The 72,089-nt window shown below is 30.9% G+C and overlaps 5 protein-coding genes across 5 annotated transcripts; 1 reads left to right on the top strand and 4 right to left on the bottom strand.

Annotated features, from left to right (window-relative positions):
• The first annotated feature begins 19,660 nt into the window (after nucleotides 1–19,660).
• On the top strand, nucleotides 19,661–21,325 carry LOC101253788 (acidic endochitinase). The gene is made up of 2 exons (XM_004240042.5): nucleotides 19,661–20,060; nucleotides 20,711–21,325. The coding sequence occupies exons 1-2, from the start codon at nucleotides 19,711–19,713 to the stop codon at nucleotides 21,237–21,239; spliced, it is 879 nt and encodes a 292-aa protein (XP_004240090.1). The 5' UTR covers nucleotides 19,661–19,710; the 3' UTR covers nucleotides 21,240–21,325.
• A 149-nt stretch (nucleotides 21,326–21,474) lies between these two features.
• ME2 (cytosolic NADP-malic enzyme) lies at nucleotides 21,475–25,738 on the bottom strand. The gene is made up of 19 exons (NM_001247022.2): nucleotides 25,540–25,738; nucleotides 25,111–25,231; nucleotides 24,934–25,008; nucleotides 24,679–24,830; nucleotides 24,488–24,593; nucleotides 24,336–24,401; nucleotides 24,146–24,241; nucleotides 23,975–24,046; nucleotides 23,808–23,891; nucleotides 23,634–23,732; nucleotides 23,189–23,236; nucleotides 23,040–23,093; nucleotides 22,801–22,899; nucleotides 22,616–22,705; nucleotides 22,457–22,534; nucleotides 22,286–22,360; nucleotides 22,110–22,200; nucleotides 21,897–22,025; nucleotides 21,475–21,806 (listed from the first exon to the last, which is right to left on the bottom strand). Exons 1-19 carry the CDS (start codon nucleotides 25,653–25,655, stop codon nucleotides 21,718–21,720), a joined length of 1,740 nt encoding a protein of 579 aa, NP_001233951.2. The 5' UTR covers nucleotides 25,656–25,738; the 3' UTR covers nucleotides 21,475–21,717.
• Nucleotides 25,739–35,097: 9,359 nt separating this feature from the next.
• Nucleotides 35,098–39,576, bottom strand: LOC101254096 (uncharacterized). The gene is made up of 2 exons (XM_004240043.5): nucleotides 38,977–39,576; nucleotides 35,098–35,964 (listed from the first exon to the last, which is right to left on the bottom strand). Exons 1-2 carry the CDS (start codon nucleotides 39,279–39,281, stop codon nucleotides 35,490–35,492), a joined length of 780 nt encoding a protein of 259 aa, XP_004240091.2. The 5' UTR covers nucleotides 39,282–39,576; the 3' UTR covers nucleotides 35,098–35,489.
• A 2,790-nt stretch (nucleotides 39,577–42,366) lies between these two features.
• Nucleotides 42,367–44,304, bottom strand: LOC101254596 (delta(8)-fatty-acid desaturase-like). The gene is made up of 2 exons (XM_004240045.5): nucleotides 43,740–44,304; nucleotides 42,367–43,663 (listed from the first exon to the last, which is right to left on the bottom strand). Exons 1-2 carry the CDS (start codon nucleotides 43,930–43,932, stop codon nucleotides 42,537–42,539), a joined length of 1,320 nt encoding a protein of 439 aa, XP_004240093.1. The 5' UTR covers nucleotides 43,933–44,304; the 3' UTR covers nucleotides 42,367–42,536.
• Nucleotides 44,305–49,733: 5,429 nt separating this feature from the next.
• Nucleotides 49,734–50,948, bottom strand: LOC138348971 (uncharacterized mitochondrial protein AtMg00810-like). The gene is made up of 2 exons (XM_069298590.1): nucleotides 50,878–50,948; nucleotides 49,734–50,787 (listed from the first exon to the last, which is right to left on the bottom strand). The coding sequence occupies exons 1-2, from the start codon at nucleotides 50,946–50,948 to the stop codon at nucleotides 49,734–49,736; spliced, it is 1,125 nt and encodes a 374-aa protein (XP_069154691.1).
• Between the last annotated feature and the right edge of the window lie 21,141 nt (nucleotides 50,949–72,089).

The following is a 72,089-nucleotide window of genomic DNA, read 5'->3' as shown; positions in this document are numbered from 1 at the left end:
AATTTCATTTGTTAGATAGAGGAAACCATCAATTTCTATATATTGGGGTATACAAGAATTATTGAATTTTTTTTAAAAAAAATTGGTGGAGGTCCACGTACAGATTGGTTGACAAGTGATGCCTTACTATTAGTAACAATTGTTGACAAAGTTTAACTTCCCATTATTTTCCACGATTTCCAAATAACTAATATAGGTGATAATGCTAGATAATAGAAGTTATATTCATGGATATAAGACATAGGTATATGAAGTTTCTGGAAGTTTGGTTCTTTGTGAATAGTTCAGAAGTGGCTCACTCTTTTATTATTATCATATTATAAATTAAGTTTGTTTTATTGAGATAGGTAATTAAATGTTAGGTGTATCACATTATATGAAATTGTTAAAATTATGATATTTTGGTAAATTTAGACTTAACCTTAGGCTTAAAATTTAGAAATATGAGACTTGACATATTAGTTGGAACAAAAATTAGGAGCTTGCTAATATAATTGATGAGTTTTTGGTCTGGGATAGACGTGTATTAATATTATTTGCTTACGAATATTGTCTAATTGTTAGATTGGAACGATTTTGAAGCATTACAAAAAGGAAAAGGTGGAATTTTGAATATTCGTGACATATGTTCAGCCTTCGAGCTATGTGAAAACTTTCAGACTTGTTGAAGGACAATTTCCCAATTAAATATTAAAATGGAATAGACAATGGGTAATGGAAAAGATGAGGGTGTCATACCAATGGTGTGACGGGCATTGGTGCGAGTACCGATATTATAAAGGGAAAGTTTATTATTATAGTCGGCGGATGGTAATCTGAGAATGCCAAAGCATATGGACATTAGCTGATGTATTATTGAATTGAATCCATTGTGTAATTGTGTTTCTTATTTAAACCCGTATATTTAAAATAGTTGGGGTGGTTATGTATTATGTTGATGTTTGATTGATTGACATGCACCATCATCCCCTTTATTGAAACAATATTGTGCACATGCATTGCCATGAGATTGAGTATAAGTTGGGCACGTGGAGATCGGTTGTGCTAGGGATGGTGAGATGTTAAGATTATAATTTTGGCACGTGGAGATTGTCCGTGCGGAAATTTTTTGATATTATGATAGTGCATTGAGATCGTCCGCACAGACACGTGAAGATCGTTCGTGTCGATATATGGACCTCGTGAGTCCCCCATGGGTCATGAACTATCGACATATTTTTTATGAGTATCATGTATATACGGTTGAGAGAGTGTTGGGTATTCTAAGGCATATCATTTCATGGTGTCATATTGCGTTGCATCTCATGACATCCTGCACTCTTGACGATTATGTATTTTATTTGGTGGTTGGAAGTTACTTGATGGTTGATTACCTCTATTTGATGAAACTTGACTGATAAGTGTAATATAGACTTATACAATTAAAGAATTAATTTTTATTATATAAACTCCCGTCACTACTTCTTTGTTATCGTTCCATGAGATATATTGGGTACATGTGGTTTCATACTCATACTACACTTGTTGTATTATTTTATGGTGTAAATTATATTTCAATTTGAGGCACATTCTTGGAGCTTTGAATATGAGTTTGGATTGTCTTGGAGTTGTGGTGCAATGCTTGGGATATTCTGTGGTCCACACCTTTAATCTATCTGTATTGATTACGTTATTTTGATATTCTGATAGGATATTTCTTATGTCAGTTTGGACTTGTATCCTATTGTAGAACCGTTGGTACTTATGACAATAAATCTTGGGGTGATATTTCTATTTTCCACATTTATTTTGAATACTTAGTATGCTAGATATTAGTTTGAGACTTAAATTTTCACGCTTAAGTTGAATTAGTGAAATTTATTGGGTTGACTTACCTATCGGTTGGAAACATAGGTTCCATAACGACGTGATTTTGGATCGTGACATTAATACCTTCACCAGAAACAATGTGGCCTAATAACACCCTATACTTAAGCCAAAACTCGCACTTGGAGAACTTGCATACAACTCTTTATCTCTCAAAGTTTGAAGAACAACCCTTAGGTGAATAGCATGATCTTATTCATTCCTTGAATAAGTCAATATGTCATCAATGAAGACAATGACAAACAGATCTAAATAAGGTTTGAAGACTATGTTCATAAGATCCATGAGTGTTGCAGGTGCGTTAGTCAAACCAAAGGACATAACCAGAAATTCATGATGTCCATAACTTGTTCTAAAAGTTGTCTTGGGAATATCACATTCCCTAACCTTCAACTGATAATAGCCTAATTTGAGATCAATCTTGGAAAATCTAGAAGCACCCTGAAGTTGATCGAAGAGATCATCTATCCTTGGGAGAGAATATTTATTCTTGATGGTCACCTTATTTTATTGACGGAAATCTATACACATCTTAAGGGACCCATACTTCTTCTAACGAACAAGACCGGAGCGCTCTAAGGTGAGACACTCGGTCGAATAAAGCCTTTATCTAACCGATCTTTCAATTGCTTCTTTAACTCTTTTAACTCTGTTGGTGCCATTCCGTATGGAGGAACATAGATAGGATGATTATCTAGGATGACATCTATGCCAAAGTCTATCTCTTTTTCAGGAGGGACTTCGGGTAGATCATCAGGAAAGACTTCTGGAAACTCACTGCCTATAGGAACTGACTGAAGGGAAGGTACCTCAAAACTTGAGTCATTAACTCGGACTAAGTGATAGATACATCCCTTAGAAACTAGCTTCCTCGCCTTAAGGTACGAAATGAAGTGACCCTTAGGAATTATTGAACTACTAGCACACTCTATGACTGGCTCATTTGGAATCTGGAACTTGAGAACTTGATATCTGCACTCTATTGATGCATAACAGGCATGGAGTCAGTCCATACCTAGAATGACATCAAAATCCACCATGTCAAACTCTATTAAATCAGTCATGGTACTCTTGTGATTGATAGAAACAAGACAATCACGATAGACTCTTTCCGCTAGAATAGACTCCCCAACAGGTATAAAAACACAGAAACGTTCACAAAGCTTTTCAGGGAGAATTTCAAACTGATTTTCAACATAAGGACTTACAAAGGATAAACTTGATACTGGGTCTAATAATCCATAAACATGAAAAGTAAAGACTTTGATCATAGTTGTGACAACATTTGGAGAGTTCTCTTGCTCTTGGCAGCTAGTGATTGCATAAAGGTGATTTTGCCCTCCGTCGGTACCAGAAGTAGCTCCTCTGGGTGCAGCCCAGTGTGGTGGAGCAACAAAAGAATATTGGGCGCTCATATTCACATTGATGCTCAACACTACTCCCAAAAATGTACTTTAGCTCATACTTTTAATAAAACTTCCTTCTTTTTGGGTTGAGATAATTTACTGAACCCATTAGCTTTGAAAAGATCCTTTTGGAATCAATGTTCTCCTTTTAGTTCAAAACTCTTTTGGAACTTATAGTTCCCCTCTTTACTCAAATGTGAAACTTTTGTAAAACTATAGGGAATAATTAATTCCCTTATATTTTTTTTTTAGAGTTGAACTTAACTCTTGCTCTTTACTTAACTCTTAGGGAATATTTAGTTCCCTTGTGGCTTTTGAGATACAAACTCAAGACTTAACTTGAATTGACTTGAAACTTTAGCTCTTAGTGAATACTTAGTTCACTTATGGCTTTTAAGATACGAACTCAACACTATACTTGACTTAACTTGAAACTTTAACTCTTAGGGAATACTTAGTTCCCTTATATCTTTTTGAGAAATGAACTCAAACTCTTTACTTGACTTGAACTTTATGTCTTTGAAGCAAAGTGAAAACATTTGTGAAAGACTTTAGAAGACTTTACCTTGCCTTGCTTCTTAACTTCTAGACTTGGCTCTTAAGCTTTTTTACTGTGACCTAACTTTCCTTGAATTGAATTATGGGTTCAAGGATCATGATCTCATGTTTATGGATGATTTCATGATGTTTACATGTACCTTAGAATGTTGGAAACAACTAGGAATGAGGGGTACATTACTAAGGAACTAGTACGAAAATATAGGGAAAGAACTGAGTCTCCAGGGAGTCCTGGCGCTCTGAGAGGCGAGGCGCACCACAGCCGGACGGGCTGACTCTATCCTGAGGGGATTTGGAGGCGCGGTGCCCCAGCATCTCCCCAACTTGTTTTCCAACTTTCTTCTTCACTTTTCATCTGTAAACCTTCCCAAACTTGCATGGATCCCACCCCAAACACTTAAGATCCCTAATTAACTTACTACCCAATGATTTAGACCCGAAAACAATCCTAAAACATGGATTACAACGAACAACGATCAACAATAATCCAATGAACAAGAACGTCAAACTTTCTTTTAAGATTCCAAACTCTAATATGAGTTAATTCATGAACTTGACTGATTTGAATGAAATTGGTGTGTGGGTGAAGTAACCCAACACAAAAGAGCCCGCATTCCTTGTTAGGGATCACCCCTGACGAAAATCCACGAAGCTAAACTTGGTTTTCTTGTGTCTTCTTCTTTCTTCTCCTCTTTTCTTCTTGCTTTCAAAACCCTAAACTATTTTTCTAAGTGCATAAACTGAACTGGATCAGTTTAGACCCCAACATATTACTCCAAAACGAAATAATTAATTGACTTAAGGAAAAGGCCAAAACACCCTTACTAAATCGGGTTTTGGAACTTTCCTTGCTCAATAGCCCATCTTCTGAAGGTCATATCTCACTTATACGACCTCATAAATTCGCAAACTTGGCGTCGTTGGAAAGATAGTCCAACGATCTTTATATCCATATAAAGAACTTGCCAAAACTTCTCCTGAACAAGAAGTTATGGTTGTTTTAAAATGGCCAAAACCCACTTTTGGAATGTGGAATTTTCTAGATTTTCCCATTTTTTTTCCAAATTTGTTTCTCCTTGTTTTTCTTAGCTTAATTTTAGTTTGTCTAGAATACAAGATGTTACATGAAAAGCTTACCTTTAACCCAAGAATGGTGAAAACAAGTAGAAATCGCCTTGCAGACGTTCCTTAGCTCTAAAAGTAAAAAAAAGTATCAAATAAGTTCATTTAGAGGTTTATTAACGACATTATGTGGCATCTGGACCGCCACACCACGCTATAGCGATGTTTCCATAGCGACATAAGTACACGCCAAAGCGGTATCTTTGAACCAGTGAACTCTCATCTTTTATTCTCGATTACAATCCCTGTCGCACCCGCCATAACATCCCCTTTCCCGTTGTAGCAACCCCACCAGACCAGGAAAACCAACGCCAAAGCGGCATTTGCGAACCAATGAGCATATTAAAGAAAATACCTTGTATACTAAGTTCAATTCCCCATTCCACAACACACCTCTAACCCATGACATTCAGAAAATACCTTGTATACTAAGTTTGATTCTAGGAGTTTTACTCACCCAAATTAAATTTCATAAAATCGTATGGATTCTTTAACGATTTATCAAACTACTCATGTAATAAAAGTCATAAATGTTTCATCCGATTGCTACCAGATTTCTCTACACTTTGGTGATTCCAATTTCCTCTGAAGACATGGTAGGGGAAAATCCAAACGCTACTAAAAAGTTTTTTCGGCCCTAATTTTCCTCCGTTGGCATTTGAATAACGACGGAAATTGTCTTTGCATTTACACTTTCAAAAAAAGAATAAATTACAATTGTACAATAAAAAAATTAGTTAATTATATCTTGATTTTGGATATGTATTAGTAATCCGAAACAACTAATATGGAATGGAGAAATTATTTATAATATCTAGTTGAAGTTTAAAATGCTTATTTTAGTAGGATCCATCTATGAACCTAATTACAATGATATAGTTATAATTAGAATCCCAAAATAGTTAGATTGTTTTATTTCACTAATTAATGGAACTCACGTCATCAGTGATATTGATGCACTTTGATAATTAAATTCGTAAGTCTAGCATATATTAAATATACATGTCCAACAGAGGCCGCGTTAGGTGGGGTTCATAGGTTGAGACAAATCCAATAGCTTTTTTGTGTACCCTACACTTGTACTAGAAAATTAATTAAATATAATAATTTGTGAGCTTCTAACAAAATTGATTGACGATTGTTAACTAAATTTAGAACCCTCAAACTTTTAATCCTGACTCTGATGACCAAACAACAAATTCTATACTTATTTAATATAATTTTTTTAGCTCATAGAAAATATTACCCCTACCGATACAACCCGCACGTGTCGGTCAAAATCATTAAAAACAACTACAAATCATCATATGAACATTTAATCAGAATGATATGGTTTATTATTTCGATGTAGTTTTACCAAACTCGAAAAATTCCAATTGATGGACAACAAATGATTAGAAATAACATAAGTGTACCAGTCATAAGAGGCAGAACATCAATAATAGATAGACAACAAAGGGAAAGAAGAAACATAATTGAAAGTTCAAATTGGGCTATTTTTTATTCTAGGATATCATTGATCAATCGAGTAGATGTTCCTAAATCAATAAATGTAGATGAAAACATAGTTGAAGAACCAACTGATTTGGACTTGAACTTGAGGCTTTAATAAGATAAAAAATTATGTGGATCTTTTTTGTAAGGTGGTCGATGGGTGTCTAAAAGTGGATTAAGTTTTAGATGTTTCTTAAAATTTATTTTATGTATGTTGTTTGATAGATGGGTGTTTAAGAGTGCAATTTTGTTGTTTCATTTTAATGAGAAGGGCTAAAAATACCATTATACTATTCGAAAAGGTTTAAAAGTACCCTTCATCCTCCGATTGGGTAAAAAATACCCCTCAGTCAACCTTTTTGGTCCAATATTACCCTTTAAACTAACAAGCTTCTATTTTTTAATTATTTTTTTAATAATTATTACATGACATCTTTCTATTGGTTTAATTTAAGGAAATTTTTTCAAAATGTCAATATTTTAACATTTAAGAGGGCTCATTAGCAACACTTTCAATATTTAGTAAACATTTCAAAATTTTAATTTGTTATGTATCTTATTTATGTTTTATTATTTGTTTTTATTTAAATAATAAAATTATTTAATGACAAAAGGGAGAAAATCAAGGGAGAGAATATTTCAAAAAAAGGTAAAGATCACTTAATTTTCTCATCAGTTACATTTTCAAATAAAATCAAACTCTATTTTTTTTCTCCATATTCTTAATCTTTTTTTTATTAGTTTATATTCATTCCAATAGGTATGCCAAATGAATTTATAGTTATTTAAGAAACATAATTGTATTCATATATTTTTTCATGTGTATTTATTTGTTTCTTCGAAAATTTTGTATTTCGTATTCAATTCATATTTCTATTTATTCTAGTTTTTATTTAGAATATTGTATAATGATATATAAAATATAAAAAAGTAGTATAATGAAAAAGTGAGATAATAGTTTTTAGAGAAGGAACATATCACTTAAAATTCTCATCATTAACAATTTCAAAAAAAAGAAACTCCTTTTTCATTCTATTAGATCAACTTTCCTTTGTTATGTTCTCATTTTAATTGTATACCAATATTTTTTATATTTTATGTGCTCATTTTACTATTCAAATTAAAATTGATTTTTTTTCTTTCAAACTACAAATTGTATTTCGGTATTCAAAATTGTATTACTTGATTACCATATATATATATATATATATATATATATATATATATACAAGTATCTCAATATGTATGAATATGATTTATGAAAGGGTACAAGATTTTGGGGGGAAATAGCATACTTGGAGGAAATAAAAAAATTTGTTGAGGAACGATATAATATTCTAAAAAAATAAATACAAATTGACTATGAAAGAAATAAGAATACAAGATTCTGAAAACACTTAGCATACATAGTAAAATAATATAATCAATATACAATATTCTATAAAAAATACAAATTAACTATTGAAAAACAGGATACATATATATTTAAGAAATACAAATTCATATGAGATAGCATACATAGTGAAAATGATATAATCAGAATACAATATTCCAAGAAAAAAATATAAATTGACTGTTAAAGAATAGGATACATCTATGCTTAAGAAATACAAATTCATATAATCAGTATACAATATTCTATAAAAAAAATACAAATTAACTATTGAAAAACAGGATACATATATATTTAAGAAATACAAATTCATATGAAATAGCATACATAGTAAAATGATATAATCAGAATACAATATTCTAAGAAAAAAATATAAATTGACTGTTAAAGAATAGGATACATCTATGCTTAAGAAATACAAATTCATATAAGATATGTATTTGAATGACTACAAAATAAAAAAGAAATACAACATGAATAAAAGAAAAATAATTGACAAACAAAAATTAATATAAATATTATTCTGATATGAATACAATTCTGCAACCTTCTTCTTTGACTCTCTCTTTCTTCTTCGTCTACTATGTTCCTTTTTTTTTCAATTATTTTCACCAAATTTCAATCTGAATCTGTGTTTATTTGTGAATTATTAACCCTATAAGCGAAATTCGAAATTATTAAATATGAATATATAAAAAAAATCAAACAATATATTATGTATGAATGCTTATGTGGCTTACTATAAATTACAATTTACTAAATCTCAAATAAGAAAATGAAATCATAAAAATAGTGTTTCAAATATTTAAATTCCAAATGCATAAATATTTGATAAGTATGTCAACAAACTCATATAAAAATCAAAAAAATAACGAAAAAATTTGTAATACATACAATCCAAAATTCAACATAATTTTTATTTCGAAAATAAAATCTTATGAAATCTTGCAAAATAAAAGATGATTACGAAAATACCTTTATGTATTGAGAGATTTCTTGAATTAATCGATAGATCTGAACAAATTGATATTAACTTGAATAATTAGTTCTTCTTCAACAATGAGAGACAATAATGGTGAAAATGGTAAAAGAGAAATAAAAATTAAAAATTTTAAAGATGAAAATAAATTTAATGGTATTAAAATCTAGAAAAAGTCTAAATGAATAGTAAATATATTTAATGTTGAAGTGTTTTGAGAAATAAAAGAAAAAACGAATAATAGTATTTACAAATTATTTTTACAATATTGACATTTTGACTAAATATCTAAATGTGTTGATATTTTTACAAATTAAGTTAGGAATTGTGACTACTTTACTAATTTTTCCTTAATTTAAATTCCAACCCACCAAACTTTCCCCTAGCCACTTACCCATATTGACATTTTTTTTATCTAAGTCATACTCAAAGATGCATCAAAAATTAAAATAAAAATTGAATTCTTCTCCCCTGAACCTAATTTCTATGCGGCAACTTTTCCTTTATCTCTTAAGTCTTATTTCTTCATCGTAAGCTTATCTTTTCTTGATTCTATGGTTTATAAATTGGTTTTATCAATGTGGTTGCTTAAAGATTTAGTCTTTTTTGTTTCATGAACGTATAATTTCATTGTTGGTGTTTGTTAATCTAATGAAATTCATGTTAAATGTTTGTTATCAATAAATTTATTTACATGGGTCATCGTTAATTTCTGCTCTAAATAAGCTTAAATCTGAGCATCTTCTTTATCGCTTAAAGCCGAAAACTTGACTGAATCCTTCATCGCGAGCTTCTGTTTAACTGATTATATAGTTTATGGATTTAGATTGTTAATGGGGTTGTTCAAAATTTAATCTTTCTTGTTTCAGGAACATACATTTCGTTGTTGGTGTATGTTAATAGGAAACTTATCTAAATATACTATAATAAAAAAATATTTACTATTTATAGCAACAATATTTTTTTTTTCTTGATCGCTTTTAATTCATTTATACTATAAGTTTAATACATATTACAAAAACCAATTTATTATTCACATATAATACAAATTTTAATAATGAATAATACATTTATCATACATTTTAATATAATTATAATATAATGTGACAATTTTTTACCAAACAAACATGATGTATATCAAAAAACCATTATAATTCATATATAATTCAATTTTAATGCATATTAGAAATTTATTACAATACTAATATAAATGTTAATAAAAAAAAGTATCGTTAAAATCAATAATGATTTTTTAAAATGTATTAATTTATGTAATTTTTCTTTTGTTAATCTGATGAAGTTCATGTTAAATGGTATAGAAGATGATATCTTTTTTATTGGGTTTGGGTCAAGTATATGGACCGGGTCGGTGGGTAGGAGAAAATTTAAGTATAAATTTAAGGAATCCCATAGTGTAATTCAATAATTACACTCTGTCCCGACAAATTTAGAATTTACTAAAAATCCCTTAAAATTGTTGTCTCGTAATACTTTAGAATCTAGTGATACATAGTAAATGATACATGGTAACTTAAAAACTGTTAAGAATAAAATGGGGAAAAAATGGAACAATTAAACTTGTTAACTAAATCAGCTTAATTTACGGTAACATATCATTAATCAGCATTAATTCAACACGTAATTGGATAATAATTTCAAATTTTAAAAATCAAAGAGTATATTATCTATTTTGAATACATTTTTTATGAGCATCCTGTTAAATTTCGAATTGCAGTAATTTTATTGATGTTATATGTATCATATGTATCATCTATATGTATCATCAAGCAAAGTTGATGGCGCAGTTATTAAACTTATTGAATAATACAGTATAACAATTTTCAAAACCTCATGATACACAGAAAATATTATGATACACAACAAATTCATGTATCAATGCATCGTCTAAAACACTATACACACTGATTCAAAATGTATCAGCAAGCACAAATGGTGCAGTTATTGAAATTAATCACTGATACATGATAAAAAAATTCAAAAACCCTCGATACATAGGAGATCATTATAATCCACTTAGTACTTATGTATTAAACCTATTGTCTGATACATGATAATAACTTTCATAATGTTTTTATACATATTGGATTCCTTAAAATTTTTACTAATTTCAACAACAATTTTAAAATAAGTATAAAAAATACAAACCCGAAACAATGTCGGCCTGACAACAATGTTTGATGCTTCTGACAACCTTTGATTTTGATGTTTCACCAGAATCATTGTTCGAATCCTTCTGAAGATTCATAGGATCATGCAAAGACTTTTTTCTATTTTCTTTCCAATTTTCATCGTCGGAATCATATATCCTTCTATTAATTAACGAATCCATTACTATGATGCAATAGAACAATTAACCAAAACAAAAAAAAGGAAGAAAAGAAGAACTGATGATGGAGTAATAAGTAAAAGAAGAAACCAATAACAGATGTTGGGTTAAGAAGAAGAAAGACGATGATGGAGTAATAAGAAAAAGAAGAAACCAATAACAGATGCTGGGTTAAGAAGAAGAAAGACGATGATGGAGTAAGAAGAACTGAAGACGTGATGGAACCAATACCCATTTAAGGATTTAGTTAAAAATCGAATCTTGGGGTAGCTTATTGGTTGAGTTTTCCTTTTTAGCTGATAAAGATTTATGATTTAAGTGTTACAGGAAGTTGTTAACATACACTTAAATTTGAGATCTGCTCAACCAATAAGCAATTGTCCAGTTTTTTGAAATTTCAAAATTTTTGAATTTTGAAATTCAAAATTTCAAAATTGGGTGTTTTAATTAAAATCAATTAAAATAAATAATTCAAAATCAAAAAACTGATTTAGAAAATTGAGTGTCTTAGTGGAGAAAAAATAGGCATTATATTGGGAAATTGTGTATTATAGTAGAGAGAATGTTATGTATCTATACGCTTCTACTAAAATTTAAAAAAAAAAGAATTATGTAATATTTAAAAAAAAAAAGGGAAAATTAGAGAATACAAAACTTATAGTTGTGTATTTAAGTTATTTTTCCAAAATTTAATGGATTGGAATTTCACTTTATCCAATAGAAAGACATCATGTAATAATTAATAAATATAATAACTAAAAAATAAAAGATTATTAGATTAAAGGGTAATATTGGATCAAAAGATTGATTGAGGGGTATTTTTAACCCAGTAGGTGAAGGAGGGTTATTTTTAAACCTTTTCAAATAGTATAGGGGTATTTTTTGCCCTTTTCTGTTTATTTTATTTTATTCTATTTTTAGTCAGATAAATGAGTGTCTAAAATTATATTATGATTAGAGTCTATTATTCTATTTATTAAATATTTGTCTTAATTTTCATCATCCAATCCATTTATTTGTGTGCAAATATTACTCTAGTTCATTGTCAAATATATTAAAAAATAATACTATAATTATTTTGAATATGATTAATTTATGATATTATTACTGGAAAAAAGGTCAAAACTTGGTACATCAACACTATCCAACTTGTAACTTTCACATCATAATTTTTCTTAAAAATAAATTCATCGTGTAAAACTATAATCAATCTTTGTTTTCCTAGTTCACTCTATTTTCTTACACCGATTAGCTGTCAATTTTTTTTTACACATTCCTTAAGAAATCATAATGTAACGACCTTCTTAGTTGTTTTAGAAATTCCAACTATTATTCTTATATTAACCTTTGTAGTAGATTTTATAAATAATTTATATGACTTGTAACAATGAGTGACATGATTTTAGATTTAATAAAAGATTATTTTATTGCTAATAATAATGAAAAAGAAAAAAAAAGAAAAAAAGAAAGAAAAGGAAATTAATTAATTAAATAAATGTCACGACCCAAATCCGGGCCGCGACTGGCACCTACACTTACCCTCCTATGTGAGCGAACCAACCAATCTAAACCTTAACATTTCAATGTAATATCAACATAAAGTAATGCGGAAGACTTAAACTCATTAATAAAATCAATAACTATTATTATCCCCAAAATCTGGAAGTCATCACCACAAGAACATCTACGATCAAATGACTAAACTAAGAGTATTCTAAAAGCTAAAAATACATAAGAAGCTAGTCCATGCCGGAAGTTCAAGGCATCAAGACTTGAAGAAGAAGATCCAGTCCAAGCTAGAAGCATTAGCTCACCCTGAATTTCAGGTGTAGTAAGACTGGCTTGAATTACTGTTGAGTCGAAGGCGATGGCACATTTGCTGCACTCCACAAATAAACAAGAAGAAAACATAAAAGTAGGGGTCAGTACAAAACACGGGTACTGAGTAGATATCATCGGCCAACTCAAAATAGAAAACAGTATATATTAGATAATATCATAAAATCAACTAATATCCTTAGCATGCAGCATTTACAATTACCATAGCCCTTGGTTACAACACCAAGCTCATCAATGAGGACTCACGCCTCCTCATCATACTCATTTGGGAATTAGGTTCATTAGATTGAATATATTAACATCTTTCAAGATTCTTTATCTTTATTCCCCTCGTGTCGATACGTGACACTCCGATCCTCATATACTATCCTGGTACCGGAACGTGGCACCCGATCCATATTCTATCCTGGTACCGGAACGTGGCACCCGATCCATATTCTATCCTGGTGTCGGAACGTGACACTCCGATCCTCTATACTATCCTGGTACCGGAACGTGGCACCCGATCCATATTCTATCCTGATGTCGGAACGTGACACCCGATCCATATTCTATCCTGGTACCGGAACGTGGCACCCAATCCATATTCTATCCTGGTGTCGGAACGTGACACTCCGATCCTCATATACTATCCTGGTACCGGAACGTGGCACCCGATCTCCTAATCTCACTACTTTCATTCATCAAGCCTTCTTTTATACCAAGGCATCATCATTAACAAAGTAGATTAGGGTTTCTTTTCAAGATTTGGGATTCAATAGCTTCATCATGCTTATTTATTCATAATTACGTAATCACATCATTCATGCAAGCATACAATTAAGCATATAGAAGGTTCACAATACTAATAACACATATCATTCGCTATTAAGAGTTTACTACGAATAGCATGAAAACCATAACCTACCTCCACTGAAGAGTTGAATCAAGCAAGAATTTTCCCAAAGCTTTGTTTCTCCCTTCTCGTTCGATTCTCTCTCTCTCTCTTGTTCTTTCTATTTTCTTTATTCAAACCCTCTTTCTTTTACCCTAATTAGTATATAATTAATAGTAAAAGATGGCAATGATACCCCACTAATTAACTTAGGGTTACCTCTTTTAACCCCCAAGAATTTGAGTTATTAATATAAACCCACAAAATCTATAATTAAGGAAGGAATAGTCCAAAAACGTCCCTTAAAACGTGTAAGAAAATCCGATTCTGCCTGGGATTTGCGCAACCTGTGACGGGCCGTCGTGCCTGCGACGATCCGTCCTGCAGGTCGTCGCAAAGTTCAGAGAATGGATTTTCACTGAAGTCTCCGTGACGGTCCGTCACGCCTATGACGGTCCGTCCTGCCATTCCGTCACGAAGTTCAGAGAGTCGATTTTCAGTACCCAATTTCAGATTTTCTAAGTGTTTTGAAACGAGACCCTGCGACGGTCCGTCGTGCCCTTGACGGTCCGTCGTGGGGTCCGTCGCTTCTGCCAGTTTTTCTAGAATTGAAGTCTGTTGCTCAAAACGACTAAACAGGTCGTTACAATAGATACCAATTTACCCATCGTTCGTCCCCGAACGATCAAAAGAAGGAAAACAAGGGCGAAAAGGAGTACCTGAATCTGTAAATAGATGTGGGTATTTTTCTCGCATATCCGCCTCCTTCTCCCAAGTGGCTTCTTCAACGGGTTGATTCTTCCATTGCACCTTGATGGATGCAATCTCTCTTGACCTCAACTTGCGAACTTCTCTATCTAAAATAGCAATAGGTTCCTCCTCATAAGACAAGTTCTCATCAAGCAAAACTGAATCCCAACGGATAATGTAGTTCCCATCCCCATGGTATCTTTTCAACATCGACACATGGAATACCGGGTGTACTCCGGATAGCCCTGGAGGCAAGTCTAACTCATAAGCCACCTCCCCCACTCGCTTAAGTACTTCAAATGGTCCAATGTACCTTGGACTTAGTTTACCCCTTTTACCAAACCGCATCACCCCTTTCATGGGTGAAACTTTCAACAAGACTTGTTCACCCTCCATGAACTCTAAGTCTCTAACCTTTCGATCTGCATATTCTTTTTGTCTACTTTGCGCCGCTAGAAGCTTTTCTTGAATAGACTTCACTTTTTCCATCGAATCCCTCAAGAGATCAGTACCCCAAGGTCTAACCTCGAACGCATCAAACCAACCGATGGGAGACCTACATCTCCTACCATAAAATGCTTCAAATGGAGCCATATCAATGCTTGAGTGATAGCTATTATTGTATGAAAACTCTGCTAAGGGTAAGAAGCTATCCCAATGGCCACCAAATTCTATCACACACGCACGAAGCATATCCTCCAACACTTGAATCGTTCGCTCAGACTGACCATCGGTCTGGGGATGTAACGCAGTACTAAGGTCCAACCTAGTACCCAATTCTGCATGCAATGTTTTCCAAAACTTAGAAGTAAACTGCGTACCTCTATCTGATATGATGGATAGTGGAACCCCATGCAATCGCACCACTTCCGAGATGTAAAGTTTGGCTAACTTTTCTGCATTGTAAGTCACCTTGACCGGAATGAAATGAGCAGATTTAGTTAACCTATCAACAATCACCCAAATGGAGTCATACTTACCCATTGTCTTCGGAAGACCAACCACAAAATCCATTGCAATTCTTTCCCACTTCCATTCCGGAATGGGCATTCTCTGAAGTGTTCCTCCGGGCCTTTGGTGTTCACACTTTACTTGTTGACAGTTTGGACACTTGGCAATAAAGTCAACAATATCACGCTTCATTCTACTCCATCAAAAGTGTTGCTTTAGGTCACGATACATCATGGTTGCACCCGGATGTATAGAATACCTTGAACTATGAGCCTCTGTCAGAATAGTGTTGATCAAATCATTGATGCGGGGTACACATACCCTTCCCTTGATTCTCAGAACACCTTCCTCATCGATTTGTGCTTCCTTAGCCTCTCCTCGCAATACTTTGTCTTGAATTCTGCGCAGTTTCTCATCATCGAACTGCCTTCCCTTAATCTTGTCAAGAAAGGAAGATCTTGCCTCCACAGAAGCCAACAATCCTCCCTTCTCATTTACTTCTAATCTCATAGTAGTATTTTACAATTACAATAATTATATTTCACATTAAGAATAGTACTATTAATCTTGGTGATATCAAAACATTTAACGAATCCATTATATTCTAGTTAAATTTTTTTTATAATATTTCCTTAAGAGTATTAATTCCAGGAATAAAGTGAGAAAGAATTAACTTATTTTATTTTAATTTAATGAACAAACAAGTAATTTAATATATATATATATATATATATATATATATATATATATATATATATATATATATATATATATATATATTAATTTAATGAACAAACAAGTAATTTAATATATATATATATATATATATATATATATATATATATATATATATATATATATATTATTTTTAATTTAAAGAATAAACAAGTAATTCTCCTCATTTAATTTCTTATTATATTTTCATTGTTCAAAAGTTAAGATAAATATTTGAAGAAAATTAAATTTATCCTTTTTTAATGATATTTTATATTTTTTTAGGAGATAAATTACACTATTTTTTTAAAATAACTTGAAATAAACAAAAGATTAATATTAAAAAATATAATTTATGTTTTTAAATATTTTTCTTAGTAGGAATGGTATGTCTTTATAGTGTGTACGCATGCCTTTTAGTTTATTGGATGATTACATAAAGTTGACCTAAATCAACTACTTTTTTTAATCGCAATTGATATGATTTGTATTTAGTTAGTTTAAAAAAAATATTTTATTATTGAATAAAATGATATATACTCACATAAATATTTGTAATTTATTATAAATTACAAATTTAAAAATATTTTAAATTTTTATTTTTATATTAAATTAAATTATATCATATAAATCGATTGAGAAAATAATTAATAAGCAATGTTTATGAGTCATAATAGAGAAAGATTTGAAACAGTAAAAATCGTATCAAGTGAAAAACATTTGTCTATATAAGTTTGTCAAAGTAATTTCAATTATTTATCAAACTCTCATTCTTAGCTTAATTGAAATGGAGAAACATCTAGAAATTTCAAGAAATCACAATATAAGAAGCTACACTAGACACCAAAATATAAATTAAAAAAATACTCCGTGGTACAATTGCACATCAAAAAGTTACATTAGAGTCTTAAAAATGCTATAAAAAGTAACATAAACATTCAAATGTGAGTTCCTGCTGAATATTTTGTATTCTTACGATTTCGAGAAAGTTTAATGATAAAGAGTACAGTAAATTTCTTACAAAGTTTTCACTTTTGACAAATATAAAGGTATTACACAAATTTAGCTCGATTTATAAAGCATAACTATTTAAATATATTTTTCGTAATAGAAGTGTGTCGAATAAAGATCTCCTGCTAATGCGATAAAATTTATGTTTTCACTTCCTCCAATAAACGAGTAAGTTTATTCTTTCATTAAACTATTTTAGCCTATGCTATTAAAAAGATATTCATATGATATTTATATTTTAATATGATTATCTTTGTACACGAATACTTAATTATTATTTTTATTATTGTCTAAAATTTAAGATAACTATTTTAATTTTTATCTATATTTATCCCTTTTTAATGATACTTTGCATTTTTAAGAAAATAAATTACACTACTTTTAAAAATAATTTAGAGTAGATTAAAAAAATAATAAAATAAAATTTATATTCTTAAATATTTTCTTAATAAATGTGTTTTATCTCGTAACTTCACTTAATATGACATGGAAAATTCTAATCAGGTCTATATACTGTGGAACACATGACTTTTAGTTCATTGGATAATTAACATAAAGTTGACCTCAAGTCAACAACTTTCTTTAACTCTCATTTGATATGATTTATTTTTAGTTAGTTTAAAAAATTGATACTTTAGTTTTGAATAAAATAATTTATAATTTTAAATATTTATAAGTTATTTTAAATGTTATAAAATTAATAAAAATCATATCAAATTGAATTATATCATATAAATTAAAAAATTGGAAAAAATTATTAACGGGCAATGTTCATAAGTCATAACCAAGAAAGACTTTCAACAGTAGAAAGTGCATCAGGTAAATTTCTATGAAATTGCTAGTTACAATAAACATAAAAAATGATTCCTTATTTTTTATAATATGTTCAAAATAGCACTTAAGTATCAAGTGAACTATTTTTGTCCCATAAGTTTGTCAAAGTAAGTATTTTTGGTTTCTTGTCAATTACTTATCAAACTCTAATTCTTAAGTTTAATCGAAATGGAGAAACATCTAGAAATTTCAAGAAATTACGACATAAAAAGCCACGCCAGAAAGAAAATATAAACAAACAAAAAGCTCTGTAATATAATTGCACATTTAAAAGTTATACTAGTCTCTTAAAAATGATATAAAAAATAAATATCTAAATTTGAGTTCCCGCTATATATTTTGTATTCTTACAATTTCGATAAATATTAATCATAAAAATATGATAAATATCAGACAAAGTTTTCACTTTTGACAAATTTAAAAGCCGAAACTACTTTTTTAAAAAATATTTTAAACATATTAAAAAAGACAAAGAGATTATAATTTATATTTTCCATAGACCTCACCAATTTTTATATTATAATCTTAAAATTAACATAAATGATATTTTTAATTAATTTCTCAAACACCGATGACCGACTATTGACTATGTCAAATTACTCCAAAATTCACTCGATATTGGAATTTTTTATTAGGTCTGATTATAGTGTGGACACGTGACTTTTAGTTCATTGGATGATAAATATAAAGTTGACCTCAAGTCAACTACCTTTTTTTTTTATCTCAATTGATATTATTTTGCAAAAATAAAACTTTATTTTTTAATACAATAATTTATACTTACATAAGTATTTATAATATTTTCTGATTTACTTTAGACAATAAATTTTAAGAAAATATTTTTTTAATTTTTAATTTTTATTTCAAATTAAATTATATCATATAATCTGATAAACGAAAAAGATAATTAACAAGCAATGTTCATAAGTCTTAACCAAGAAAGACTTTCAATAGTAAAAAGTGAATCATGTAAATTCTCATGAAATCGCTAGTTACAATAAATATTAAAAAATGATCCCTTGTTTTTCATAATATGTTCAAAATAGCTCTTTAAGTATCAAATAAACAATTTTTGTCCGCACCAATCAAGAATCCCAAGGAATTCCAAAAAGTTAAGTATTTTTGGTTTTTCATCTATAATCCTTATGTTTAATCGAAATAGAGAAAAATTTAGAAATTTCAAGAAATCACAACATAAGAAGTCATACCAGACACAAAATATAAACAAACAAAAAACTCTGTAACACAATTGTACATCAAAAAGTTACACTAGATTCTTAAAAATGATATAAAAAATAATATAAACATCCAAATTTGAGATTCCGCTATATATTTTGTGTTCTTACAAAAATAATCGTAAAAGTATAATAAATATTAGACAAAGTTCTCACTTTTGATAAATATAAGGGTCGAAACTACTCTGTGGATACTTTGAAAAAAAATTAAAAAGATACTCGAAAAGATAAGGGATCATTATTGTCATTTTTCCACACCCCCACCAACTATAAATAATAGGTATACAACTCAACTTTTATATACTACTAGCACAAAAAAAAAAGACTTCTATAAGTTATGAGTATCAAATATGGTTTACTTTACTTAGTATTAGTGCTACTTCTTCTATCACTAAAACTAGAAGGAGGAGGAATTGTAATTTATTGGGGCCAAAATGGGAATGAAGGTACTTTGGCTAGTACTTGTGCATCAAATAATTATGCCATTGTGAATATTGCATTTCTTGTAGTTTTTGGGAATGGACAAACACCAGTGTTGAACTTAGCTGGTCATTGTAATCCTAGTGTTGGTGGATGCACTAGATTAAGTAATGACATTAGAACATGTCAAAGTAGAGGTATCAAAGTTATGCTTTCACTTGGTGGTGGTGTTGGAAGTTATTCACTTTCTTCTGCTGATGATGCTAGGTAAGATTTTGTGTTGATTGATTTTTATTTTGTTTTTGTTTTAACATATGGTAGGTATTAGGAATAACTAGCTCAACTAATCGAGGGGTTGAGTCGGAATTTTAATATTTATGGGTAAATGTTCTAGTCCTTTTAAGATACTAAATTCTAAATTAACTGAATTCCCAAAAATCAATAAGAGAGTTCGAATTACCACTATTCCATATTTGACATGTAGGAATTGACATACAAGGAAAACTTGTCCAAATATGAAGTGACTTTGTGTGTGTGTGTGTTTATGGCACCTTTTCTTTTTTATTTGTTCAACGGAAATTCGTTCTTTCGTGAACTCTATATCCAATCAAACACTATCATATAAAATGAAAAGAGTAACTACTGATAAATGTTTAGTGATTATTTCTATATTTTGGCAAAATTAGTGTGAAAAAATAATAATAATAGTTTCATATGAAAAAATTAGGAAGTTTCCCACTATTTCAGTGAGAATCAGTTTTCTACCACCTGTTTTTCTAGATAGCTCAAAGGGGGAGAAATAAGTAGAAAAATCATGTTCTATAGCACAAACTTCTGAGTGTTTCGCGGGTTAAGAAAAAACCTTTGTTTCTAGTAGTGTTTTGAGACGAAATTTGATTGTCAAATATACCCTGCAGGAATGTAGCAAACTATTTATGGAACAATTATCTTGGAGGTCAATCAACTTCACGTCCACTAGGTGATGCAATTTTAGATGGAATTGATTTTGATATAGAAAGAGGTACAACCCAACATTGGGATGAACTAGCAAGAGCACTCTCAGGATTTAGCCAACAAAGGAAAGTATACTTAACTGCAGCTCCACAATGTCCATTCCCTGATTCATGGTTAAATGGTGCACTCTCTACTGGCCTATTCGACTACGTTTGGGTTCAATTCTACAACAATCCCCCATGTCAATACTCTGCTGGTAGCGCGGTAAATCTTAAGAGTTATTGGAACAAATGGACCGCGATTCAAGCTGGAAAGATTTTTCTAGGATTGCCCGCCGCTCCAGGAGCTGCTGGAAGTGGTTTTATACCATCTGATGTTCTTGTTTCTCAGGTTTTACCAGCAATTAATGGTTCACCTAAGTATGGTGGTGTTATGCTTTGGTCTAAGTTTTATGATAATGGTTATAGCTCTGCTATTAAGCCTAGAGTCTAAGACATATATGTTGTATTAATTAATGTTATGATCACATAACTCATGAAGTATTCTAAGCAATGAGGATTTCAAGGTTCTTGTTATAATTTGTATGTTCAATACAAATGATCTCTCTACCCCGCAAAGGTAGAAATAAGGTTTGTGTGCATCCTACTTTCTCAGACCCCACTTGTGAGATTATACTGATACGTTACAAAATATTAAGTAGATTCAGATAGAAAGAACCAACATAAAATTCCGTATAACATTAACAACTCAATTTATTCACCTTCACGACTCCTCAAATTATTACAGCTCTTATGGCTATGAAATGAAACACACTGAATAACAAGTTTACTAAACAACGTAACAAACTCGAATTCTGAACAAAAAATAAAGCTTAATACAGAACACAAGCTTACAAGAAAGACAGATCGAAATGAACTATTATAACTCTCTGGTGCATACAAGATTAACCCCCGTGATATGATCAATTCAATCATCTGTAGCTTCGGTAGTTAGGAGTATACATGCAACTTTCAGCATACTTCACCAAATCTGCAGGTCGAGGAAGACGTGTTGCCACACCTGAAGTACAAATAACCAAATTGTTTAATGTATAAGTTAAACAAGACGAGAAAAAAGGCGACACAAGAAAAGGAAAGGAAGTGAACTCACCAAGTTCATACGCTTTGGCTGCAACACTAGCAGCTATGTGAGCTGAGATCTTTCGGATATCAGCAAAAGGAGGGTATATCATTCCCTTGGCGTAATGTTCCTCGGTTACTTGAGCAGCCAGAGCTTCCGCTGTTTCATAGAAAATCAACTAGAGTTAGAGGAAAGTCAAAAAAGGGGACCCCCAACAGAAATTCATCCATTTGTTGTACTTACAAGCTGCTAAAAGCATGTCATCGTGCACACGGATTGTGCCAGACATGACCAAGCCAAAACCAAAACCAGGGAATATGTAACAGTTATTTGCCTGTATATCGCAAGGAGAGAACAAAATCAGGAGCTGTTCTATTCTGAATCGACTATAACACGGAAAGCATATACATTCAAATTACCTGGCCAGGAATGTTGAGTTTTCCATCGTATTCAAAAGAAGGGAATGGACTTCCACTGGCAAAAACAGCGCGACCCTTTTTGAAATAAGGAGAAGTAATAGTCAGTGTCATGAATGTTAGCTAAAATGACCATAAATATAACTAGAACTGTTTCTCATTGACACTGCGTACCTCACTCCAAGTATAAGCTTCTTCAGCAGTACATTCAGCTTGTGAGGTTGGGTTTGAGAGAGCCATAATAAGAGGTCTCTGTAGAATATTTTCAGCATGTTAGCTCAAGAAATCAAAATTTTACCGTCATAAGAAGAAATGAAGCAGGAAATGGATCACCTTATTCATGCAGGCCATGGCCTCAACTACTTCCTTCGTAAATGTTCTTCCAGTTCCAGATGTCCCAATTAAGACAGTTGGCTTAACGGCCTAGATCAAAATTTGAATTAAGGAGAGTAAAGAGTTTATAAATCATAGAAACAGAGTTTTTGAGATGGAAATTGATGGTGAGGATCTCATCGCACCTTAACAGCGTCTAGGAGATTGTTGACAGGTTCGTGTTCATGAGCCCAAGGCTTCTTGAAGGCTTGAAGTGTTTCCTTGCGACCACTAACAATAAGACCCTGTACATGATCACTCACTTAGATGGACTATGTTCATTAAATAACCAAGTGCTTACATCTATCACATATAAAATATAAGATGAAAACCGAAGAGAGACTAGCTTTTCTGAGAAAGATCATAGATCGATTATATTTTCTACCTTTGAGTCCACAAGCCAGATCTTTTTTCGTGTTTCCTCCACGGGTATATTTGTCTGCAGGCAACGATATGGAATTTAAGTATGTGCTACTAATCGGAATTAGAACAAATCTTTGTTCTACAGTTTGTACGAATAAACCAATCTGGTACCTTGTTTGAAATTTCAAGTGCTATGAGTTCTGCAATACCAGTCCCAGCCTGCAATATAAGACGATCAACATGTGTCATTTGGCTTTGAGATCCTTTTCAATAGTTCATGATGTACGCATTGCAACTTCGAAAGTTTAACGAGAAGAAACAGAAAACAATCACGATTCCACAGGTGACTTAATTTCTTTTGGGTAAAGCTAATAAAATGACAAGGAGTTGAAAGAGATTTGAAAATTCTAATGTAAACCATAACCAACATTAGTCCACAAGGATTCTGAAGCATCGAAAAAAGGGTGTAGCAGAAAGTTGAGGTTTCCCTTTTAAGTCGAATGGAACTTGTTACCCATTCAAAACATCTTTATAAACGATGTAGTTTGTAAAATCTTGTGCAGCACAAAAACCCCGAGTTGGAGGTGGAAATTTATCAAAAATATAGAAACCAAACCTCTCCGGCACCGAGGAACAAGAATGTATGATCACATAATGCACCTCCAAGTAGCTTAAGGGATGCAATAAGCCCTGCAAGTACGACTGAAGCTGTCCCCTGCAATAGCGGAATCATCGATCAGAAATGAACAAATCAATCTCATGAGAACATCCAGAGAGACGTATAACATACCTGTATATCATCGTTGAAGACCAAATGCGAGGTACGATATTTAGCCAACAGCTCAAAAGCATTGTGGTTTGCAAAATCTTCAAACTGAGAATGAAGTTACAAACATCAGGTTCAGGTGTCATATGGTAAAAACATGATGGAACATTCATAAGTTTCAAATTATTTACCTGTACGAGAATTTTTTCGCCATAGTTTTGCTTCACAGCAGACATGAATTCATGAAGAAAGTCATAATATTCCTGAAAGAAGAGAAAAAATGTAGCAAAAGCAGCTTCAGTAAGAATTCAAACTTTTGTCTACAAAGACTAATGATAAAATGGAATGGTACTAAAGTGCACCTGTCCAGTTGCTCTCCTTTGTCTGAGACCAATGTAGAACTCGTCGTTCAATAACTTCTCATTGTTTGTCCCTACGTCAATGGTTATAGGCAAGCACTGCATATACAAGCAAATCAATGATCAAAAATGTTTTCATACATAAGAATATGGCGCAGAATCAAGGTTATGATTAATTCACAAATTTTGTTACCGCGGAAGGTCTAACTCCTCCAAGTGCAGTATACAGGGCCAATTTCCCCACGGGTATTCCCATTCCCTGTGACGTTAAAACGAATGACATATAAGTAATTCATAGTGAGAAAACAGGACCGATACGTATATATCAATTGAGGGCATCATTACCTGGCAGCCAAGGTCACCAAGTCCCAAAATTCTTTCTCCATCAGTTACGACGATGACCTGGATTGATTTTTCAGGCCAGTTCTTCAATACCTCAAGGATTCTTCCTCTGAAAATAAATTATTTCATACTTTAGTTGAATGTACTTTCATGTGAAAGCAGTAAAAACACATTTAATCGAAAATATTTCATACTTTTCATTCAAACTGATGTATAAACCCTGTGGACGCTTAAAAAGGCTTCCATATTTTTGACACGCCTCACCGACAGTTGGAGTGTAGACAATAGGAAGTAACTCTTCCACATTATCAATAAGAAGCTTGTAAAACAACCTTTCATTCCGTTCCTGCAAATAACAATCGCACAAAGTAAGCGAAAAGGACATGTAACTCTACTCCTTTATTGGTTTCAGATGAAAAATCAGAACCAATACATGTTCTTGAAACTACCTCTAATTCCATCATGGCGACATATTTGTGCAGAGGGACGTCATATTGGCGTATAGACTGCATAAGTTTTTTCTCCTATTTGATACAAAACACAACATTAATAATGATAAATGTAAATATCAATCACACACAAACACATCACAAAACTTAGAGAGTTGAATTAGTAAGTAATTGTACCTGAAGTTCCTGTGAGGAAATGACAGGAGGCAAAAGGCCTCTCAAGTAATGAGCATCTCTTTCTCTCTCAGTGAAAGCAAGCCCTTTGTTGTAACGCGGATCCCTCAACAAGTTGTATCCACTGTTATAACAACTCAATTGTTAATATCTCATATGATATTTCAACCTAATTTCTCCCAAAAATTGAAACTAAAAGATACTTAGATTTTATATGATCAAATTTCATGATCAAAACAGATCCTTTTGTTTTTCTAATAACCGTAGTGTTTGGACCAGCTTGTGTGCACCTCCGCACCAGTAAAACATATCAAGTAACTCTATTCGATCATGTTTCTCACCAAATTCATTGATCACTAGACCAATATAACAAAATTTGATCCAAAATCTAGCTAAGCTTCAAATTCTGAATGGGTCTCAAAAGTAAGTTACCTAGAAACGGCAATAGTCCAGGGAGTGATGCACTGATCCTCAGTGGCGCAATCCTCACCGTAAACATCCTCGACGCCACCGGTGGGAGTTGACAGATCCTTCAATGCGCTCTCCATTTTTGTTAAATTCACACACTTTTGTTTTTCTCCTTTGAAAAATAATATCTACTTTCAATAATTCAGAGACTTTTGTTTTTCTCTAAGTGTTTCAGTTTCTGCAACTATATATACACACACACAACTATTGGTGTGTGAAAGGGAACAGTTGACAGAGTATTATCCTTCTAGAATAGTAAAAAATATTGTTACTTTTATGTATAGTTGAATTGAATTTTCCTCTCTCAACGACTCCTGCTTTTGTATTTACACATTACACAAGTCTAAAGTTTTGACCAACGACTATTTCCTCAGCCAGGAGTAACATTATCAAATTACCTTTTTAATATAATAAGTTAATGATAGCATACGATAAATTATTAATTCATTGACTTTATAAACTGATCAAGTATAATTAAATATATTTTTAAATTTTCATATAACATATTTAAAAATTATAAAAGTAAAAATATTATGTCTTTCACATATTTTTAGTATACGATCGGATGATTTGAAGTTTATTTTTTTAAAAAAAATTTATATCAAATCAAAATTAGATGAATAAATTTAACAGAAAAAATGATTAGTTGTATCGTGGTTTGAATATAGGTTGTGCCTAGGCCCCTCGGAGTTGATCATTTATTAATATCTCTACAAATACTTACGTTAGATTCTAATTTAAGTTTGTTAGGTATAATTAAAATAAATATACAACTGTTACATTTAATTTTATGTTTTGGAAGAACCAATCTAGATGGTATGTTTAGAAAAAAATTTAGGATCATTGATTTCGAGATAAATTGTGATAGATTAGTTATGTTTAACTTTATTATTAATTTAAAATTAACGTATATTATATAATATTTTAATAAAAAATATCATCCATTTTATTCAGCAGAATTTGAAAAATAGAAAAACGTGGCAAATGTGGTCTCCTTTCTCTATTTATTCAGCCTTTATGAGTTATGAGAATGGAGGAGGAGATCGATGTAGGCGTTACATAAGAATGACGATGTAAACAAAATAGTAATTAATTAAAGTATATGAAAAAACGTTTTTAAGTGCATTAAGGTTCATAAATGAAATCAATATCAATAAATTTAAAAGTATTACCGTCTAATAAAAAAAGTGATCATATCTTAAAAAAAATAAAAAAAAGTTATTTTTCTTATATATATTTTTTTATTTTCTCAAAAAATTATATATTTATATATATATATATATATATATATATATATATAGAAAATCATAAATATATTTCTAGTGGTGGAGCTAAAAGTTCCTTGAATAGTATCTAAAAAAGCTTGAATGCCTCAACAAGTGAGATTCAAACTAGCGACCACCTTAAGTCTGAACTTTTCAAGCATGTCAGAAATCATTAAGCTACAACACTTTATTATTTCAAAAGGAGTCAACTTAATTTATCTATTCAATTTCAATTTTATACGAATAATATATATAAAAAAAATATATCAGGTAAAAAAATTATTAAAAATATTTTCTTTTATCTCTAAATATTAAATGTGAAATTTGACAAAATCTTGTCTGGCGGCTTAATCGCTGCGCAAACATGACGCGAAAAGAAGTCCTTTTCTCATTATAGTGCTTGAACGTGGCTTGCATTTCCTAAATAATTAAATGTACGAATATTCCTTTATTATATTAATCATTTTAAAATAAATAAATATCTTTTGAGTGAAACATAAAGTAGTGGATAAGAGGGGTTGTTATAATAATGATTTAATTATAATATTTATTGATGTGATGTTAAAGAGTTTGAATTAAAAAAAAAATGTTCTACGACGGGAAAAAATAAGTCGGTCCCTACATTTCACTAAATGGATGTGTTTTGTATGAAAAATGGCATTAATAATAACGGAAGAAAATATGTAATTTAAACGAAGGAAAATAAAAAAGAGTTTGTAGAGGTCTTTTGATTCGAAAATAAATTATATTGCGATTATTTATATTAGAATTAATTATACTGATGGTGTTATTTTCTATTGACATGTGTGATAAAATTTCTAAAAAAGAATTGTTTATAAATAAAAATAAAATTGTTATCACATATAGCAATAAATTTATTTATTTAATTTTATATAAATTTAAATATTTATTTAATCTAAAAATATATATAAATACCAGTAAGAGATCAACTTTAAAAAAAAAATGCATTTATGTATTGCATCATTTTGATCTTCAAATGATTAACTTTATGACAACGATTCCTCGAGTGGTGGGCAAATGCCGAGCTAGATAGAGTTCATAAATTTGGATGAATTCAATAATTTTTTTATACATTGTATTTATATTATAAAATTAATTAAATATTTATATATATTTATTTATAAATCTTAAATAAAATTAATTAATAATTATTAATAAAATTTAAAACCATCAAAATTTTAATTTTTGAGATATTAGAAGTAGGTGTATAATTAATATTTTTATTTTATATGAATAAACATGGACTTCAAAACTATATGGTGAAGTAGTAGCAGCCTCTTAGCTCACCTTTGATGACTTTCAACTTTATAGTCCACTCAACGACGCGTATTATTATTTTTCTAATAAAAACAACTTATGAGTACTAATTGAAATTGAAATAAAGAAAAAAGGAATAGTTCCATGATCATAATCAACCACTTGTCTAGTGCATCAATTATATGACTAGTATAATATGGTTTTTGTCCTTTTTTATGTGAGGTTATTTAAAATAGTTGTACGAATTACATACATATAAATTGTTAAATGAGAAATTTTATATTCGCTTCGTTTTAAAAAGGGATGGCCTAATTTGATTTTGAACTGAGTTTAAAAAAAGAAAAAAACCTTTTAATTTTGTGGTTTTAAATTAAAGTTATGTCAAATGTACCAAAATGTCCTTTAATCTTGTTGTCTTAAACATGCCACGTAAAAAAATTAAAGTTAAAGTGTTGTCTAAAAAGGAAAAAAGTTATTCTTTTTGAAACAGACTAGAAAAATAGAGTCATTCTTTATAAAACAGAGGGAATAACATTTTTATATTGGAAAATTGTATACAATAGCAAACTAATAACCTAAATTAAATGGAATAGCTAGGGTTTGATTTAATTGTACTCCATAGCAAACATTAACTAAAATTTGCCAGCGTCTCTCTCCCAAAAATCTCGCTCGGCACTCTCCATTCTCGCTCGCCTCTCTCGCTTTATATACAGAAGTGTATAATTCTGTTTCTGTTTTGTATAAAGCGAGAGAAAATTGTATATGCACATGCAAAAATGTATATGTTCGTGTTATACACTTAATTATACAATTTACAAACATTTTACTTCAAATATTGCAGAGAAAAAGGCCAACGAATGATACAATTGCGAATTATACAATTGCAGTGAAATACAATTTTCTCTAGCTTTATACAACAGAAGTGTATATATTGTGTTTCTGTTTTTGTATAAAGCGAGAAAAATATATATCTTTTTGCTATACACTTATAATTATGCAATATACATACATTTTAATTCGATTCAACTATATGCAAAACAAATTATATAATTACAGTGAAATAGGTCAGCGAATTATACAATTTAGGCCAGCATCATGCATTATGACACTAAACTTGCACTTCGCGTATTTTATTTTAGTCATACTGATCAACTTAAACCCTTTAAGCTGCAAATTTTGTTATTTATTGTGAATTTTAGTAAATAAAAAAGTATTATATTGCAATAGTTATTAACTGAGACATCGAAAGAATAAATATCATGTGGACATCCTTATTAATAAAAATAACTAAACAATTGGAATTTATATCTTCACTTTTTATTGATCTTCATGTCTTGGGGTATTTCTAACAAATCAAACTTTGATTACTTTGCTAAGTGAAATCAATTTTATATTTATGCATGAAAGAGTAATGTTTTAAATTATAATATCAATTTTATATTTATGCATGAAAGAGTAATGTTTTAAATTATAATATCAATTTTATATTGTCAGTTGTGTGAGGCTTTCTTTGGCTAAAATGAAACTCATGTCTTACTATTTCATTTTCTTTCATCTTTATTACTTTTCTCACTCATTTTAAACTTTTTCTTTACTTTCTTTTTTACTCATTTTTCTTTACTTTCCCATCCTCTATACGTTATAAAGAATTTTTCAGACTTGCCCAAAATGTCTAAAATGTCTAATATGTATATTTTATTTGTATAATATTATATATTTAAGGAACAATTAAAGTGAATGTAACTAAGAAATTTTCAATCTAATATTTGAATCACATTGAGAAATTGAAGGTAGTGAAATTACTATTGAAAAAACATAAAATTTTGTATATTAATTTCATAAATTGAATCTTTTATTAAAGTGAATGTGAGAAGAAATTTTCAATGTAATATTTGAATGAAATTGAAGATAGTGAAATTACAATTAAAAAAACATAAAATTTTGTATATTAATTTCATGAATTGAATCTTTTATTTTTTTCTGTAAATATCTTATAGAACGGTTTATAAGGAATATGAGAATTTAGATATTTTGTGAAGTTATTGTTTTTGTGTTTGTTTATAAAAAGATTATACATTGATTTTTATTGTAAATTTTCTCATCATATTATTCTACTAATTAATGGTTAATAAATCACTTTGTTCTCTTCATGTGTTTCTCGTATAATTATTAAATTGTTTACATTTAAGTAATATTTTTGTTTTGATTGTTAAGAGTGAATCTTCATGTTCAAAATAACTTATATTTATTAATTGATTATTTGGTAATTTTTTAACTTTTGTTAAAAATAAATCATTGAAACGAATTTAACATATTTATTAGTAATGATTAAATTCTTAGATAATGCAAACGTTTTTTTTAAGATCCTATATATAACTAGATCAATTTTTTATATTATCATATATTTACTAAAAGTCGACGAAAATCAAATTGCAAAAATAAAAAAATTATAGTGATAAAATATCTGACTTAATTTATTTGATTTCATTTCAATTTTTTTCAAAAATACAAATTATTTAATTTAATTGAAAAATGTTCCAAATTAAATCACGGCTAATCCTACCAAAATTATTAAGTTTCACCTTTTGATAAATAACTATAATTCAAATGAAAAAAAATAAAATTTAAAAAAGAAACGAAAAAGAAACAAGAAACTACTTTGTTAGGTAGCGGTTTACCCCTCCCCTCTCCTCCAATGTGGATTTTTTTGAATATCGGAAAGCGAATGGGTAACTACTTTCTATTTTGTAACTAAACAACAATCAAGGTGAGGATGATTACATAAACTACCGTTTCATAATAGAAATGTATCATCTTTTATTTTTATTTTTAGAAATAAAATTATGTCATTGTATCAAATAAAATAAATAGTAATTACATTTTAAAAATTAATAAGGATTGTGAATATGTGATAAATGGGCGAGAACTATGTCATCTTTAATTAAAAATTTTGAATTTGAACTATCTTAAATATAAAATTATTTTTGTTAAGAAACGTTTTATCCCCCTCTTCCTTCGATATGAAAACATTCATACGCCGATATGCGGATATTTCCCCCTCAACCCCCCTCACCTCCCCCCTTCCTTTTAAAAAAAATAAATAAAAATCTCGATTGTAATAAAATAACAGTCTCATGCACTGCATCACATTCTTTGATTGATATGTTAATATTTCTTTAGCCCTCCGTTAATTGCGGTATCAACAACGCTGCATGATTGGAATCGATCACTTTTTTTTGCATTTTAGTATCACTACTTCGCCAAAGACTAAATGGATAATCATAATTCCATTATCCTAATTAATCAATCATATTTGTCAAAATATTAAGTATCAATCCAACTTTATTCATCTTTTAATTTGAGTTGTCTACCACATGGTTGGCGTCTAGTAGTACCTCTTTTCCTTTTCTTAATTTTTTTTTTCTAGAGCACTCATTGAAGATAATAAAGAATATAAGCATGAAAATAATAGGAGGAATTGAAATTAATGATTAATGAGGTTACCTAAAACGATGAAGTAATAGAAAGTTGAATCCTTATACAAGTACCTGAATGTAACCTAAACCAAAATTAGATTTAGAAGAAGACATATAGATTCAAATAGAAGAAACAATCAATCAATATATATATATATATATATATATATATATATATATATATAAATGAGGAGTATTGAGGAGGTGATGTGGCACCTCTGTATGGCCTCCATTTGCATTTAGCTTTTTCCATTTTTTTTTTAAATAATTATTGTATATCATAAAAAGTTATTTAAATTTATTACAAATAAATATTTTATTAATGGTGGGTCATTTATAACAAAAACTCTTCCTATTTTTTATTTATTTATCTCACTTATAATTAAAAGAGAAACATAATTTATTTATTTTTAACTTTTCTAATTTAAATTAATTATTTTATTATAAAAATATATTACTTCATTTATACAAATATACAAATAAATACTTTATTAATGTATGAACATTTATAATATAAAAAGAAACTCTCTATATTTCTTTTCTATTTGTTTATCTCACATCTAATCATGAAATCATAATTTTTTTTATTTTTTTTTTACATTTTAAGTATTTTTATTTTTATTTTTGAATTTATTCACTAGGAGTTACTACCCATGACTTGCCCCTCTTTAACTTTTACTTTTAATAATATTCATGACTCTCATAATTTATATTCATAACCTCCAATTTAAATTTATAAGTTTATATGTCTTATGGAATTCCTTTATTTTGCCTATAAATTTATATTAGTTTCATGAAGATTCACATCACAATTATTCTTTCTTTTTTCATCATATAAGTTTGATTTGTAACCAAAAAAAAGTACATAAAGGTAAGAAATACTTCATTGGAATTTTTATTTTTTATCTTCTCTATTTTTGTCTATATAAATTCGTATTTGATTTGTGAAGGAAATTAACATGTAACAAAAAAAAAATACATGAAATTAATAAATATATTATTCTTAAGTCCTTATTTTTTCATTTCCTTTATTTTGTCTATATAGATTCATATTTATTTTCATGAAGATTCACATACAAAGTTATAATTTCTCTTCTTCATAATACTTGTTTGTGAATTATCTAACATGTAACAAAAAAAAAGTATATGAAGGTAAGTTATATTTCATTCTTAAGTCTTTCTTTTTATTTTTATGTACTTAGACATGCTTTCTTAATATATATTTTTATGTTTGTACTATAATTTATCAAATAAGTATGATTGAAAAAATCTCTTTAATTCTTAACAATGTTTTGCCCGTATGCAATTACTCTTTCTAATAGTTAGTTTTCCATATATAATATAGTTTGATTATAATATTTGTTAGATTTCAAGAAATAATTATTATTTACTATTGTCATTACTATTGAAAGGATAATATATAAATATATTAAATATGGTTTATATTTCGTTCTTTCTTTTGACATAATTAATTTTAATTCGTATATGCTTTTTTTTTATTCAGTTGGTTGCATATATGAAGAGTTTGACATATGAATAAAAACATGATGGCGGATCTCTTTACAAAGGAAGATGGTACAAGGAAAAAAAATGAAGCATAATTAGAGATTATTTTTTCACTTTGAAATTTATTAGCAACTTAGTTACTTTCGCTAGAGTTTTTAAAATTTTAATTTATGCAAATAATTTAGCTAAATGTATTATATTGTCAATGCTAATCATTTGATCCTTTACTATTCTATTTTCTCTTTGTTATGAAAAAATTAAATATAATTATTTAATTTTAACAACAACAAAATTTATGATGATTAGTTTCACTTTTATTATAAATTATAAAAAGTAATTGAAAAATATATTATTATTTTCATGATGTCATTTTTTGCGTATGTAACAATCTGTCGTCGTTCTTTTTGCTTTGAAATGCATTTATAATTTTTATGTAATCACCAATTATTATATTTTCTCTGTTCATTTTTTGTATTTTCACACCTTTTTTTTTATCTTTTTATTTTACAAATAAAATCAATACATAATTAGTAATACATTTAGTGGCTAATAAAATTATACATTTAAATTATTTATAACTCATGTCTCTTCATCTTACTTGTAAAGTTTAATACTAAATATGAATCATGACTTTATATGCTTCATTTTTTCGTAAATCTTATAAGTATTTAATTAATGTTTAAAAAATTATAATAAGCAAATGTAATAATAAAATAAAAGAAAACAATATTGTTTTGACGAAATCAGAGTTTGGATAGAACATCACGACTCCTAGAAAAGATAGAGAAAATTAAAACATCTAAAATATTTTCAACCTAATACAATATATTGTTATTTCAACATATTATCCCTTATTTCATTTACTTCATCACGGTGAATATTTTGTTCTAATATATACATATACAAAACAAACAAATATTTATTATATGTTTTACAAAAGTTTATGATATCACAGACGAGAAGAAATATAAATATTATCTATATATTCGATACTAACGTAAATATTATATATTTCATATTATTATCTTATAAATATTTTATATAATCGCGCGAAGCGCGAATAGTTTCACTAGTTAATCAATATGAGTAGAAATTAAGTATGTTGAACCAATTAATTATTAGCAATTCAACATTTCAACTACAAGAATTCATCCAAGGAGAAGAAAATTGAAATTATGTATGTTAAAAATATTTTTGAATCTTATAATCTTTAATTAAGGATATGTAAATGTAGCAAAACATTTTTTCATCTTATGATCTTAAACATATCATGTGAGAAGTTAGGATTAAAGAATTGTCGAAAAAAGGAAAGAGACGTCAGACTTAAAAAAAATTTAAAACATAATATCTGGACAATTTCTGTATGTGATTAAAGGGAATTGCAACCTATGTTTAAGGTGTTAGAAGACGCATGTAAACAATGTGATGTACTAAGTGTAATTCGGTCTAAATTTAGTTGTGGCTTCAATGCGGACTCTGAATATTGAGTTGAAAAAAAACTCCAATTGTGGTCAACTAAGATATTATGGTAGGAGCTCAAGCTATTAAGGGATTAGAAGTCCTTCAAAATCCACTAACTTAGGTTAATCAAGGCTCAATATTATTAAGATTAGGTGATCTGTTGTCTAAAATCTAAATATGCCACTAACCTAAGGGCTAAGAATATATCCAAGTCCAAAGCCAAAATGATCAGTATATTTTGGAGAGAAAATGTCAAAATGGATAATCCTTTTGATCACCTAGTACTTTTTGTCTTTGTTTGCTGAAAGTTGAAACACTATAATGAATGTCATTATTGTTATAGACAAGTAAAACACAACGTAAAAAACTGATTTCGGAGAAAATTCAATTGTTATAGTAAAATGATGTTATAATGAGATTTGAAGTGAAATAATGACTTTTTGACTAACAAAATTTCCAATTTTTTCAAGTGAAATTCATGTACAAACGACTACAAAATCTACAAAAATTGGAGTGGAACCATTTTAGATTAGATATAGTAAAATTGTGAACTCTCCAAAACTATTTTATGAGTTTGGATATCACAATTTCTATAATATTTCATCATAAATTGTGTTGAACATATTCAGCCAGATAATAACTGCAAACTCAGTAGTAAGATATACTATACAAAAATATACACCTGTAAGATTTTCTAGCCCAAAGCAGTAGCTGGAGTTAAACATGAAGAACAAAACACTGATAAGTAAAGCCCAGAAAGATGAGAATGAACTCCAGATACGTTGAGCTGATCCTGAAAACGCTGTATATATAATGTATATGAATAAATACCTATAGTTCTGATGCATGTTGCAGCAACACACCGCGAGGATTGATCAAAACTTCTAGCACTTTGTCACAATGCTGTTTCTCGCTGTGGTTTTCCTCTTCACCTCTCTTTAACAGAGGCTGAAAATTGAACCAAGGCGATGTCTGTATCTGCAAATTTCGCCAATGGCATTGTGTTACCAAAGTAAGGGAATGAAATCTTAAAGAAAGTCGGCTTTGGTGTTGAGGGGTGGCTGATATATCCAATTAATTCCTGTACAGCAAGTACATGGAACTTTGGGGGTCCCTTTAGTGCAATGTTGTGAACGCGGTGTTCATAAATCTTTCCATCTTTGTCTAGCTTGTACTCTGAAGTGCCATCAAATCGTCCACGGCTCTCCCATGGGACACGGGGAATGCCATGAACAGTCCATCGGATCATGATCATGCCTTCCATAGGCTGCCATACACTAATAATATCTATCCACAAAGCCCTAAAGAATATCCTGCCATGAAATCGTAAAGCCCAGAAGATCGATTTATAATTCTCAATGCCAGTAAAGGTGTTGAGGGGGTCTTTGAAGACTATATCATCCCTGTAGAGAAAAGAAAAAGACCATCAAGAAATAGAACTATCATATCATGACAATAACAACATCAATAACATTTGCACCTTAGTCTCAAAGTAGTTCAGGTCGCCTAATGAATCTTTTATGTTCATTCCAGTACAAATTATTTGTCTTAATTATCTCAGACGAGAGATTCACCAATCTCGCCATATCACTAAACTGACATACAAAACTAAACAAATTAAGAAGACTACAGAATGATAACAAAACTTCTATGCATAAAGGAACCTTTTGGATGCACCAAAAAATAGTGTGTTAAATTACTACTACTCAACTGAAAAAGATACATCTGTACACCCTAAAAGCCTTCCGATTTCTTTCCTTCCAGGCTATGCACATAAGATCTAGCACCAGCTGACCGTTACCTCTTTTATTATGCCAAGCAACACCCAAAAATACCGAACCAATGTGAGAATTTCCCACCAGTCTCAAAATTACCGGATGATGAATAAGGAGATGATCAATGTCTTCACCTGAATTCTTGCACGTAAAGCACCTATTAACATAGGTAACCTACCTCTTTAAAAGATTTTCAGCTGGCAAGATCACCCCTCTAATTGCTAACCAGGTAAAGAAACACACCTTTCTCATCTGCGAGATCCAAAACGACCTATACGGAAAGCAACCTCCTCCCTTGAATTTTTCATAATAATACTTGACAAAGAACACCACATTATTCCACACCCTTTATCTCCCTACATCTTAACTATCCTCTGGTGCACTCTGTTTATGGAATAACTCGAACAAATTTCAAATTCTGCAACCTGTAAATCGTGTAAAATACTCCTAAATCTCAAATCCCAAGAGACATCACCACCTTGTAGTCTTTGGACTTATTGGACTGTCATAACCTTTTCGCATGATATCATGTAGATATTTAGGGAAGTGATGCAAAAGTGTTGTCCCCATTCCCCATACCATGTGACCCCCAAAACTAAACCTGAAATAGATATATAAAATATGTGGGATGCTTGATAACGTTCTCTTAATAAGTATTTCTTTCCATATTTGGACAAGTATATTTTCTGCAATCCTGCAAGTATCTTTTCACCACTATGTAGTGATATACTCCAAATTGTTTGAACCTCTTCAGACAGACCTAGAGGCAAGCTAAGATAGGTAGTGAGAAGTTCCCCGACCTTACCATTCAACACCTATACCAAAGCACTTTTTGAGGTTTATCTTTGGGCTTGACATTACCAGAAACCACATTAGGATATGTCACAAGTTTTCCGACTGAGACTTGTCCACATCAGAAAAAAGCAAGTGTCATCCCCTATTTGATTAAATGCTAGTCGCCCTTGGACGATCAAACCACTTCCTCTTTGGATAATCGACTATAAGAGACTAGTTTAGCCCCTTCTACATCCTCATTTCCCCTCATGGTGTTCAACCCCATTCACCTCCATAAATTTATGAAATTTCTCATTATATTTGCAAATTCACCCTATGAAAAAATTGAATCTCCTTACTCCAATTACAAAGTTACATCGCACTCAGCTTCTGTCTTCAACCCTTTTTCCTCTCTTTATCTCTCCCTCCCCTCTCCTTCCTTCTCTAGTTCCCTCACTTCATTCGTGATCTCCTTCATTTTCACCTTTACCCTTCCAAACACCTCATCGTGATACACTTCAAAAAAAATTTAGTATCTTCAACCTTTTCACTAAGTTGGATGACAGACCTCCCGCCACTTTGTAGTTATTCCACCATCCAGCCAACTATTATATCAAAGTCCATCTCTCGTAGCCAAATGTTTCAAATATGAAGGGAGTTCTAATGTTTTTCCTCTTCCTACCCTTGAGTTTATTTCTCTCAAGTCTTAACAGCCGACTCTGAGATGCAAGTATAGATTGAAAGCTACTAAAGGCATACTCAATCTTCTTGCTGACTAAAGACTACAAAAGGGTAAGATGAGATTGAAGTTGAAGTATTAACTAAAAGAAGCACTTGTCCGTAGGCCAGATGATGAGAACTAGACTTCTAGCTAGTGTACATAGAACCAGTTAAAGAAAAAGGAAGCTACTATCACAACAAAATTTCCCACAAAGAAAAGAATGGTAAAGCAGCAAACAAAAAAAAAACACAGGATCTTTCAACCTTGATCACAAATTAGTTAGGGTCAGGTAACGAGAAGTTTCAACCTCCTGCATCAAAACTTGATTAATATTTTGTATTCATCACCTGCAATTCCAACTCCAAAATGTGTCGAAAACATTTTGTAGGATATTGGTATTGGCACACTCGGTTGCTCACAACTTCAATTTTATTATTGCAACGTAAGGATCCACTTTGGTCTTATAGGTCTTACGCGCAATTCTTCTTGCATTAACACTCTAGCAACTCTCTCTTACTTCCCACTCACTTGTTGCTAGCTAACTTGCTTTCTCTTACTTGGTTACAACTGAAACTTAACCACTTGTATTTATATGATGGAAGGATCTAGTTAAAGATATTTACTATTCTCTTCTACAATATTGAACTTTTTCTAGAATCACGCTAGTAACTCTATAACTCTTTGACTATTCTAGATTCTTCATAAAATTCTTACATTCCCCCGCAGAGCAATTCTTGAAACTCTGCAACCATCATGATGTACATGCCTTTGAGTATCTTAGCCTCTGTCGAATTACTCCGGTCACTCTATGAAGCTTCTTCAAAGATAGTAGTCTCTTTGATCTTGACTGCCTCAACTAACACTGCATCTATATATTTTCCGTTTGGGCATTTCTATCGTATCGACCTTCTAACTTGAGGTTGCAAAGCTAGCATTCTAATTACGAATTTAGCAGAACTCAATAGCTTTAGCACAGACACTTTATATCTATAACTAATTTATCAAAAACACAATAACTTTCCTGTTTTAGAACTTAGAACCCATAAACTCAAAATCCTAGCTCTCCTGTACTAATTTATCGGAGTTCGATAGCCAAGCACGTAATTCAAACAAATTAGGATATTTTTCAAAGTATTCAATCTAACCTGTAGATATCAAAGTTTGGCTCCTTATAAAATAGCGCTGGAAACTCTTCTCTGAGAATCCGAATAGCAGAACCGGTATTCAGATAGTAATTCCTCTTCTGTTCTTCCTCCTTATCAAGTTTTGAAGACGACATCGTATTAACCTTCAACGGAGCAGAAAACTGTCCGTACAACAATCCAACATCCTCCAAATCCTTCACACTCGAACAGACCTTAACAACTCTTCTTCGTAACACCAGTTTGTTTAGGCGTATTCTTCCGGCGGAGAAGGAAGAAATGTCCGGCGACGGCAAAAGAGTAGCCATATGATGACGTCAGATTCCGGCGAATTTAGAGATTGTTAGTGAACATTTTTTGTTTTGGCGATGAAGAAGAAATTGTAATGCGAATATTGTGGAGAGATGGATTTTGTTTGGTTGCGGAGAAAAAGGAAAAATCTTATCGGAAAAAGACATAACGGGGCTGAGAAGGAGGGAAATAAAAGGATAAGCTTTGTTAGGATAATTTGAAAAAATTATGGATTCTATTGGTGGATGAAATTCAATATTCAACTATCAATGTGTCTAATCAACATTATTAGGAGTTTTGCCTAAATTTGTTGTTTTCACATTTTATCCCTTATATATATATTTATATACTCTTTTCTAGAGCATATTCTTTTATCAGAAAATATAGTTATTGAGTTAGTGGAGAGAGATGATAAGACACGATATGACATTGTTTTATATTATCGAGGATATGATTATCATATTATATTATAAGTGGGAAGCTCCAAGATGTAAAGTTGAATTACCATTTTATCTCTATACTAAATAAAAATATTATATTCATATTTGATTATTTAATTTTTGAAAAATATTGAGCAGTAAACTTTTTTTTACTATTAATGAATTGAGAATATTTGAAGAGTTATGAAAATTAAATAATCTAAATGTTAAAGAAAATGAAGAGACAAATGTTAGTTAATGAGAGTAAATATGTATAGATTTAAGTTGCACATTAACTAAAATATAGAAGTAGTTACCTTTACATTGCTAGAATCTTAAAAGTTGTAGATTTCAATATAATGAATCTCATAATTAATATATTAATACATGTTATTTTCAATGATAAATACATGAAAAGAAGCTAAAGGAACTAATTAATCATTTAAAGTGAAAGTATTATATAAAGCCAAGAATAATTTTCGTTTTCCTCTAGTCCCCTCTCCATTTTTATGGGCTCTAAAGAAGAGTATATCATTTTTTTAAGCAGTTTTTTCTTAATCAATGTCAAATTTAAAGGCTATTAAAATACGCTATGAACGTTGTTGGATTTGTGCAAGAATTTCAGCTATGGATGTTGTTGGATTCGTCAAAGAAATTTTTAGTGAAGAATACACTCATGACACTTATTATTTAATTTCCTTGCTAGGGCTTAATATGTGCAACACACGACATTAATTTTACGGTAAAAAATTTCTATATGTTACTGATTTTACACATATTTCATTAACGTAGCACATAACATTTCACTTATTCATTTAAATATTATAGTTATATAGTTTTTTGGATTTGAATCTTAGAAACAAAAACACCATATAGGATACTTATCAATTTTAAGAACATGTAATTTGTACTTTCTATTTTATAACACATTATATAACATAAAAATATTGCTAATATACAATCTTCGCAAAATTTTTTTTTATTTATATGACCACATGCGCGTGGCGCGTACCCAGAAGCTAGTAGATAGAAAAAGAGTGAATGTTTAGTATTAGGATAGAAAATTAGTAGGGGTAAAGTGTCGTCTTGTCTTATGGTGATTTGTTGTATGTCGTAGGACTGTTGAGTTTTAAAGGTGTGAATAGGAGGTGAAAGATTGTAACTCTCTGAAAGGTTGTAACCTTTACAAAAGGTTGTCTTCTCTAAGAGGATGTGATTATTCAAAAGATTGTGAGCTTTTTGAAAGGTTTATCTCTTTTCTAAGGAATTGTGACCCTTTTCACAATTAACACCTTTGATACTAACATTTGTTGGATACAAATAAAGACTTTTCTCATTTTTTTAGTATCGAATTCTTCCATTAAAGCATACATATTTTACAAACAAGATCAATCGATCGTGTATGTGTATGCGGTCTCGTTCTTGTCTTTTTGAGTTTATTGAATTTATCAAATTTCAAGGTATTGTATACTTCTTTAATGATTAATCTGTTTTGTCTTATGAGAAATTAATCTATAACCGCGACTACTTGAGGGGATATCTTTTTTTAAGGACTCACAATGAGTTCCATGGGATACGATAGTTCTTTGCTTTTTCTTTTCATCTTTTCTTATTTCTGATTTGCTAATCTTAGAACAAGAGATAATAAGGACTAGTTCCAGTTATCATGTATGTTGTTGAGTGTATTTGGATTATGAGAGTATTTCTTTTTTGTAAAGTTTGTCGGACTTTTCTTATTTCATTCTTATACTTTCTCTCATTGTTTACTTCTTCTTTTACTTGAATTTAATGAACTTGAACGAAGGGTTTTTCGAAAACATCATTGCTACCTCCATAGTCATGTAGTGACAATTATATCCTCTCAAATTCCACTTATAGAATTTAAGTAGATATATTATTGTTGTAATTAGAAAATATAAGGTATTGATAAATCCAGATTTCATTCTACATTTCATGACTTCAATAAATAGCTTACTCTCTCATTCATTTTAAACACAAAAGGATAGAAATGTATAAATTTCTTAAAAGATTGTGCGTAGATAGCTCGTAGATGCAGGCTAATTATTTTGTCAAACTAATATAAAATTATGGTATAGATTTTCTTTCTGAAAATTATTACAAGTAAATTTTCAATTCTTTTTTTACTTTGAATTGTGTATATTAGTTAAGGGTTAATAGACAAAAAAAGAATTAAAAAAATAACGATATTTTCTATGATATAACAACGCAGACCCAAAGTATGTGGCGAAGAGATTTGGTTCCTCCACGTGGATTGCAGTTATAACTTATATGTCCATCAATTAGGATCGCAGTGGAATCAATAGAATTTTTTCGTCTTCTCTCAGATATCTCAGATTTAAGTTTGAAGGTATTATAGAGAATGAACCTTGATCGATAGAAAACTAAGTAATTAAATGATTAAGTATATACAGTAATATAGAGAACACAAAAAAATTTCAAGCACGACAAAATCGGAAGCCCCCTTCTTTCAAATAGAAGAGAACGGGTTGCTTACTTTTCATTTGACGGTTAGAGACAAACTGAAAGTTTAACGATAAGATATGTTACCTATGTGAAAGTAGCAAAGTAATTTCATAGAGTCATTATCTGAATGTTAACATAAGCCCAAAATCATGGTCAAAAGTGTCTCCCTTTTAATTGGCCTAACATTGGCGAATCCAAATTAATATAAACATAGAAATAAAATATATATATATATAATTGAAAATACAAAAATCCCATATCAACACAGCAAAAAACACATCCAACAACATAGATTAAAATACACACATTACTTGAAAAAAACAACATACTACTTAGTACTTATTTGTTATAAAAAATTGCAAATATTAATTATCCATGAGTATTAACAGCTTCCCAAAGTAGACCCCTGGCTTGTATTGCTGCTGTCTTTAAAGTCCTTAATGTCCAAACGTTAGCTTCATAAAATGACAAACTCCTATATGGTAACTTATGTTTTTTGCACAAATCTTGAACAATTGGTGACACTTTCCTCAAATGGCATCTAGGCAACCTTGGGAACAAATGATGTTCAAGTTGAAATTGTAATCCTCCATAGAACCAATCCATCCATGAAGAACACGCGATATCTATAGTACCACTCGTTTGTTTCTCAAACCAATCGTTCCCTTCTGGCTGTCCAACGTATACATCAGCAGCGAAATGGTTAAGAGTGAATTGAATATGTTGTAGTGATGTAACACAGAAACTTAAAAGCACAAACAAGAACCTCTCTGTCCAATTAGGCAATGTACTAATAAGAAGAGGAAACCAAGTCCAGAAAACAAGTATTCCCAATATGTTCAAAGCTCTGTCTGGTACTTTCCTTGTCGAAAACAATAACAAGAATGTTTGGACAAAGAGATTCACTCGTGCTACGCACATTATAGGGTAATACGTAAAGTGTTGATAACTCACAAAGAATTTTGCAAGCGAATCAAACGTTAGCTCTCTTCCATAAAAGCTAGATCTCAATGATTTGAAAAACTTTGTAGAAACAGCGAAAACTGGCAAGTGTTGTAGATCAGGGTCATGATCAAGGCTATTACACGCGACATGATGAGCGTTATGTGTCCATTTCCACCAAGCAATACTTATCCCAGTAAGACAATTTCCTGTAAGAATCTGTGCTAATTTGTTGAATCCGCGATTTGTCATGATCATGTAATGACCCGAATCGTGTCCCAAATAAGATATCTGCATCCAAGCTAATCCCAACAATGCAGCAGAAACCATATGAACCAAGAAATTTTTACTCAACAAAACACCACAGAAACTCAAGGACATCAACAATGCCACAAAACAGAACGAATAAATCACTCCATGACCCTTCTTGTCAAACATCCCTGCTTTCGAAAATTCAGAACAGAGTTTCCTGTAATCTTTAGACACATCGGTTACCTCGTAATCTTTTAGATGATATCCGGTGAAAAACTTGTCAAGATATTTCCAAGCACTACCTATAGCAATGAAATTTCAAAATAATACCAAACCATCATTAATATACATAAATGAATTCGAATTATAAATCAAAACCTGGATGAAAAGCAATGAATGCATCAGTAGCTTCTTGTCCAGCCAAACTACGAATCGGAATATCGCCACCGGGATGTTCTTTCACCCAATCTGTAACATTGTAACATTTTCCTTGAATTGAAATCCATAAGTCATCTGGTTTGTCATGTTTCTTCAATTCCTCAGCAGTAATGTACTTTTTATCATCACTCATGATGAATAAATTATAATTAATACAAATAAATTATTAAGATCTAATAATAATCAAGAACAAAAACCAACCCCCTTTATAATATGATTAAACAATAATGTAACGTAGAAAAAAAGGGTTGGTTTTTTTTTGGCGGGGCTGATTAGAACAACCCTAAAGATGTTTGTAACTACTTTAGAGATGTTTTTTTTTTTTTTTGGTTTTATGAATGAAAAAGAGTGAATTATATATAGAAAAAAAAAGGATAAATGATTTTGAAAGTTAATATATGTATTATTATTATTATTCTTTTAAAAATGCTTTTTTTAGTTTGTTTTGATTTGGAAAATGGATTTGTGATCCAAGAGAAAAGTACGGATAGAGGAACGTCTAAAACGGTATTTTTTTTACAATATATATATATATATATATATATATATATATATATATATATATATATATATATATATATATATATATATATATATATATATATATATATTACTTGTTTATTTATTTATTTTTCAAAAGAGTATGGGATAAAGTAGCATTAACGTAACATGTGGTTCACTAGCTTTCACGTCTCGCAAAATTACGATCCACTATCCACGTAGGCATTAATTGGAGACCTTTTTGTATATCACAAATAGAACCCTCAAAATGAGATTAGCTCATGTGGCCCGGCTCAATCTACCCTTTATTGCGGCAGGGCTGAGATAGGATTTTTTAAATTTATTTAAAACTAAGACTTATAAGTTCAACTCATATAAGTCTTTGACCCTAGAGGTTTGATCGGGGCTGGGTCGGGGTCGGTCTATGAGCCAAAACTTTATTTTTAAAAGTAATTTATAATAATCTCACTAATATATAATCTAATTATTTGACTACACATTATGTTGTAATATTATGAATCTTTGTTCTCAGATACAAGTAACTCGATAATATATAGACTCAAAATTAGGTTAATTTGTTTTTAGATACACTCTATCCAAGTAGATTCGCATCTATCTAGGATACATATACAAATCTCGCATTCTCACTTCCCTCCCATCTTGCTTGTCACTCTCTTATCTCACTCGCATATTTGGTTGCAAGATACATGTCAATTACATTAGATTTTTACTAGTTTATTGAAATAAAATCATTGTTTGTCATATATGATTTGAAAATCTTCGGATGTTCTTGATGTTATAGAATTATAAATTTGAAAAGAAAAAAATAGAAGGCCTAGCCCGCCCCCAGCCCTCGACCCCTTTATAAGGTTGGATTGGGTTGAGCATTCAAGCCCTACCAAATGAAGGGTCGGCCCTCCTTAGCCCTTCAAATTTCTTGACTCACGAGGCTTGAGCCAGGTGAGGTTGGGTCAACCCTTTTTGATAGTTCTAATCACGACTAGAGAAAGAAAAGAATAGTATTTCTTATATAACATCCTAGGATAATCCTCAAGTGCTATCATTTCTGTTACGATCTTTGTCTTTTGAGTTAAACACTTATATATATTCGATAAATGTCCTATTGTGTAATAGCATATAAATTATATATAAAATGTAAAATCACACCAAGCAAGCACGGAGCGGAGCCACGTGGTCACACTTCATCGGGAAAATTAATGTATAGAGAATAAAATGATACACGAACTGATTAAATAGTATATTTTGAACACCCTTGATACAATAAGTTGATATAGCCCAATAATTTTAAACATTTTGAACGTGCTAGTGCTAGCGTGTTCGAAACTCACAAGTTGTATGATTGTATATTACAATTTGATCTATATACATTGGTTTGGTTAGGGGATTATAGTATTCTACTTTCCTTCCCAAATTATTTATTCTTATTTTATTTCTAAGTTTATTGAGAAATTAGTTAGAGGAATATATGACTATTTTACCTTTATTTATGTCTAAGTCATATTTTTTTTCCGTTGAGGTGTATCCGGTACGAAAGAATTTTTTTTTGAAAAATAAGTAGATTTTTGACTTATTTTATCATGTTTGATTAGTGAGTAAAAAATATTTTTCGAATTTTTTTTTTTAGTGTTTGATTTACGAATAAAAAATTATTTTTAATAAAATATCTTTTATATTTACTGGAGAATAGAATATAAGTTTTGAATTAAATTTAAAATATTATTTAAAAATAAAATTAAATTTCTTTTAGAGAGAGGGGGTTGGTGGAGCTGGCAAAAGATTTACCAGGGGTGAAATGAAATAAATAATTAATTATATTTAAACTTTTAAAATGACAAATAATATGATATATCCATTTTTAGTAACCACGATAGATAATGTGAGATAAATAAAATATAATAACTGATATATGAATAATCTATTCAAATAAATATTAACTATATTTTAAGGAAGGAGACTCACTACGATAGCTTGCAATTGGGACCTTTAAGTCGGGGTGGATTTACCTTGACAATTTGGTCACTAGATAAGATTTCAAATTCATGTCATTTTTTTTTTACAATCGATCACTTTAAAAGACTATCGATTTAAATTGATGGTAAAATCTATTGACATAATAATGCACATTCAAACGCAACAATTTCATTACATGTAAGTCACTGTAAATATAATGAAATTGATCAATAACCTACTAATCTATAATGATAAACAATTAACTTGCTATAGTCAATTAAAAACAAACTAATAGTGTAATTATTTTTCAATGTTAATGTATATAACTTAAACCCAAAAACTCAATTTTCTGACACATATATTTATTTATATCAAAAATTATTTTTTAAAAAAATGAAAAGAAAAGAAAAAAGCCTCCTTGTAATAAGAAAAACAACACCTCAACTAAAACTTCCAATTATAAGACCCCATGAATGAATCCAAGAAAAATGCTACACTTTGGACTAGTTAAGTGTTAGGATTTTACCCTATTTTTTCAAAATTAAATTTAAAATTTACTTTTTAAAAGTTAGATTATTACTATAATTGTTTTAACTTTTTCGAAAAGAAAATATAAGTTCTTTCCATATTTAGGTATTCTTTTTGAAAAGCTTGAAACTCAAGATTATTATTCTCATACCAAAAACATAATAAATCCCACGATGTATTTATTTAAAGAGTTTTGTTTAGGGGGAGATTTTTCTCCCAACATTTTTTTTTATACTGTAAGTTAGATCAATTGGTCAAATCATATAATGATATTATGCTAATTAAGCATAGTTTTGATTAACTAATTTATCACTTCAACAATTTATAATTTTAAGCATCTTCATGACACTTTAATTCATTCAAACCCAACATTAAGCTGCTTAAACACCAAGGAAAATTCTTTGTAATAATCATAATTCATCAGTTGGAGTTGCAATGTCTGTTGGGAAGAAGCCAAAAGTGAAGGAAAAGAGGAGGAAAGGGGATCCCACACTTTAATTTAATTGATATTTTTTATCCATCAAAATTATAGACGAAAAATATATATAATTGTACATAACTAGTCCGTTTAAAAGAAATGATCTCTTTCCTTTTTAGTTTGTTAAAAAAGAATGACTTTTTTATGGTAACATTTTAAAATCAGTTTTTCACATGACATATTTAAGGTCACAATCAAAGGATAATTTTGTACATTTAACCTAACTTTAATTTAGAACCACAAGATATAAAAGTGTTCTTTATAATTTTAAATTCTTAGTCAAATTATAACAGATCATTCTTTGTGAAACGAATGAGTACCTTTTTTTTCTTTTGTTATATTTAGTTAGCTACTGTAACTATTGTTGGTAAACAAACAAATTAATATGTTTGTTTGCTTGATTGATTGGTTGGGAGTATTGGATGCTCACTCTTCTCTCTTAAAAAAAAAGGACAGTTAATGAAAATGTAGGAAATTTCGCTTAGATAGACCATGGGAAGATTTACACATCATTTCACAAGAAACTTCACTATTTTCTAAATCTTGAATTACCAATTAACTATTATTATATTGAATGAAATTTGTGTATCAACATAGGTTGTGCTGTACTGGTGGGAGTGATTCACCTTTAATCAGAGATTTCAGATTTAAGCCCTGGATATGAAGAAAATTTTGTTGGGAGCGTCCCTGTAGAGCGTGATCCGGATTTAGCCGAAGTTTCAATGTGGGTTTCGGAGACTAGTGGAAAAACAAAAGATCTCGAGTTCGAACCCTGAGTATGAAGAAAATCTTGTTAAGAGCATCACACCCAATTGAGCCCTGTAGAGCGCGATTAGAATTTAGTCGAAGTTTCAATGTGCGCTCTGGACAACGGGTGAAAATAAAAATAAAAGTAGAGAAAAGAATTAGTGTGTTTGCGATAACGGTCACATTACAAGTGTCCAATAATATCTTATAAAATCAAATTCTTTTTCTTTCCGATGGTGAATATGGGACTTTTTCTCTTAAACAGGGGCGCGCGCACAATAAACACATATATATTAGAAAGTGATGCCCGTGCGATGCACCGGGCCTAAGCCCAACAGTTTGGTGTGTTCAAATATACAATATTTATTAGTAAAAAATGGACCAAAAGATATATCTCACCTTAAATTTTTCAGTCATTGCAAATTATATTAGCATCAAGTGAATAATGCATTTCTACCATCAAAAAATTAATTGGTGCATATTTAAGTTCTTTGTAATTGCAATTGCAATTGCAGCCAATTTCTTTGGAAAGTGACCACCATTGAATATTGTTATAACCCTCACTTAATTGCTTATTTTCTCACTCTACATTGATTATTGTATAACTCTCAATTAATTAAATCTAAGTCATTGATATCAACATCCAGACATATGATATTGAACCCACGCCCTCTTACGAAGACCAGAACTTGAGTTTGGCGCCTTAGACCACTCGGCCATCCTGACTTACTTGTTATTCGAAAATATGATATCACAATTTGTATTATTATTTTATTTTGAGATCAAGCATATATATATATATATATATATATATATATATATATATATATATATATATATATATATGTATATATATATATATATGTATATATATATATATATATGAAATTATGCCTGAATCATCGTTATTCAACTTAATTACTTTCACATTTGATCACCTTTTGCTTATAAAAACTTAAAACATACTTTGAATAAGATTTTTATACACATTCTAAATAATAAAGTTTCGAAAGCTGTACTATACCAAATATAACATCCTTCTATATGATGTGAAAATTGCAAGGTAGAGAAGCGTTGATTTGCTGGAACTTGACATTCTTGCTTACTAATAGTATCTGAAATTAATTATATTTTGAATAATTATAATTTTGTGTTTTAATATCTTCAAATGGGAAATAGAGAAGAATTTACACGCAAATAAATAGAGTTTGGATGATGGAATCAAGATAAATATTTAATTAAAAAATAATAGACTAACTATAAAATAGTTTTAGACACACAACCTATCTAACAAAAATAAGAAGAAAACAAAACAATACAATAGATTTAGACTCTAATAAATTTATAAAAAATACTTCAAAAAAAATAAATAAATTAGACACCCGTCTTACAAAGCATATCCACATATTATTTCTCTAATTAAAGCTTCAAGTTCAAGTCCAAATTATTTTGTTCTTCCGCTATGTTAACTAACTCGCCTACATTTGATGAAATATGAACATCCAATCGATTGATCAATTGTGTAGTACAGTTAAAGAAGGAGAATTTGATAATGACTCTCTATATTTTGAGAGTATCGTCTATTCATGTATATATAGTATTACATCAGATTTAATCTGAAATACATAAGATAGAGTTTATATGAGATTAAAACTCCTAAATACAAGCTAACTATCATCATAAGGATAATTCAAACTATTGCGATAAGACTACAATTGTTTATCCTTAATATCCCCCATCAAGCTCAACGGTAGTGTACGAACATTGAACTTGTCAAGAACATGAATAAAAAGAGACGAGCCTAGTGCCTTTGTGAAGATATCCGCAAACTGATCTTGAGTGGGAACATAGCAAACAATCAGCAAGCCTTGCTCAACTTTCTCACGCACAAAATGATAATTAATCTCGATGTGTTTTGAGCGATTGTGAAAAACAGGATTGGCACACATGTAAAGTGCACTTTGATTATCACATAGAAGCACATGTGGCTTGCTGCAAGGGACGCCAAGTTCAAACAGTAGATTTTTGAGCCAGGTCACTTCGCCAGTGGCAAAGCCAACTGCTCTATATTCTGCCTCAGTGCTGGAGCGAGCCACAACAGTTTGCTTGCGAGAAGACCGGATCACAAGATTATCTCCTACAAAAATAGCATAGCCATGGTGAGAGCGACGATCAATGATGTCGGCAGCCCATTTCGCATCATAGTAAGCTTGAAGTGACTGATATGATGATGGAAAAAATTGGAGACCAAGGTGCATTGTGCCCTTAAGGTAGCACAAAATACGTTTACCTGCAGACCAGTGATATAGTCGAGGATCGTGCATAAACTGGCAAACCCGATTAACAGCATAAGAGATGTCTGGATGAGTAATAGTGGTGTATTGCAAAGCCCCAACAATACTACGATATAAAGTAGCATCTGGAGCCGACGGTCCATCACGTGTGAGTGTGGCAGTAGAGTCCGCAGGGGTTCGTAATGGTTTGGCATCTTGGAGATGGCTACGATGGAGAATATCCTTGATGTAAGAGGACTGAGACAGTAGCAAAGGACCATGGTGATGCAGTACTTCAATCCCAAGAAAGAAACTCAATTTGCCCAAGTCTTTAAGGGAGAAAACGAAGTCCAAAGTGGCTGTGTAGTTGGAGATAAAATTAGAGTCATTACCTGTAATAATGACATTATCTACATAGACGAGAAGGTAGGTAAGAGTAGAGCCACGATTGCGAACAAAAAGGGAAAAGTCAGTATAACAACTCTGAAATCTGTGTTGCACCAGAAAATTTTTTCAGTTTCATAAACCAAGCTCGAGGGGCTTGTTTCAAACCATAGAGATCTTTTCTTAGACGACAAACATGATTAGGATATTGTGTATCGATGAATCCAGGGGGCTGAGACATGTACACAACCTCTTAAAGATCGCCATTTAAGAAAGCGTTATTAACATCAAGTTGTTTAAGTGGCCAGCCACGAGCAAGGGCAAGTGATAAGACCACCCGAATGGTAGTAGGCTTCACATTGGCATGTCGTTTAACTTTGAATACCCATCTACACCCGATAATGTTGGCATGAGGAGGAGATGGTTCGAGGGACCAAGTGTCATTACGAATCAAGGCATTAAATTCATGTGACATGGCCTCACACCATTTTGGAGATGAACTTGCTTGCTTACAATTTTGTGGTTCCATATGAGGAGAGGAGGTGTTCTGAACAGTCAATAGGAATGTCTTAGGTTTAATAGAATTAGTTTAGGCTCTAGTAGTCATGTGGTGAATAGACGTTGAGGATTGACGAAGATAGGGAAATGTAGAAGATGGAGGAACAAAAAGGGGAGAAACGGAAACATGAGACGAAGAAGCGGAAGGAATTGGTGGTTCTAAGGGCTCGGAAGTGGCTGATAAGAGTGGAGACAAGGATGATGGCAAACTGGATGAAGGTATTGAATTATCGGTGTTGGAATAAATTGACGAGGACAAAGTAGGGACTGGAAAGGGGTCAGATGAGGTAAACAAAGAGGCGAGTATATTAAGATTGAGAAAGCTTAAAGCGATAGAGGCATGTTTGGAGTTAGTGGTCATTATGGAGTAAGGAAAGTTTTTCTCATAAAAAATTACATCACGGGCAATGTAAAGACGACTTGATGAAACATGAAAACACAACTATCCTTTGTGCTTACTGTTGTATCCTAAGAATACACAAGGCAATGATCGATACTGAATTTTATGATTGTTGTAGGGACGCAGAAAAGGATAACACAAACACCCAAAAATTTTAAGTAATGAGTAATCGGGACTATGATTGTAGAGAAGAGAAAATGGCGATTGAAAATTAAGAGATGGACTGATCATCCGATTATGAAGGTAAGTGGATGTGGAGAAGGCATGTTCCCAAAAATGTAAGGGAAGAGATGAGTTTGCAAGAAGAGCAAGACCCTTTTCAACAATGATGCGATTTCGACGTTCAGGAGCACAATTTTGTTCATGAGTAGGAGGACAAGTAACGCGATGAATCATACCTAATTGTTGGACAAAGGTAGAGACATTGCGATATTCACCTCCTTAATCAGTTTGGATAGATTTAATTTTGTGACTAAATTGAGTTTCCACCATTTTGATAAAATGCTTAAAGATGGTGAAAACTTGAGATTTAGAAGACATAAAAAAAATCCATACAAATTTAGAATAATCATCTAGAAATTGAACAAAGTACTTATTTCCATTAACAGAATCAATTGAAGTAGGGCCCCATACATTAGAATAGACTAATTCAAAAGGAAAAGAACTTGACAAATGAGACAAAGCTAAATGGAAACAACGACTCTTGCCAAGTTGATAGGGGCCACAAACAGAGTGGAGTTTATTGCTAGAAATTGGAAGATTAACACTGGAAGCCAAACGACGGAGAACAGATTTACGAGGATGACCAAGTCGATCATGCCATGTTCAGAGAGGAACTTTGGCAGCCAAAAAAATACTCGGTTGAGATGGAAGATGAGAGGCAGCAAGACGATAGAGGCCATGTTTAATCATTCCTCGAAGTAGAACCTTTCCCTCTAGGTCCTTTATAAAGCAACAAGAAGGGTGAAACTCAATTATGACATTGTTATCATGAGTAAATTGAGACACACTAAGGAGATTATTGTAATTTGAGAAACAACTAAGACATTTTTTAATTGAAAAGATCGAGAGGGAGAGGGAATGGAAGAATAACCAAAGTGAGTTATTGGGAGTTGGAACCGTTACCAACAGCAAGCGAGTCATTTCTAGAATAGTTTGAGGCAATAGAAAGATTACCAACATCAGCAATGACATGATCTGTGGCACCTGAGTCAAGACACCAAGAGGGGTCCAAGAACGCCGAGGATTTGAGGTAGAGGTGTATTAGTTGGTGGGTATTGATAATTGTATCGATTATAACAATTTTTTGCTACATGGCCAATTTTTTCACATATTTGGCAAAGCGGACGATTAGATGGCCGTTTATTGTCATTGCACTTGGGATTGCGTTGTTGTAATTGATTCATTATTGGGATGGAGTCATAAGAAAGTCGGTACTGAAAACTTTGGCGATTGGCAATATTAGCCGAAAGAGTGACATGGGGAGATTCATCAGAAAATTTTTGTTCTTCTTCTAGGAGAAGACCAAAAAGTTTCTCGCAAGTGACAGGAGGAGTTCGAAGGTTGATGGCCGTGCGGAAGGATCCATAAGATGGATCAAGTCCATACATGATATAAGTCACCAATTCATAATTGGTGACAGGTTGAAGGGCCATAACAAGATTATTGGAAATTGTACGTTTGCGCTGGACATATTCCATGATGGAGAGACTACCCTTGGTCATTGTTTGTAGTTGGAGACGCAAAGTCATCACTCGATCAAGGGATTGAGTTTGAAAAATATGATGAAGGATAGTCCATGCCTCAGCTGCTGTTCGAGATTGAATAATATGTCCAAGGATGGACCGATCAATAGTTGTTTTGATCCAAAGAATGATAACCCTGTCATGGGATTTCCAAGTTTCATATTCTGGATTGGGAACATGAGTTTTATTTGTGGAGCTATCGATTGTCGGAGACACAACCATGCGTGTGGGCATTTGGGTAGAGTAGAGATATTTTTCCCAGTTAAATACCTCAAGAGAAGATCTGATTGTGGTTTCCCATAGAAGATAATTATCTTGGGTAAGTGTGAAATTGAGAGGAGGTAAGGAAACTTTATTTTTGGATCCTCCCGATAGTTTCAGACGGAGATTGTTGGCCGAAGATGATGAAGCCATAGGGACGAAAAAAAAGGAAGCAGGAATCGTACACTGCTCGGATACCAAGTTAAAGAAGGAGAATTTGATAATGACTCTCTATATTTTGAGAGTATCGTCTATTCATGTATATATAATATTACATCAGGTTTAATCTGAAATACATGAGATAGAGTTTATATGAGATTAAAACTCCTAAATACAAGCTAACTATCATCCAAAGGATAATTCAAACTATTGCGATAAGACTACAATTGTTTATCCTTAATAGGTACAATCAACAATAGCCTCATTTGAACTTTCAACTATGTTTCTTCTTTTCATTTGTTGTCTATTCATTATTTGTGTTATACCTCTTCTAGTTGGTACAAACATGTTTCTTCGATTCATTTGTTGTCTATCGATTGGTAGTGCACTATCCCTACTAATTGGTGGTTATGATTTGAAGATGAATTTGAAATGAGTATGAAATATTTCATGACATACGGGGCAAAAGAGTAGGATAGGATAGGTCTTAAAAATGGAGAAAACTAAACATTAGGCATATTTGAACAATAAATGATTTTTTTTTCTAAAATAAGAAATGGTAAAAAAAGTACCAACTATGCAATATAATTATATGAAATGTAAGGAACATTTATGGGTGATTCATTGGTATGATGTCCTCTTCATTTTTGTGTCTTTCAATTTCGTAATGGTAAGTTCATATATTGTTGCAGTAAGTGACAATTTTGCTACCAAATAAATTTGGAAATCTAGTAATTTCATTTATATGTTTTCCATTTTTGAAGTGGTAGATTCAAAATAATTTTGCAGAAGTGACAAAACTCTAATAACAGTTTAACTTGAAAACATGGTTATTCCCCCCCCCCCCCCCCCCCCCCCCCTCCCCAATTCATCATCTATATTCAAAGAAAATATCCGTTCTGATTATTTTTCATTAGTTAATTACAACAATTTGATTTCTTTTTTACTTTGACTATTTTTCTGTTGATATGATTTGCACTTTACATTATAGGTCCTATTAAATTCAAAAATTATTTATATGCTAATATAATAATTATTTATTCAGAAAACAATGTTGATGATAAAGTTGAAGATGATACAATACATTTAGAACCAATTGCACGTAAAGAAGCACTTATTGCATTTAGAACTCTTCAAAAGTTTATAATCCAATTAGAAAAGACAACAATGAAACATATGGATGCAATAAGAAAAGTTTGAGATAAACTTTGACTAGATTTGAATTTTAATAAAAATAGAACAGAAAGAATCATATTTCACTAAATTGTCTTACATATATTTCCATTTAAAAGAAAATATTAATTTATAATATTAATTGGACCATATATTTAAAGAAGAGTCTTCTAAAAATATATTATCTTATCAAAATATGTGATTTCTTTTCATTGTCCCAAGTTAGGTCGGAGGAAAATATTATCTGAGGGAGAGTTTTAATTATCCAATTTTTAGTTTAGTGAAATTTTACTGTATTTTATAGTGAATGTAATTATAATTTAAGATGCAATGATGTGAAATATTTTAATGTTCTTATATATGATTTATTTGAACTTTCATCTTATGTTTTAAATACTGATTGAATCACTATTAAATTGGTCATTGATATGACAGAAATGAAAGCCGTCACACAATGTAGTTCATAGTATTATGAATTCATGACCAATATCATTGAACAAATATCCATAAAACTCGATATGCAATAGATTAAAAATAGAATAATAGACTCTAATCATAAAATAATCTTAGACACACACCCTATCTAACCAAAATAAAAATAAAATAAAACAAAAATAAAAAACTTAGACTCTTAGACACCCTTCTATTAGACAAACATATATGAAATAAACTTTTAACAAAAGCTTCAAACAAAATAATGTTTTAGACACCCATCTTATAAAGAAGATCCATATACTTGTTTCTCTAATTAAAGCCTCAATTTCAAATCTATTTCAATTTGTTCTTCATCTATGTTAACTAACTCATCTTCATTTGATGTAATAGGAACATCCAACTGATTGATCAAGACTGTGCTATGATCAACAATAGCCTCCTTGAGCTTTCAACCATGCTCCTTCTTGCCATCTGTTCTCTATCCATTATTGGTGTTATACCCCTTTTGATCGGTACAAACATGTTTCTTCGTGCCAATTGTTGTCTATCGATTGGTAGTACTCTACCCCTACGAAGTATTGGGTGGTTAAGATTTGAAGATGGTGTTGGTATGATAACAATATTATTGTTTCTTTCTGGTCTAACTTATCGAGGGGTCGTGGGTTGAGTTGATAGAGAATATTCTGGTAAAAAAGTACCAAATGCATACACAGAAGAATGTAGAATGATGTCTTGCTTAGATGATAATGGATGGGTAATTTGTATATGATTTACAAATTCTAAATAAGTATGAAACATTCCATTGCATACGGGGCAAAAAAGTAGGATAAGAGAAGGTCCTAAAAATGGAGAAAAGTTAGCATTATACATATTTGATGATAAATTTTTTCCTCTAAAGTAAGAAATGATAGAGAGAAATACCAACTATCTAATATAATTCAAGGAAATGTAAGAAACATTTATAGGCACTCCATTTATGTGTCTTCCAATTTTGTAATAGTAATTCTAGATATTGTTGCAATAAGTGCTAACTTTTCTACCAAATTGATTTGGAAATCTAGTTAATTTTCTCCCTTCTTTTATATGTTTTCATTTTTGAAGTAGGAAACTAAATCTAGTTAATTTCCTCCCTTCTTATATGTTTTCCATTTTTGAAGTGGTAAATTCAAAATAATGTTGCAAGAAGTGATAAAACTTTGCTACCAATATAAATTGAAAATATAAATGTTTTCCCCTAATTCATCATCTATATTCAAAGAAAATACCCCATTTATTGTTTTTCTTTAGTTAATTACAGTAATTTGATTTCTCTTTTTACTTTTGACTATTTTTATATGGTAACAATTTATATTGTATAGGATAGATCCCTGGAAATTAAAAAATTATTTATATGCTAATATATTAATTATTTATTCAAAAGATTATGTGGAATTTTTCGTGATGTACTTTCGTCAAAAGTTCATTATTTTTAGATATACGTTTTTGTAATAATGGATAAGTATATAGTGATATACGTGCCAGAAAAATAGTTTTTTAGAACAAAAAAAAAAGAATATTTGCTTTTCAAGAGAAAAAGTATACACAATTAAAATAATGTATTTATATATCATTTGAACTAAATCTCACTAAATTAAGTATACAAAATTTTATAGGTGTCACATTTGCGAGATGTGTTACTATTAATTACTCTAAACATAAAAAGATGAAAATAGTGCTTATTTTTAATAGATAAAATGTGCATCATAAAGCAACATCTCTAAAGTGAATTTAAGAATTTAGGCATAAGTACACAGCTTAACTTAGCTAGGATCTTATTCCCTCAAACTCCTAAACAAAGGTTCATATTAAAAGGATAGGTGCAGAGACTCAATGAAAGTTATTTTAATAAATGAGGTTAAATGCGTCGGTGAAGGACTCTTTACACCGAAACTTCAGAAAGATAATTGACAAATAGTAATACGCTAATTCAAAATTTAAAATTTTTCTTCTCATTCTTCCACAAAACTCTCAATTTTTTAATTGAACCTGTCAAGAAATTTTACTAATATTACATGAACTTGTCGAGACATTCCAAATTCTAGGAAAGTGAGGCGAGGTATGATCGATACAAAGTGATGAAATTGTTGTTGTTCAAAATATTGGTTTTGTGAATCTCAATCAGTCATTGCAACTGAATTAGAGATTGATAAGTTGAAGAAAAAGTTGTAAATCAGATACATCGTTGAGGTGAAGAAACAAGAGCCTGAATTTTCAATATATATGGCATCATTCATACAACATACAAAAAGATTGAAGGGATACATAGATGTGATGGATACGTATGTATGCGCTAATTGCTATGTATCATATACACTTAGTATAATTTCGGATTTGATGTATCATATCTGAAAAATAGTGCATGATATATATATATATATATATATATATATATATATATATATATGTATGTATGTATGTATGTATGTATATATGTATGTATGTATGTATATCCAGTATACACATAAAATTTTTTAGGGTGTTACATTTTTATATTTGTTAAATTTGAATGTATATATTTGGATTTTCAATTATTATTATGCATGTCTAAATAAAACATAAATTAAATATTGAAATAATATTAACATGACGACTTAAATATAATTAAAAATATCAAATATAAAGTAATGCCAATAAACATAAAATAAAATAAAATAATTATTATATATAAATAAATTTCTTAAATGAAATTTAACCAAACTTATAAATTAATTAGTTCAAATAGAATGAATTGGTAAATATGTAAATATGGAAGAGATATTTTAGTCTTGAAAAAAATATTTTTTTACTTCTACTTTTTTTAGAAGCGGAAAATATTTAGCTTTTTCTTAACAACAGAAAAACTACTCATGTTTCCTTTTGAAAACAAAAAAGTTTTTTCCCAAAATAAAATAAAATAAAATTCCCTTCCAACAAAAATGTCAAACACACTCTTAGTTTCATTGCTGAACTATAACAATCTAGTCAATTTCGAAATCCTGATTCCGATTAGATTGTTATAATCCAATACAAAGATGAATCATACTAAATTAACTATCTTTCACTTCAATAAGATTTTAGAAAATACTCCCTCTGTATCGTATTAATTAGCCAAAATTATTTGTTAATTTACAAAATTAAAATTAAAATTAAAATTAATTAATTATTTTTATTTTACCATTACAATTTATCAATTGATAGCATAAACAAGTTTCTAGAGTTCAGAAAGAGGTAAATTAATTAAATTGTTCTTATTTATGATTCCTTAAAGGATCTTGTAAAAGAAAAAAAATTTGACAAGTAATCAATGTAAGAAAATAGAGTAAATTAGGAAAACAAAAGTTGGTTATATTTTATCAAATGAATTTATTTGTACTATGATATGAAAGTTACTAGTTGGATAGCGGTGATGTGTCAAGATTGACATTTTTCTTAAGTAATAATAACATAAATTTAATCATTTTCAAAATAATTATAGTATTATTTTTTAATATCTTTGACAATGAACTAGAGTAATATTTACACACAAATAAATGGATTTGGATGATGAAAATCAAGACAAATATTTAATAAATAGAATAATAGACTCTAACCATAATATAATTTTAGACACCCTCCTATCTGACTTAAAATAGAATAAAATAAAATAAAATAACAAACTTGCACTCTTAAAGACCCATCTATCAAACAACATATATAAAATAAAATTTTAAGAAACATCTTAAACTCAATCCATTTTTAGATACCCATCGACCACCTGATGAAGAAGATCCACATATTTTTTTTTATCTTATTAAAGCCTCAAGTTCAAGTCCAAATCAGTTGGTTCTTCAACTATGTTAACTAATTCATCTACATTTGATGAATTAGGAACACCCAATCGATTGGTCAATGATCTTCTAGAATCAACAATACTCCCATTTGAACTTCCGATTATGTTTCTTCTTTCCATTTGTTGTCTATCCATTATTGATGTTCTGCCTCTTATAATCGGTACAATTATGTTATTTTTTATCATTTGTTGTCCATCAATTGAAAGTGCTGTATCCGTTCTTATAGGGTGGTCATGGTTCAAAGATGTTGTTGGCCTAATAACAACATTATTTCTTAGTAAGCTTGCCTGTTGTGGAGCCATATGTTGAGTTGATGGAGGGTTTCCTGGTACAAAAGTATCAGATCCATAAACAAAAGACTCTAAGATGAAATTTTGCTCAGATACCAATAGATGATTATTTTGTGCATGATACATGAATTGAAAATGAGTATGAAATATTCCATGACATACTGGGCAATAAAGTAGGACATATGAAGGTCTTAGAAATGGAGAAAAGTTAGCATAATTCATATTTGAAGTATGAATAATATTTTCTCTAAAGAAAGAAATGATAGAGAGAAGTACCAACTATGCAATATAATTTCATAAAACGTGAATAATATTTATAGGCTATTCAATATACCCCCATCCCCCACCCCCCTTCATTTCTCTGCCTTCCATTTTTGCTATGGTAACAAAATCTTGTTTACAATTCAAATTGGAAGCTTAGTTATTATTTTTCCTCTTAATTCATTATTTATATTCAAAGTAAATACATTTATGATTTTTCTTACATTATTGTATTACAACAATATGATTTTTTTTGACTTTTGACTATTAGATTTGTAATAGTTGACAAATCTTTGCTAACAATTAAAATTGGGAACTTGGTTAATTTTTTTCCTCCTAACATCATTAATTTCTTTCATCAATATTATAACAACTTAATTTCTTTTTTATTTTTGACTATTATTATATTTTTCTTATTCGGTACCACACAATACAAATTTTACTACATTATAAATATGTATATTCTAATATATTAATTATTTTTAAAAAAGTTCAAGTGTCATTTCTTTAATATACTTTCATCGAAAGTTCATTATTTCTTAGATATATATATTTTTCTAATAATTGATAAGTATAGGGGATACATACGCATAGAAACTAGTTATTTAAAATATTAAAATAAAAAAATATTATTTCAAGAGATAAAACATACACCATAAAATAACTGTATAAATTATTTGCACAAAATTTCACGAATATCAAGTATGCTAAAATTTATAGACGATACACATGCCATACATGTGACAATTAATTAATTTAAACATAAGAAAACAAGAAGAGTGTTTATTTTCAATCAAAGAAGAACATTATTCAAATCTTATCCCATATTTCTTTAGACTTTACCTTGCTTCAATTTTGTCTAAGATTGACCTAGTCTAAAATTTTCAACTCACTACTCCAAAAGCTTTTTACCCAAATTTTGTCATCATGGGTTTTTCCATAACTATCCAAAAGGGTTGTTATAATTTAGTGTCTTTAAGATACTGATGAAACTAATGTATGCATATGAATTGGAAATGTATTGTTTTGTGTTGTTGTATCGTAAGTAATATATTTGAATGATGCTAATATATGGGTAGTAGTTAATGAATAAATAATTGTTATATTGTAGTGAATATAGTTAAAATTTAAGATGTAATGAAGTGAAATTATTTTAATGTTCTTGGATATGATTTATTTATACTCTTATCTATTTTTTAAATAATAATTTTTTGACGAGTTGAATCTCTACTAAATCATTTATTAATCTGACACAAAATAAAGTTGAAAAGTGTTACTCAATGCAGTCCATAGTATTATAAAATTATGACAATATCATTAAGCAAATATCCAGAAAACTCAATGTACAAGGATACTAGATAATATCCATAAAACTCGATAGTATTATGATAGAGTAGTTTGACCTATAATCTAATATCCATAAAGATTTTTTTCTTTTATTTCACAGATGCCCAATAATGATAACAATTTGACATATAATTTTTATAAGAGCAGACAATGCTGAGTTAGAGAAGTAGATATAATGTCAATAACAACAAATGGAGCAGTCTTTAGAAAGTTAAATTCTACAAAAACATTGAATTTTTAGACCTTTAGATGACATCGACATAAATATTTAAAAAAAAACAACACAATTACAAATACATAGCTATTGCATTCAAATACAATGGTGACATTTCCGACAAGCTCAGAGAGTTGGCGAGTAGGGAATGTCTCAAATGGGAGATCTTAAGTTTGAAATTTGTTGCATGTTTTCTTTCTTGGCCTCAGACCTAGTGTGGATATTCCTTGTCATCATAATAATTACAACGTTAAAATTCTTATGAGATGAATAAATACATACACTTTTAATAAATTTTAATAGAAGTGGTAAATAAACTAAATAATGATAAACGTCGACCATTCTATAATGTTATGAAAATATTATATTTTCGTAGAATTAAAAGTAGATAAATACAAGATAATAAGAAAACGTGAATTTAGGTTATACATGCTATAATTACTCAAGCTCAAATGCTCAAGATTTTGATATTGTTAGAAATTTCATACCAATAGATCTTTTCAACGTTTAAAACTGAAAAATTTACGCAATATAACTTCGATCACCAATCTCCATAAATCATAAAAAAAATATTCAGAATATATGAGAAGAGGAGAAATATGTTATCTATCCCCATAAATGATATAATATACAAAAAGGGGAGAAATATGGAAAACATGCAAAATTCAAAATGACTATGAGGGTGGTTAGATATCTAGGTTACATGATCTAATAAATGAAAAAATGCTAAATCAATTTGTAAATGATAATTTAAAACGATTCAATACACACATATTTTACTGATTGATGTGATTAGGGATGTTTATGAGTTTGGTAAAACTACATCAAAAAAATAAATCAAATCAAACCGACTAAATGTTCCTATGATATTTTGTAGTTGTTTGAATGATTTTGACTGACACATGGGGTTGTATGGGTATGGGTAAATTTTTCTATGAGCTTAAAAAATACTATATTTAACAAATAGAGAACTTGTTGTTTGGTCATCTGAGTTAGGATTAAAAGTTTGGGGGTTCTAAATTTAGTTAATAATCGTCAATCAATTTTGTTAGAACAATTACAAATACATAGCTATTGCATTCAAATAAAATGGTGACATTTCCGACAAGCTCAGAGAGTTGGCGAGTAGGGAATGTCTCAAATGGGAGATCTTAAGTTTGAAATTTGTTGCATGTTTTCTTTCTTGGCCTCAGACGTAGTGTGGATATTCCTTGTCATCATAATAATTACAACGTTAAAATTCTTATGAGATGAATAAATACATACGCTTTTAATAAATTTTAATAGAAGTGGTAAATAAACTAAATAATGATAAACGTCGACCATTCTATAATGTTATGAAAATATTATATTTTAGTAGAATTAAAAGTAGATAAATACAAGATAATAAGAAAACGTGAATTTAGGTTACATGCTATAATTACTCAAGCTCAAATGCTCAAGATTTTGATATTGTTAGAAATTTCATACCAATAGATCTTTTCAACGTTTAAAATTGAAAAATTTACGCAATATAACTTCGATCACCAATCTCCATAAATCATAAATTTTTTTTCAGAATATATGAGAAGAGGAGAAATATGTTATCTATCCCCATAAATGATATAATATACAAAAAGGGGAGAAATATGGAAAACATGCAAAATTCAAAATGACTATGAGGGTGGTTAGAAATCTAGGTTACATGATCTAATAAATGAAAAAATGCTAAATCAATTTGTAAATGATAATTTAAAACGATTCAATACACATATTTTACTGATTGATGTGATTAGGGATGTTTATGAGTTTGGTAAAACTACATCAAAAAAATAAATCAAATCAAACCGATTAAATGTTCCTATGATATTTTGTAGTTGTTTGAATGATTTTGACTGACACATGGGGTTGTATGGGTATGGGTAAATTTTTCTATGAGCTTAAAAAATACTATATTTAACAAATACAGAACTTGTTGTTTGGTCATCCGAGTTAGGATTAAAAGTTTGGGGGTTCTAAATTTAGTTAATAATCGTCAATCAATTTTGTTAGAAGCTCACAAACATATATATTTAATTAATTTTCTGGTCAAGTATAGGGTGCAGTCTCAACCCATGAACCCACCTAACACCACCTCTGTTGGTCATGTATGTTCAATACGCCACCTCTGTTGGTCATGTATGTTCAATATATGCTAGACTAACGAATTTAAATTCAAAGTGCATAAATATCATTAATGATGTTAGTTTCATTAATTAGTGAAGTAGAACAATCTAATATATTTTGGGATTCTAATTATGACTATATTATTGTAATTAAGTACATAGATAGATCCTACTAAAATAAGCATTTTGAACTTCAACTAGATATTATAAAATATTTCTCCATTCCATATTAGTTGTCCCAAATTGCTAATCAATTTACAAAATCAAGATATAATTAATTAATTTTTTATTTTACAATTATTTCAGTCGTTATAGAAATGCTAACAGAGGAAAATTGGGGCCGGAAAAACTTTTTAATAGTATTTGGATTTTTCCCAACCTTGTCCATATTCGGAGGAAATTGGAGTCATCAAAGTGTAGAGAAATCTGATAACAATTAGGTGAACCATTTATGACTTTTATTACATGAGTAGTTAGATATTCGTTAAAGAATCCGTACGACTTTACGAAATTGAATTTGGGTGAGTAGAACTCCCAGAATCGAACTTAGCGTAAAAGGTATGTTTTGAATGTCGTGGATTAGAGGTGTGTTGTGGAATGAGAAATTGAAAATTCTTTAATTTGCTCACTGGTTTAGAAATGCCTCTTTGGTGCGGGTTTTGACGCTTTGGCAGGGCCGCTATAACGGGAAAGGGGGCGTTGTGGCGGGTGCGATGGGAACTGAAATCGAGGATAAAAGATGAGAGTTCACTGTTCAAAGGTTCCGCTTGTCACTGCTTCTACAAAGAGGTGAGGGCCGCTGTGGTGGGATAGACGCTACATAATGTCGTTAATAAACCCCTAAACGACCTTTGAAACTTTTCGACTTTAGTTCTAAGGAACGACTCCCAGGCGATTTCTACTCATTTTTCACCATTCTTGAGGTTAAAGGTAAGGTTTTCAATCCTTTAAACAAACATAGCATAAAAGGTATTTTTAATGAATGTCGAGTGTTAGAGGTGTGTTGTGGAATGAGGAATTGAATTTTTTTTAATGTTCTCAAAGGTTTAGAAATGCTGCTTTGGCGCGGGTTTTGCCGCTCTGGCGGGGCCTCTACAATAGGAAAGGGGGAGCTGTGCGAGGTGTGGCGGGGGTTGAAATCGAGGATAAAATATAAGAGTTCAGTGGCTCAAAGGTGTCGCTTTGGTGGGTACTTATGTCGCTAGGGCGCCGCCTCTACAACGAGGTCCGCTACAACGAGGTGAGGGTCATTGTGGCGGGCCAGACGCGACATAATGTCAAAATAAACCTTGAGCGACCTTATTTGACACTTTTCGACTATGTTTATTTGATTGTATGCATGTTCTTGCTTCATTGTGATACTTGTATATGTATGAATGTTACATTATTGATCACACTTGTTGTAAATGAGATAGATGAATGATATAGCCATGAAATCATGATGTAAATGTATGATCTTGATTATATACTTGTGATTGTGATTATGGTGTATGAATGGGGATAATATTTCCATGCCCCGACAAGCTAACTAGGATCGGGTTGTCATGTTTTGACACAACTATGAGATCGTATTTTCACATTCCAGTAAGCTAATTGGGGTCGGATTTCCACGTTCTGGCACAAATATGGGATTAGATTACGACGTACATTTAAACTAATTGTTTGGGTTTGTGTTTCGTGAAAGGGACAATGATGTGATGATAAATGTGAAATATATTGTTGATTCTTCATGTTGATAATGTTGATACATATGCATGTGATTATAGTGTTGTTTGATTTGTTTATGTTACATAGTGGCCGGATAGCCGCGTGATCCTACCGATGCACTGTGGTTGTGTAATGATGCTGCACTTGCTCTTTTTTTTATTGAGTGCAACGCCATCTTCACGCGACTATTGACAGACCTTGTTTAGAAAATAAGATATCGTTGCTCGAATTCAAGGGTGAATCAATTCTTCCATGCTACCATGAAATTTTCTCTTTTGTCTATGTCCACCATTTTTGGATTTAGTCATTTGTTCTTGATAGTTGAATAGATCTTTAGTTTGGGGGTGTATCCCTCCTTTTTTTGAATTATGGATCTTGTTAGATATTTTTGTATATTTTTTTAAATTTTAATTATCCTTAAGGGGGTAAGGGGCTGAGCAACACCCCCACACCTTAACATTAATAAAAGTAAAAGATACAAGGATGGGGACATAAACCTTACATCCGAACCTAAGATGGTTCAGCAGTCAACCTTCCAAAAGGAAAGTCAACTCATTCCCTTACAACAAAAGAGAAACCAAAATACTAAGCACCTGTATCTTGATTCTTTTCAATTTCTTTCTCCTGAAATTAACCATGCCAAGCTTTTCTAGAATGAAGCTTCATCTTGCAAGAATAGGAAGTTGGTTCTTGATGTAAAAGTGTTGAATAATATCTGTGTTGTGACTATATTTGGATAGACGATCAGCTGTGTTATTTGCCTCCCTATAAACATGAGTAAGCTTGATTTGTTCCAACTGATGTACTAGATTGTGATTTCCAGTATATATTGCTGTAAATTCCATGGAGCGTTGGTTTGATTCAAAAGCCAATGAGTGACCAATTCCCAATCAACTTCCAAGTGAATTTTCCTATATCCATGTTGAATGCACCAATCTAGACCATGGCTAGCTGCTTGAATTTCCGCTTGGTTGTTGGTACCAATACCTAAAGGAATAGTAAATGCATATATCATATTTCCTTGGTGATCTCTTACTATTCCTCCTCCTCCGATTTTCCCGGGGTTGTCGAGGGCACTCCCATCTGTGTTGAGCTTAAGGAATGGTTGATGAGGTTTCTCCCATTTTACTTCTTTAACCATAATCTCATGTTTGCAACTTGCCACCATTCCGATGAGAGAGTTCCAGTTATTAGGCCATTGAATGTATGGGTAGGCTGTGTTGAGAAGATGGGTGAAGTCTTTGATTATGAGAAACTTTACTCGAGCTGTGTTTGACTGCTTTGCTCCATATTTTGCTGTGCATCGATTTTTCCTGAGGTTCCAGATGATAATCACTGGCAGCAGCTTGATGACCAGCTTCTTCACTTCGTTAGAATGTTCCAGGTTCCACCATTTCTGCAGCAGTGTACGAATTGTGGTGTGCTCATGTTGAAGCCCTGCAGCTGCAGAAAAGAAACTCAATATATTGTTAGCAAAATGACCAGCTATAAATATGTGTTCTATAGTATCTTCACCAGGGTTGTAGCAGCAAAAACATTGGGCAGCATCCATCCCAAAATTAATAATTCTTTCGTTAGTGGGGAGTTTACCACGCAGTGCTCTCCACACTAAAAAAGAAATTTTAAATGGGATGAATTTATGCCAAATGCTTTTACTAATAATATTTTTATCCTTCCTGAGTCGAATGTGCTCCGAGGCAGTAGCACAGTGAAACAGCCCTTTATCTGATAATTTCCAGATTGCCTCGTCCAGCTTGTGTTCCTGAAAATTGATGTCAGCACATAAAACTTTTGGAATCATAATGGAGGAACCCATTGTCGAATCAGAGTTTGTTTCATCTTCCATTAATTAAGAAGTGAGAAATAGTGGTGTTGTTTAAGCTCGTGATATGATCGTATTGAGGAGCAAGAGGGCCGTCTCCTAACCAATCATCCCACCAAAAGGAGCTGATGCCAGAATTGACTCTCCACTGAATTTGGGATTCGGCAATGGCTTTATTTTTCATCATAAAATTCCAAAAAAAAGATTGCCCAGTGTCAAGTTCTTTTGCTACCGGATTATCCCTTTGACAGTATTTTGCTCTCAAGAATCGACCCCATAATGTCTGCTTGCTTCTAAAAATCCACCACTGTTTATGTTGTAAAGAAGTGCAAACATCTTTAAGACGTCTTATACCAATACCTCCCTCATCCAAAGGAAGACACAACGTATCCCAAGAAGCCCAATGATATTTTTTTTTTCCTTATCCCAACCCCAAAAGAAATCTGCCATGGCTTTTTTAATATAACGGATAGTTGTTTTAGGAGGAGAAGTAGTTGACACTGTGTGGATAAGAATGGATTGTAGAACATGTTTGATCATAGTCGCCTTCCCACCAAAACTAAGAATCCTTGATTGCCAACCAGTGATCTTTTTGGTGATCTTTGCAACTAAATATGAATAGTAAATGATCCTTTGACCACCAATGTATAGGGAGCATCAAGTATTATAGTTTTATAGTTTCCTATGATTAACCATTTAAATCATAGAAAAATGGATCTTTTTTAGTTTCATTATTTTCTATTGTTCTTCATTTCTAGGATCTAGCCTTTGTAGTAAGTTGTTGTTCCGTTTTCTCGAATAGTTCTCTTTTTAAGAAACCTCATTTGACTTAATTTTTACATTAAATTATATAGAGTAGTATATTATCATTGTTCAAGAAGAGATCTTCATTTTTTCACAAATGAAGATCTCTTGTAAAACGAACATAAAATAATACCTAATATATATATATATCCTCTACCTTTCTCACGTAATTCATGCGAAATATTTTGGATTTTTTTTCTCCTCTTGTTGTTTTGAATATTATGATGCCTTTAAATATTGTTTTGTGATGTTAAGAAATTTCTTGATTAACCCTGCACAGGAATAATATTATGTATACTATTATCAAATATTTAACTAATAAATATTTTAAATTACAGTATGTTTATATAAATATCATTATTGGGATCATTAGTAATCTAGCCAAGAATTATTCATGAATATACATTTTATGCATTTATTAACCGCGTTTAAATATTTTTACATCTAAACTATACCGATCTTGCGAATAGTATTTATTATTTAAAGGATAATATATGCAATACGTTATAATCTATCAAATTATATTTGGTGATATAATTTTGGCTTAAGTCACCGTTGACCCCTTAAAGTTGTTTGTATATTTCACTTAGAAACTTTAGTAGACCATATTTCCTATTAAACACTCTAATCTTAGAAAATAAATACTCATGGTACATTTTTGTGATACTTAGTAGACTAAATGCGTGTAATACACTTGCATATGTTATGTCAAATAACAAATCAAATGAAGACACATGACATTTTTAAAAACAATTTTGTATATAAACAAGTCAAAATTTAAAAACAAAAGATTTCTGATTATTTTTTTTAAAAATATAACGAAATTATGCAGCCCACCACAAATCTCCCCCTTTCTTCTCTTTCCCTACCAATCACTCTTGGGAGTTTTAAGATATATTATGTATGAATTTATTATTTTTATTTCTCTTTATGACTTCTTTCTTATTCCTACCAAAATTGATAGTGTTTTCATAAAAGATCAGTTTTTGATTTGTTTATTTTGATTTTGTATTTGCTTTTCTTTTCTTTTTGTTTCTACATCGAGTCGTTGGGAAGAAAGGGTGTAGATCGGGCCGGAGTGTAGGGAAAGGTGAATATGGAGAAAGAAAGTACTTAAATAATGATTCCTTTTTTCTAGCAATGATGATGAAGATGGCGGTCTCCATTGTTTCCAGCAAAACCACGGGTACGTTGACCTGGCCGTGGTAGGGAGTTATCATCCCCCAGGACCAGACCTACGACCATGGGACCCTTCACGCACTGTGGTCTTGCCAACAGATCACGTGGGCATCCTTGGAGTCGACGCAAAAGCCTCCCTAGAAAGCCCCTTAAACCCCCACGCTCAAGTAAAGACCATGAGGACCTTCACGGTCCGTGGTCCTTCACACAACCGTGGGATGGTCCTTGATAAGTTTGACAACTACCCCCCTCCCCCCACACCTTCTTGTAAATCCCAGGACTCCCCAACTTCTAATAGAGGACCACGAGCGATTCATTTGGCCCATGGGAAGGTCCATGAAAAAAGGCCACTAGATCCCAACACCCAAGTGAGGACCACAGGAACCTTCAGTATCCATGGTCCTTAACACAGCAACAGGTAGGGCTTATGGATCGGACCCCTAGAATCCAGTAAACTATAGACCAAATACAATGACCCACTTCACCATCTATGATCCTTTTAACGGTCCGTTAAAGTGGTCGTAGAAAGCCCCATTAATAATTTAAGTCAGGGGTATTTTTCTCTTTTCCTATTTTGTTGGACCCCTATATTTCGTTGTTTAAACCCTAAGCTACATGGTTTTGGTTAGTTTTAGTGTAGAAACGTAACTAGAACTTATCTAAGTCACATATTTCATGAAAACCTAAAACGTTAGAACTTAGAGATAAGAAAGAGGCAACAAAACCCAGTTCAACATCGCAACAAAATTCCATCAGTTCAAGTCAAAAATGAAATTTTTCTCCGATGAATTCCTCACTAGGTATGTGGGAGTTTACTGATGGGTTCCTTTAGCCCATTAGGTCAGTCAAGTTATTGATTCCCTATTATCAACTAGACGTAGGGTTTCTAGAAATTCAATAGATTATCATGTGATTACTTCATTTCTTGCATGAAATCCAAAACCCTAGCTATGCTTTTATTTGGTTCTTCAATTACACATGCTAAGTAAGATATTTCAAATATACATGTCTTAGTCTTGAATGTATCATTATCAGTATATTAATATGTATTCCTAGTTTACATGTCAGTTTTGAGCTATCTAGTAAATCGGAGAAATTCAGTAATAATATGCTACCCATTTAATAATTTGGCAGTAGCATAATACTGATTTAGACTAGGGTCAGTCATCCATATAGTCCTTGAACTACCAACAACATAGCTTGTAAGTACCCTATGTGGGTATCATTTTAGTGATCACATTTTATTATAGTCAGTATTTAGTCTCATTATGTTATGATTTGGTCATTGCATTCAGCTCATTACTCGGTATCTATATCATGGTTAGATTATACTATTGTTTGCTTGTTTAGTTATATATGTTTATTTCAAATTTAATCTATCCTGCATCCTGAGTACCTTTCAAGTACTGATGCATACTCTGCGCTAAATTTTATTGTGATGTAGGTTTAGGTTTTCAACATCTACATCACATTTAGATCGATTTCCCATCTCAAGTTCAACAACATCAGTGTTGAGTGCACATCCTTCGAGGACAATACTTTATTTATCTTAAAAAATTTCACCCTTTTACTTACAATTTTGCTAGACATAGCTTGGGCATGTCCCAAAATTTCTAGATAGTTAGGGGCTATTTTAAGACATCATTAGATTCAAATTAGTATTCCGAGTTTGATATTTCTTTGTATTGAATTCTCACATTTAATATGTTTAGTTTTTTACATGGGTATTCCCCAATCATTTTAGATATACTTTATTATTAGTATCTGCATCAATTATTATTACTCTCGTTATGCTCATGTCATGCCAATAGGGTTAGCTTGGGGTATGATCTTAGGTCCGTGTCCACGTCTAGGGGTTAGCCTTTGGATGTGACATTCTTCTAGACCCCTCTCCGATTAGATTGTTGTGTACTTATTTTCCGCAGAGTTCTTCTAAATTGACGATCGTAGGGGGGGGGGAGGGGTTAAAGATTAGCCTTAGTTTCGTGTACTTGACATATTCTAGAGTTGAAACCCGTAGAAAACAAAAACAAACAAAAAAACTTAAAATCATGAAATACTTGATTAAAGTTCATTAATTTAGTTAAACTTAATTAAACGTTGTATTCCTTGGCAGCAGCGGCAAAATTTGATATGATAAAATTACATCTCTCTTAAAGAAGCATAAACGATCATTATCAAGTAAAAAGTCCAACTTGTAAGTTGGGGTCAATCACATGAGGAATATGATTTAGACTCATAAATAACTCACAATTATCTCTTTTTAATCCAACTATTTTCAAAAAAAGTAAGCATGATTTTTTAAAAATAAAGTAACAGATTGTTGATTTGAATCAATAAGTAACAAGTAAGAAATATTCAAAGTTTAAGATATCAATATAAGGTATAATCTAGGGTATGTGTGTTCTCCACAAGATTTTAATGGAGTAATCATAATCCTATCCTACTGTTTGATATGCAAGGTCGATAAGTTATGTATCTCTAAGTGATTGACAATCATCATATGGACTTTCACTTGTTACTTGGTAAATCTACGAATGTGTGCGTTACTAACCCTTACATTCACCCCAGATTAGTCATTGTGTCAATTAACCTAGGGTATTCGCCCTTTTCTCAGTTGATTAAAGTCAAACTATTAGATAGAAGCAAATCCCTAACTAAATCTCTGTTGTAAAATCTTTTTTTCATTCATTAACAATACATGCATAAACACTATTCAGTTACTTAGTTATTATTCATACTTTGTTAATTGTTCATGGTTCCAAAAACCCTAGATGTGGATTTAGTCACTCGTGATTGAGAGTTCATAATTCATTATTAGGTTAAAAGAATTCATGAACTTACAATGAGAATACAAGAAAACCGAAATTTTGAATGTGAAACTCAAAGTGAAATTTTCATAAACTAGGTTCCAGAAAATAACTGTGTTAGAAAAATAATTCCAAAAAGCCAAAACTAAAGTATGCAATAATGTATAACCCTCAAAAACATATATAAAAATAATATTCATAGTACACAATTACTAAATCAAGTAGGAAGCAAAATAAGGAAATAACTGGTT

The sequence above is a fragment of the Solanum lycopersicum genome, chromosome 5, assembly GCF_036512215.1.
Source record: "Solanum lycopersicum chromosome 5, SLM_r2.1".
NCBI classification, from domain to species: domain Eukaryota; kingdom Viridiplantae; phylum Streptophyta; class Magnoliopsida; order Solanales; family Solanaceae; genus Solanum; species Solanum lycopersicum.
Note: the sequence above shows the minus strand (reverse complement) of the source record. Positions and strands in the feature narration are given on the sequence as shown.

Excerpts from the sequence above, each read along its gene's own strand:
- LOC101254096 (XM_004240043.5), bottom strand. The coding sequence starts at position 39,281 with ATGGCTACTCTTTTGCCGTCGCCGGACATTTCTTCCTTCTCCGCCGGA. Across the intron at positions 35,965-38,976 it reads CCAAACTTTGATATCTACAG|GGATGATATAGTCTTCAAAG; the intron begins GTTAGATTGAAT and ends TTTTCTCTACAG.
- ME2 (NM_001247022.2), bottom strand. The coding sequence starts at position 25,655 with ATGGAGAGCGCATTGAAGGATCTGTCAACTCCCACCGGTGGCGTCGAG. Across the intron at positions 22,201-22,285 it reads AACTCAACATTCCTGGCCAG|GCAAATAACTGTTACATATT; the intron begins GTAATTTGAATG and ends TGCGATATACAG. Across the intron at positions 22,026-22,109 it reads TGACATGCTTTTAGCAGCTT|CGGAAGCTCTGGCTGCTCAA; the intron begins GTAAGTACAACA and ends TCTATGAAACAG.
- LOC138348971 (XM_069298590.1), bottom strand. The coding sequence starts at position 50,948 with ATGGCGATCTTTAAGAGGTTGTGTACATGTCTCAGCCCCCTGGATTCA. Across the intron at positions 50,788-50,877 it reads ATACACAATATCCTAATCAT|ATTTCAGAGTTGTTATACTG; the intron begins GTTTGTCGTCTA and ends GGTGCAACACAG.
- LOC101253788 (XM_004240042.5), top strand. The coding sequence starts at position 19,711 with ATGAGTATCAAATATGGTTTACTTTACTTAGTATTAGTGCTACTTCTT. Across the intron at positions 20,061-20,710 it reads TCTTCTGCTGATGATGCTAG|GAATGTAGCAAACTATTTAT; the intron begins GTAAGATTTTGT and ends TATACCCTGCAG.
- LOC101254596 (XM_004240045.5), bottom strand. The coding sequence starts at position 43,932 with ATGAGTGATGATAAAAAGTACATTACTGCTGAGGAATTGAAGAAACAT. Across the intron at positions 43,664-43,739 it reads ATTCATTGCTTTTCATCCAG|GTAGTGCTTGGAAATATCTT; the intron begins GTTTTGATTTAT and ends TCATTGCTATAG.